At 44.4% G+C, this 72,089-nt stretch overlaps 1 protein-coding gene across 2 annotated transcripts; it reads left to right on the top strand.

Moving 5' to 3' along the window:
• The first annotated feature begins 14,618 nt into the window (after positions 1-14,618).
• Positions 14,619-67,255, top strand: PXN (paxillin). Of its 2 annotated transcripts, XM_073673416.1 has the most exons (16): positions 14,619-14,773; positions 37,249-37,463; positions 37,557-37,633; positions 37,713-37,852; positions 38,656-38,851; positions 39,257-39,392; positions 43,845-44,585; positions 44,835-45,098; positions 45,767-46,240; positions 46,395-46,472; positions 46,719-46,841; positions 46,957-47,133; positions 47,211-47,384; positions 47,465-47,546; positions 59,068-59,216; positions 60,333-67,255. In XM_073673416.1, exons 1-16 carry the CDS (start codon positions 14,761-14,763, stop codon positions 60,597-60,599), a joined length of 3,306 nt encoding a protein of 1,101 aa, XP_073529517.1. In that variant the 5' UTR covers positions 14,619-14,760; the 3' UTR covers positions 60,600-67,255. The 2 variants fall into 2 exon arrangements, with proteins under 2 accessions (XP_073529517.1, XP_073529511.1); XM_073673410.1 differs by lacking the exons at positions 43,845-44,585; positions 44,835-45,098; positions 45,767-46,240; positions 46,395-46,472; positions 46,719-46,841.
• The last annotated feature ends 4,834 nt before the right edge of the window (positions 67,256-72,089 follow it).

Genomic DNA, 72,089 nt, shown 5'->3' with positions numbered 1-72,089 from the left:
AAAAATAGTTGTAAAAGTGTTGTGTAAAGTATTTCTCTCCAATGAAGAAAACTGTCTGGCTAGTGCTACCTATTAGAGGTAGCTGCCCTGTAAATTAATGTACTATCTTTAACAAGCCTGGCAACATGATTTGGAATATTAACCAGACAGATCCAACACTTTGTTAAAGGGCCAGACATTGACTTATAGGATAGCTACCTCCAATAGGTGGCACTAGTGAGGTAGTTTTTCTCCTCTGGAAGAGAGCTCATTTTCATGTGTTTTATTTCCCATTGAGCATTTGCAAAAAGACTCCAAACATGACTGGTTTCCCTAATGAGAGCCAGTCTCACCCTAAAAAAAAGCATTGTGTACAGGGCAGTCACTGACAGTTATGGACCCCTATGTATAACATATATCTGGCACCCCAACCCTGTAATGGCCCACTCACTTATACACACACTAATACATTACAAGTGCATTTATACATTGTACACACAGGCACGGGAACATATAATAATAATAATACTAATTTTATTTATATAGCGCCAACATATTCCGCAGCACTTTACAATTAAGCGGGAACATGTACAGACAATAAATTCAATACAAGGTAAGACAGGTTAAACCGTTACATTGGGAGTGAGGTCCCTGCTCACAAGCTTACAATCTACAAGGGAATAGGGGGGACACAGTAGGTGAAAAGTGCTTGTTATTTCAGGTCAGGCAATTATAATAAATAGGGATTTTCATATAAGGCTGCATGATCTGGTCATCAGCACATATGTTTAAGTGCAATAATCAAGTATCAAGTCCAGTTATGTGTGCATGGAGGGTGTGGAGACAGATAAAAAGTAGGGAACTGATTCTGAATAATATTTAGAAGGAGGGAACAGGGGAAAGTTAGGTTACTGAGTTGAGGTGGTAGACTTGTTTAAAGAGATACGTTTTTAAAGCGCATTTGATGACATGGGGGCTAGGTATCAGTCGGATCGTCTGGGGAAGTGCATTCCAGAGAACTGGCGCAGCACAAGAGAAGTCTTGGAGACGGAGGTGCGAGGTTCGGATTATGGGGGATGTTAGTCTTAAGTCATTTGTACAACATGTAGGGCGATAGAGATGAGAGAGGAGATATAAGGTGGTGCAGAACTGTGGAAAGCTTTGTGGGTGAGAGTAATGAGTTTATATTGGCACAAGATGGAGGCATCGGTGAAGCGGCTGGACAGAAATACGACCCTGGCTGCCGCATTCAGGACGGACTGGAGAGGAGAAAGTTTGGTGAGAGGGAGACCGATCAGAAGAGAGTTGCAGTAGTCCAGACAAGAGTGAATAAGAACGACAGTAAGGACCTGCGGTTAGCGTCCTGCAGCTAAACCAACGCGTTTCAGGAACTACGGTTCCCTTCTTCAGGGAAGAAGCGTGTTGGTTTTTTGGTCTGCCTAGGCCTCCGTACCGGTACGAGTCACGTGAGTCCCACTCACGTGCGCCTACATCACGCAGGTCCTGCCGCTCTGCTGCAGGACGCTAACCGCAGGTCCTTACCTGCTTCCTCCACGCTGACGACGCAAGACTCCAAGAGAATCGCGGGAGAAACAGTGAGTCACCGGCCAGGACTCTGTCTCTAATCCCTGCCTCTCTCCCTCAAATCTACCATCTGCTCATCACATGCTCAAACTTCAGGAGCACAACATATCGTCATACAGGACTGCACTATTGAGCAGGATCTGCTCCAAGGAATCTAAGTCTCCTGCTGAGCTCCACCCGTGTTAGCAATTCAGGAATTGAGACATTCTCTGTTTAAAGATTGTGACACCGCTGTTTTAAAGTTTTACAGTCTCTACACTTTGAAAGCACAAACATTAGCACCAGATCAGGTGCATTGTTACCAGGTGTAGCATTCACCATAATAGAAGTTTGTGCTATCATAGAAGCCTCAGGAGGCTGCTACCATTTGGGCTTAACCTGCAGCCACTACCACCTCAATCCAGAGGTGTTATATGTTCAAAACTACTGCTGGCACTATAAGCTCTTCGGTGGGAACGTCAAGTTTCCATCAGTGTACAAACTCCATTTATGTGAGCCAGAGAGATAGAGAGATATAGAAATATAGAGAGAGGGAGTAACTGAGGCGTCTTCTGCTTAAAGAATGGACATTTTTAACCATCAGTAAAAGACGCTGTGTGAACATACCCTTAAAAAGGTTGGCCACTACTTTTTATGATTGCCCCAATCGATTGACCCTGTGCCCATAAGTGTTTTTCTAATTACCGTCTGCTGTCCTTATTGCCTGTGAGCGGCGCTATTGCTGGCCATTCACAGGCATTACGTGACCCCCGGCTGCAGTTGGCTCTGACATCCGCTGATGTCACCACAAGTCCAGGCTGCAGCCGAGTGTGACTCAGTGCTGCGTTCCACGGTGGACGCTGGGCTGTGAGCGGGGTTACCCCAAAAATGCTTCAAATACTTGTAGAATAAGCTTCCTATTGATTTCAAAGGGAAAACATGAATATAGTGCACAGGGTACATTTTTTTCAACTTGGAAAAAGCAACAAGTCATTGGAGAGTTTCTATTTGAAAAAAAAAAAAAAGCTCAGATCTAAGGGGTAATAGGTGGCACTAGAGTTCAAGTACTCTTCCTCTCTGAAGAGACAATTTGCATAAAAAAATGCTCCAAATTTGACTACAAAATTAATAGGAGCAGAATAAAACAGCCCATACACAAAACAGCATAAAAAAAACCTGGTTAAAGGACCGGAAACAAAGTTGTCGTGAATGGTACATTCTCTAAATGGGTGGGGTACCACGAGGATCTGTGTTACTACCAATTCTTTTTATGGGATTGAGAGTAAAGTGTAAGTCTTTGCTGATGACAGAAAACTATATAGAATAATAAAAATTAGCAAGATTGTATAATATTACAAAAAGGTCTGGATAAGATGTCTGCATGAGCAAACACATGGGAGATGTTTAACCCCTTTACGACCTTGGACGTATAGGTACGTCCAAGGTTGCCTCCCTCTGTTTGATGCGGGCTCCGGTGATGAGCATCAGCTGATCTGATCAGATGTCATGTGCCTGTAACAGCCACAGGTGGAATCGCGCACCCGCCCATCGGCGAACCCGTCACATGATCACAGTGTGCCAATGGCTTGGCATGACAACCCGGTCTCTGCAGGAGACCCCTGTGGTTGTCTTAGCAGATGAGTATATCTGCGACACTAAGCAGAGATGAAGCCCTGCTAAGGGTTGCACAGGCGAATCAGATGATCGCAGCTTCTAGTCTCCCATGGAGACTATTGAAGCATGTGAAAAAAATACTGTTTTTAAAAATATTAAAAAAATATAAAAGTTCAAATCACCCCCCTTTCGCCCCATTCAAAATAAAGCAATTAAAAAAAAAGAAAGAAATACATATTTGGCATCGCCGCGTTTAGAATCGCCCGATCTATCAATATCTAAAAAGAATTAATCCGACCGGTAAGCGGTGTAATGAGAAAAAACTCAAAACTCCAGAATTGCGTTTTTTTGATCACTGCAACATTGCAATAAAATGCAATAATGGGCGATCAAAACATCGTATCTACCCCAAAATGGTATCAATAAAAACATCAGCAAAAAATAAGCCCTTACCCGGCCCTAGAACCAAAAAAATGGATCTCGTAAAGTGGCGCCTTTTTTTTATTTATTTATTTATTTTTTACATACTTTGGATTTTTTTTCACCACTTAAATAAAAAAGAACCTATACATGTTTGGTATCGACGAACTCATAATGACCTGGAGAATAGTAATGGCCGGTCTGTTTTAGCATAGTGGTGAAGGGGTTAATGTTGATACGGTAGTTTATGTATGCTTATGAAGCAGTTAGCTTAAGTTGGGAGATCCGGTAGTTGGGCCGGGTCTTCTGATGCAACAATGATCCGTATTTCACAGATGTGTGAAACTGGCCTAAAAATGGTGTGGTTCTACCTGTGTGATTTACCAAATTTACAGTTATTCGCTCATTATCGTCCTGAAGCCACAACAGCGTCCTTGTGTTTATGTTCTTCAACATCCATCTGAGAATACAAATCTACTTCTTATATTTGTGGAACCGCTTTTGTTATTGTAAATTCTGTAATAACACTGGTTCTGTAAAAATCACTGCAAAAACGTGATAAAACGACACGTAAGAATTCAGTCCAGGTAGAGAGTTGGCTACTTACGATTAACGATTTCTAAAATGTCGGTGTCTCTAACTTGTTAGTGACTTATATCAGCTTTGTGATTACTTCGAGTGTCTAAATACCGCGTGGGAGGCTGGACACAGGCTAAAGGTTTAGAACTCAGCAACTCACACCATTATTATTATTGAAATTCAGACACCAAGCTGACATTTTCCATCAGTGTCACTGACTGGGCCCACGTGGAGCAGCTGCATTGCTCTGCTGTTTGATGTGTTTTAAGGATGATAGTGTATTGTGATGTACATGACAGTAATACACAATGTCATTATATATATAATAAATAAATATATATATATATATATATATATATATATATATATATATATATATATATATATGTTTGTATCAGTGTTTACATATGATCAGTGCAATTACACTGTTGGGACCGAGGCATTTTGAGGGGGTAATGAGTCTGGTTCAGGGGCCTAACGATCGAAGTCGCGACCACAACCGGGCCCGTGTGGGTGGGGGCCTGCCAACATCAGCAGAAACTTCAACTGGATGTGCGTCCTCGGACACACATCCAGTTGAAGCGTATTGCAGCACACAGACCTGTCACTGCTCCTTAGCTCCATAGTATAACATTGGAGCGAGTGCTATTTGATGAGACATCAGATGGCACTCATCCACTTGTCCGAGTTATACGCTGGCTACTCGCCAGTGTGAGCGAGCCCTTTTGGTGAGTGTTTGATGTTGAAGATTTTCTTCAGCATTTCCGTACCCATTAAGTAAGATAGGTTACTTGCATTTTTTTTCAAAAATAAGCAGCGTCAAAAAACTTACCAAAAACGTATCGTGGGAACGTAGCCTCAAGTGGAAAAAACTCTCAAAACACTGGACATATGAACAGCAAAGTGGTTTTACAATAGAAATTAACATGAGTGTTTCAAGCATTTTTCAAGCGATTTTCAGACATTTGTCAGGGCTGACCCGCTCCAAAAAACACCTTTAAAACTGCATATGCACATAGTCTTACACATAACACCACTTGTCATGGCACATTGTAAGTATCACATGGACTGGTGCCATTTTGCCATCTTCAATTTTGGAAAGGTATGGTGTTATTTTATGTTCCAAATAAGGCCTCATTCTGCCTTCTGTTTTTCTGTGCCTATTCCGTTCCGTATTTTTCACGGATATGAAACATACCCATTATAGTCTGAGCATACAGAGGCCATCCTTGTGTCCCTCAAGTGCTGTCCATTTTTTTCTGTTTAATGATCAGGAGATGCATGGAAATTTTTTGTTGCAATCAAGAAAAACAAATGCAGTACTGATAGTAACAGAGGACACACAGACCAAAGGTAGATGATAATTGGATTCAGCACACTGATGAAAAATGGTCTATTTTTTCTTGTATGAAACCCCCCCACCCCATAATGAGACCTGAGACAACAGAGCGCGCAGAAACAGTTTTTAATTCAGTATTGCATTCAAAATAAGAGAAGTAGAATTGTTCTTATATACTTTCTGTGACGCCTCTACTCAGAAAGCCCGTGTTTTACCCTGGGTGTTGGGGGACTCGGTGTCGGGCCCTGCGTTGAAGAGATGGGATGTAGCCGTGGCCTGGGCCCGACCTGTACTCAGGGCCGTCACATTAGAAAGAGATGGTGTGGGCTATTCCGGGTTGAGTGGCTGATTAACGACTACGCCACCTGTGGTGTCTGGTGAAGGACCACCAGCACCGCTAGCAGTCCGCTGAGGCCCGGTGTCATGGCGGCTAAAGTTCTCGCTGCTCCCCACAGGCGGAGCAAGGCCTCAGGGCAGGCAAGGCAGGATGAAGGGGGTAGTGTTAGTGCGGGGAGTACGGGCACCGTGTCGCGTGGTATGGCGCGTAATGAACAGTCCGGAGGCCATAGGGGTGAACTTCCAAGGCTTTACTCACTCAGAGATGTTTAGCGGGAAGGCGACTCCCTGCTCCTCGCGGAGTCCTGCGGCCACCAGGAACGGGGGTCCGACTACCTCCGAGGAAGTCCAGTGTTCGGTAGCGACCCTACACCAGAGTGTTCCTGCACTACAGACTTCACCCTTTCCCGTCTGTGCGTGTGTAGAAAGGCCAGGTCTCCCTCTGAGCTCCTCTCAGGTGTAGGGCTCGGGTGGCAATTCCTCTCCATCCGCAGCCCGGCGGGATCCTCAGGGCCTAACCGGGCTTTCCCGTCCTGGACGTAGAGTACGAGGTCGGGTGTCGGTACCCCTCTTGCAGCCGGAATCCCTCTGAATAGATCAGGTAGGCGAGGACAGGTGGCGTGCTCCGCTCCATCTGCATCCTCCCCGGGACCCATTTGCTAGGGAGCCACACTCTAAAGCTCCCGGGCCTTCTTGATCCTGGTCCTCGGCCGGGTTGAGACATTCCTTGTCTGCAACCTACTTCTCGTCCCATGGATCGGGGTACGAGGGCTGTGTCCCATGCCGGTGCAGGCCCACACAGGATCTGCGCTCCCGGAGGGAAGTCACATTACACACAGTAGTTTGACAGCACACAGCAACCAAGGCCGACTAGCCAGGTTGTGCCAAGATGCACCAAGGACCGCTTTACAGCAGAACCAAGAACAGAAGGACCAACCAAGAACCAAGATCAAAGATGGCATTCTATTAAATATGAAATCTAAAGTGTAACTAACTAGTTGTTCCTCCACCCACACCCACTAACTGGTTCCTACCACTTTGTGTTCCCCAGTCTCCCTGTAACCAGGGGAGCAGCACCTAGTGCATACTAGCTCCCTCTGGTGGAAATGTGGTGTTGGATGCAAAAGGCTAGATCACTACCATCACACTGGCCTTACCTCAGAGGAGGAACACCACACTCCATTGGAGAAGTGCAGCATTCCTGTGGCGGTCGAACCCTCAGGGGCGCCACATTCCCTTCTTGAATTTTTGCAGGTTTGGGTCATTTGTTCCCCCTGAATCTACCTCATTTCTCATATGCTACATACAGAGGCTGCCCAATATAAAAAGAAGTGAGACACATAGTTCAGGAGAGCGCTGCACATCTGCTCACCACATGCGAGCATTCGCAGACATCATCCGGTCTGAGAAATCCTCTAATTACTGTTATTGGAACTCTTCTAAAACCTGATGAATATACTTTTGCTTACTTCGAGGTTTACAGAAATGTCATAATCAGAAATGAGTTTGGACATCATAAAGATCTTAACATGTACAGTATGTCTTCTAAAGAGAGCTTGTATGTATGTATTTGTAGAGGAAGTTGGTGGTGGGGATCACGTGTCAGCAGTTAACCCCTTCATTACCTGAGATTTTCCGTTTTTGCATTTTTGTTTTTCGCTCCCCTCCTTCCCAGAGCCATAACTTTTTTATTTTCCCGTCAATATGGCCTTGTTTTTGGCGGGACAAGTTGTACGTTTGATTGACACCATTGATTTGACCATATAGTGTACTGGAACACAGGAAACAAATTCCAACTGTGGTGAAATTGCAAAAAAAATATATATATTTTTACCTTGTTCACTAAATGCTACAACTGATCTGCCATTATGATTCTCCAGGTCATTACGAGTTCGCAGATATCAAACATGTACAGGTTATTTTTTATTTAAGTGGTGAGAAAAAATCCAAAGTTTGTAAAAAAAATAAATTGATAAAAATTGTGCCATTTTCTGGGACCCGTAGCGTCCACATTTTTCACGATTGCATTTTATTGCAATGTTGCGGCGACCAAAAAAAACATAATTCTGGCATTTTGATTTTTTTTCTTGTAATGCCGTTTACCGATCGGATTATTTTTTTAAAATATTTTGATAGATTGGTCTTTTCTGAACCCGGTGATACCAAATATGTGTATTTTAGATTTTGTTTTTATTGTTTTATTTTGAATGGGGCAAAAGGGGGGGGGGGGTGATTTGAACTTAGAGTTTTTTTAGCTTAAGCCCTGCTATGTGTAGCTGAAATGCTCATCTGCTATGAACACCGGCCACTGGGCGACGCTCATAGCAGATCGGCTATGACAACCACAGGGGTCTCATGCCAACCTATCGGCGATCTGCGATCATGTGACAGAGGTGGCAATGGGCGGAGCTAGTGGCGCGCTTTCAGCACTGGCATGTTAAATGCCGCTGTCAGAAATTTACAGTGGCATTTAACATGTTAACAGCCATGGGTGGATTGCGATTTCACCTGCGGCTGTTAGGGGCACATGTCATGTGCCTGAAAACATACGGTCTCAGCGTCAGTGCTCGCATCAAAGAGGGGGACGCGACCTATGATGTATAGATACGTCATAGGTCGTAAAGAGGTTAAAGAGGTGTTCTCAAGTTTGAAAGTTATCCCCTATCCTCTAGATAAGGGATAACTTTTCAATTACTGGGGTGCTTTTCCAGAGAACAAAGGCTCTGGAAAACTGCTATGTCTCCTCGTCCCCCAAAAGAAATCCAGCGAATTCTTCACTTCCAAACCTAAATGCCCCCCTCCCTTCTGAGTCCCAGTGTGCCTAAACCACATTTAATGTCCCCATCTTTGGCATTTCTGTAGCGATGAGAACCCGCTTCATTTTTACCCATTTCAAAGTGTGGCAATGTAAAATCTGGGTCTAAAAATTTTTTTTTTTTGTAAAAATTATAATTTTTTCATTGCCCAATGGTATAAAATTCTATGACACACCTGTGGTGTCAATATGATCATCCTTAGATTAATTAATTGAGAGGTGTAATTTGTAAAATTGGGTCACTTATGGTGGTTGTGGTGGTGGTGGGAGGGTTCTGCTGTTCTGGCTCCTCAGGACCTCTTCCAGTGGGTCATGGCACCCACAAACCATAACAACAAAATCTGCACTACAATATAAAATAAAAATAAAAAGTATTTCCCTATTACATGTAGGGTATTGGAGCACTCAGGAGAAATTGCACAACAATCTGTGAAGTCCATTTTTTCCTATAAACCCTTATAAAGAAAAAACCTTGGGGCTAAAACAACATTTTAGTGGTAAAAAAAGTAATTATTATTTCTACACCACCCAATGGTATAAAATTCCATATGGCACGAGTGGTGTTAACATGCTCACTGCACCCCTAGATGAATTCATTGAGAGGTGTAGTTTGTAAAATAGGGTCACTTACAGAGGGTTCTGCTGTTCTGGCAACTCAAGTGCTCTGCCAATATGACATGGCACCCTCAAACCATTCCAGCAAAATCTGAACTCCAAGATAGCACTCCTTCCCTTCTGAGCTGTAGAGACGCCAAGATACTCAGCGCCCCATCTGCTCTCCTGCAGCTCCTGTGCATCAGGGTATGCATGCGCCTCACAGGTCCTCTGGCAGCATGCTTAGGGCACACTAGCGTGCACTTCCTATATTTTAAAGAGACAGTGATCGCATTCCTATTGTGTCACCAGCCTATAGCTGGGGGGGCACTTAGTACTTAAGGCACCTCCACCTGTTGGGAGGTGCCTGAGCAAAAATTGTAGTTAGTCTGCAAGCTGCTAGCTAGTCTGGGCAGTACCGGAATCTGAAACTGCTCTGGCGGTACCACAGCTTGAATCCCAAGCTGCCATTACCAGTTCTGGTATCTGTTCCGTCTGGACGAGCGGCTACATCTATATCCTCTGTATCCAGTCCTTTTTTATAAGAAATAGGGACCACTTTATATTTTTCTTGTGTTCTAACCAAATAAATTACCTTTCCATCAGTACTGATTCAAATTGGTTGGGATGTTTTATTGACATCCGGACCAACTAATAAGATTGTTGCTCTCCTTGAGGTGACCAATGGTCTTTTTGTTACATTTGCTAATCTATTCATGTATTTACTGCTCTTTACCTGTTTCTCTCCCTCTTCTTTTTTTTACGGGGACCATTTTTGGTACACTGACTATGTATGGCATTTATTTTGCCTCCTTCATGGGACTTTGTCACCCGAGTGGTTGCCCTTTTATCATCACAATGTAATTTTCACTTGTATTATCAAGTGTACCCTATTTGGGACACAAAGTATGCCATACTAAATCATATTTGTGCTGTGCATTCCAATGTGAAATGCGGGATGCTTTCTCCTCTACTTTCATTCTGTATGTGGGCCAGGATAACCGCGGTCATGTCCTCATCACTTCCGGTTATTTCCGGCAGTGCGTTCCACTGTAACACGCACACTGCGGATATGTCATTGTAGTTAGGGAAGTTTCCTGACTTGAGCCTTGAGTCCATCCTGCCTTTCTGTGTAATTATTGTTTAACTATTTGCACATGGGATATCTTTTATTTATACCACTCTGCAGAGAGCACCAGCACTTTACTGCTGAGGAAGTGACACGGCTGTGGCATAACGCGTAGGGTCTGTGGCTCTCCCACCTGCATGTCAACACTGTGGGCTACATAATGGTGGTCTGTATGGATACTTTACTATTTGAAATTTTATATATGCGGCCACAATCAGTCTTTTTTTCTGATGTGTTTAGTGTTTGATTAGGCACTCTGATATATATTCATTTAGTCCATGCTGATAGAGAAACGGATTATTTTTCATCATGCCACTTACGAGTACAGTGCTGGCATAAGCATTTTGCTATGTATGATCCTTAATAAGCCACTCTACTTGTAGTGGAAGGCCACGGTCCCACTATCAGTATTAGGTCAGTATTCGGTCAGTATTTTTTCTCAGGAGTGGGAGCCAAAACCAGGAGTGGGTGATAAATGCAGAATTGGTGACTTGTTTCTATTATACCTTTCCTCTGATTGTTCCTCACCTGGTTTTGGCTCCCACTCCTGAGAAAAAATACTGGCCCTATACCGACTGTAGCACCGGCGTCTCTGCCCTCTGCCAGGCAGAGATGCCGTCCCTCTCACCGCCGCTCTCCCTGCCCGGCGTCCTCCAGCGCTCCTCTTCCTGCTTCTGCTGCCGGCACGCGCAGCTTCCTGGGCACTGTGCTTAGGGCGCGCGCGCGCGCGCTCCCTTCCTCTTAAAGGGGCTGCACGCGCCGCCCTAAGGAGTCCCCGGCCAATTGCCGGAGGTCCTCCCATATATTAGGCACCTCCTCCAAAATGGAGGTGCCCGGGCAATAGTTGATGCACAGTGTACTCACCTCTGCTTCAGCCCTCTGGTCCCGCTGCTAGCCTGACTCCTAGTCCTGCCCGCCAGCCTGACTATCAGTCCAGTCCGCCTGCCTGACTACTCTCCAGTCCGACAGTCTGTCTTCCGCTCAGTCCGCCAGTCTGTCTATGGGCTTCGCCCACCTGCTTACCTGGGAGCACCTGCCTGTTACCTGACAGCCTACCTGGAGGCTCCCGCCTGTCACTTGCCGTGACCACCTGACAGCCTACCTAGAGGCTCCCGCCTGTCACTAGCCGTGACCACCTGTCTGCTTACCCAGAGGCTCCTGCCCGTCACTTGCCGTGACCACCTGACAGCCTACCTGGAGACTTTCGCCTGTCGCCTGCTGTCTCTGCCAGTTCATCTACCCAGACCTCCCGTCAGCCTGCCTGCTGTGCCTATCTGCAGTTTCAGTCAGTCTCAGCCATCTGACCCGTGGGAGTCAACTGCTCTCTTACAAGGTCGTCCCCAGAGTAGCACCTGGTCCCTCTGCTCGGACCCTCCCTGGTCACGGAGTCGTTAGCCGCCATACGACCAGGGTCGGTCTGAGTTGATACTTAGTTACGCCCCTCTGGGTCCCTCCTTGCACCGCAGCACAGAGGTTCCACCACCTGGATCCGTAACACCGACCAAATACTGATAGTTGGGCAGTGGCCTTAGATATATTATCTATATGTACAAACTGACTTTCAGTGTCGTGTATATATAAACTTTTGTCACTATACTACACAGTTTATACTACTATTTGATTGAGTTAGTCTGGTGTTCTAACCCTGTCTATTGTGAACAATGCCTTATTATAAGGGGACAATCTTTCACACTTTGTTTTTAAATGGTTTTATGTGTATACTAGTGTACATGTGTGGTATCAATAAAAGTTTTTTTCTTGTATATAATTTTCACCATTTATTTTGGTATTCAATTTATTTTGGATGCCTGGTGCCTATTATACACCTTTTTTCTTTCTACAGATATATAATCAGTGCTTTGCGTGTGTAGCTAGCTTACACGTATTTAAGTAATAAATTAATGAAAAAAATGGTGTGGGGTCCACCATAATTTTAATAACCAGCTGGGGGAAAGCCGACTGCTGGGGGCTGATGTTTATAGCCTGGGAAGGGGGTAATAAACATGGCGCTTCCTAGGCTATTAATATCAGCTCACAGCTGTATACTTAGCCTTTACTGGTTAACAAAATGGGGGACAAAAAAAATGACGTGGGGTCCATTCTATAATTAATAACCAGCTGGGCAGATAGCTGCGGGCTGGTATTAATAGGCTAGGGAGGGGCCATGGATAGTGGCCCCTTCCTAGACTAAGGTCAGCTCTCAGCTGCCCCAGAATGGTGCATCCATAAAATGCGCCAATTCTGGTGCTTAGTCTCCGCTCTTCCCACTTGACCTGGTGAGTTGGCAAGTGGGGTAATAGTATTGGGGTTGATGTCAGCTTTGCATTGGCAACTGACATTAAGCCCAGGGGTTAGTGAGTTCTCACACTAGTGGTGATATCAGTGAGGTGAACAGAGTTCATCGGCTATGAACTTCGCTCACCTTAACGCATCGTCAGTGCATCGCAGTGATATGAATATCACGCGCAGCTCAGTGTCTCTTCTGGATGCCAGGCTGAATGGTCGCATCATGCTACCGTTCAGCAAGGCATCTCGGTGTAGCAGAGCTAGACTCATCATGGGACAAATGGATTATCTTATCGTCGGACAGGTGAGGAATATGGTGGCTTTTATTTTTCAAAAATAAATGGAAAGAGAGGGGGGAGTGTCTTTCTTTAAATTAAAGAACTTTATTCTGGCTGTGTATTTTTTACAATTTGACTATGGGGTTAGTATTGGTGGCGACTTAAAGCTGATGTCTTTAGTTTGGTGGCCAGGATCAGTGGCCCCTTCCTAGCCTATTACTATCAGCATGCAGCTGTCTGCCTAGCCTTTACTGGTTAATAATTATCAGGGGACCCCATGTCATTTTTTTGGGGGGTGGGGGGGTGGTCCCCATTTTAATATCCAGTAAAGGCTAAGTATACAGCTGTGAGTTGATATTTTAGTAGCCTAAAAAGCTCCATGTTTATCAACCCCTTCCCAGGCTATAAATATCAGCCCCCAGCTGTTGGTTTTCCCTCAGCTGGTTATTAAAATTTCAGGGGAACCCACGCCATTTTTTTCTTTATTGATTTATTAGCTAAATACATGAACATTATACACACGTACTGTACTAATTATATATGTCACGGACATATTTCTATCTATATATCTATTCTATTCTGACGGATCACACTGTGAATTTACTGTACACGGTTGATGAAATGGGGCCGCACACGCATGGTCCGTGCGCAGTGCGATTTTCTTATTACACCCGATATACGGGGCCACTTGCAGCATGTTGTGATGTTGTTCTCAGTCCGATCTGAGCTGAGAAAAAAATCGTAGACGAACATGAAATAATTGAATAACATTAGTCAGAGTGCAATCTGAGTGCAGATGAGTATGAGCCCTTAAGGGCATAAAAATTCAATGTTTGAAAATTGCACAATTTTTGATATTTTCATAAATAAACACAAGTCATATCGAATAAATTTTACCACTATCATGAAGTACAACATGTAACGAAAAAACAATCTCAGAATCAGGGGGATCCGTTGAAGCGTTCGAGTTATTACCTCATAGGCCACGGCCCCACTATCAGTATTTTTTTCTCAGGAGTGGGAGCCAAAACTTTTTATCTGATTGTTCCTCACCTGGTTTTGGCTCCCACTCCTGAGAAAAAATACTGACCGAATACTGACCAAATACTGATAGTGGGGCCGAGGCCATAAAGTGACAGTGGGGCCAAATTTTACAGTTCTGACCATCAGGAAGGTGAAAACAGGCTGTGGGGTAAAGGGGTTAAAAAAAAGAAAATGAAACTGACCTAATTGCCATGTGCTCCCCCAATTATCAGTTCACCACACGGAAAACCCTAACACTGGCGGAAAATTAAGAAAGTTACGGGTCTAAAAAAATCGGCCACACAAATTTTTTTTAACTAATCTACAATTTATTTTTTGGACACTTAGAATTGAAGCACGTTTTTTTGACACTTTCACCCTGCTCGGATTATTTTTCCCGTTTTTCAGGCCATTGTGTGGTACCACACTACTACAACACTACGACGTCTTGGATAAAACAATGGAGAAATAAAAGGAGAAGGGGATGAAAAAAGGAAAAATCTCCCAAGACAGAAAGGATTATACATCTACAGTCATGAGGGCCAGGCAATGCCGGACCTGCGGTTTTATTGCTCCAGGCATAGTTTGCTTAGACTTGTAGTTCTACAGCTGACTCTGGGTCCCCACGGCGCAAACATGAGCGCGCAGGGCACAGACCGCCCACTGGCGCGGGAGCGCGCACAGCTAGGTGGGGTGTGGCTCGTCAGGTCTCGGGGACGCGCACGCAGGGGGCGGAGGCGCGTTCTTGCGTTGAAGTCAGAAAGTTGTGTCCGACTCCAGGGGACCGCTCCGGCTGAGCGGCAACATGGACGACCTGGGTGAGTGATGGCGGAGGGACGCGGGCACTGGTGCATTGGGGGCCGTCGTGTGCTGAGTGGCCGGCTTCTCTCCCTGGTCGCCATGCCGTGTATCTCGGGGCAGCTAAGTGGGCTTTCTAGCCCTGGCATTGGCAGGGAGCGTGTGTGGCCCTGACTGCTGTAGAGGAGCGTGCGCTGATGTATAATGGCAGTGCCCCAGTCTCCTGCACTGGCCCTGCGCCCCTGTATAGCCGGGCACTGGTGGGGTCACCATGTTGTAGTTCATTGTAACTTTTCTAAGACTCGTGTGATCACTGTGTATAGATGTCAATGGGAGACATTACTATTGAGTTCTATGGAGCATAAACGAAAGTGGCCCAAACCTCACCAATGTCCCACCAGCCTGGTCACCATGCCAGAGATGCCCATCATCAGGTCCTATGTAGTGTGACCCACAGCATTGCACCATGGACGCATTGAAGCTGACCGCAGTGACCACTGACTACTGTTGTGAGCAGAAGTTGCTTCCCTATGATCACGTGTTCCTTGGCATGATCTCTGTCCCCTAGCATACGTCTTATAGGCCAGTCTTGTGTTGACCCTTATGTCGGGCATTTGATGCCATGCCAGGCGAGCAGCTCGGTGCACAATGGAGGATTATGTATAGTGTGTAACTGGTCGGCTATTGAGTTGGAAGCTGCTGATGACTAAGTCACATTCTTGGTGTATGTTGCTGCGTGAAAGGTCTCGGCACATCCTGTATGTGACAGATTTGTTGGCATCACAAGTCCGCTAGTTGGATGCTTACATGACACTTTGCCTCTTTTAGGAGCACAATATATAGCGCTTCATCAATTTTCATTGGAATCTATTTTTAATGTGTATTTCTAGGATTCTTTGCCCCTTGTTAGTCGCCTGTTTACTGCTGATCGGGTGTAACGCCTAGACCCAAATGCCCCATGACACTGGCAGCAGTTCTAAGGCATTTCTGTGACACTCGGGAAAATTATACCTTTCAAAATCAACGGTTAATTTATATAATTCACAAATTATTAGGGTATATGGATTTTTTGGGGGTCAGGCTTGTGACCCTGGAGTCATTCTGCATAGAGTGATTCTACTTTGAAAGCATTTGTGACCAGGTATTGTATGCTAGCCATTGATTTAAATGGACAACGTTTAATGCTGCGTTTCTCTGCAGAGGTTCCAGCAGTCAATGTCTGTAACCATTGGATGAACTATTTTAATAAGAGATTAATCCTTGTGGAACAGCCACTTTAAAAGGCAATCTTTAATACTTTTAGTGAAGCATGTGACTTAACTAGGAGAACTCCCATTAACTCATCATTTTCACATAATCCGTTGGTTATCTGTAACACTGGTCAGGGGACCTCTCCACTAATACATTTGCCCTCATTGGCTATATATTTAATTTTGATGTCCCCGAGTCATTTCCCATGTATCCAGTTACAATGATGTGCAGTCTGGACAGTAGTAAAGGTTCAGGGTTTTAATTGGTGTCCTGGGCCATAGAGAATGTCAGCTGTAACAGGAGAAGGAGCTCCGTGTTATTTCAGGGATGGCTTGTATATTTCTTGGCCTGCCGCTCAGTGTTTGTTTTAAGTAAAGCGTAATGTAGGCTTTTAATCTTGGCAGGATACATCGCTGCTTTTAACCATGTCTGGTAGTAGCCTCGTGTTATACAGGGTGTAGTGTATTGTGCCGTACCGCCATGTCTCATGTCATTATGCTCGCTGATGCACATTCTGCTTGATTCATTATTTCTGCTTATACAGCGGCATTAATTCAGCTTTACAGACATCATCATCTCTTTCTCCATATTGGGGTCCACAATCTACATTCCCTATCAGTATGTCTTTGGAGTGTGGGAGGAAACTGGAGAACCCTGAGGAAACCCACACAAACATGGGGAGAACATGCAAACTCCTTGCAGATGTTGTCCTTGGAAGAACCCAGGACCCTAACAGTGCTAACCACTGAGCCACCATACCGTCCCATAGTCTTGTAATCACAAGAAGCAAATAATTGTATTGCTTAAAGTAAACCCTAACACTATTCAGATGGTGAAAATGCACAGACATGAGCGCTCTATCTCCCATAACTACTCCCCCCTCATAAAGATGAGTTCTGAGCTGTTGTCAGTAGAAGAAAGCTGCTGCCAGACACCTTTGGCATCTGCTTATCTCTCCTGAAAACAAAATGAGCGAACGTTGAAATTCCAAATGCCGATTCTTCCCTCCCCCGATTTTATCTGTTGGAGGTTAGTCATTCCCGATAAAATTGGCATTTTCAGACTTAAAGCACCCCTTCACATAGTAGACTAAATTCCTGGGGTGCCCTTACGTGGAGTGCATTATCCAGAGAGCTGTTTTGTCTTGCCTTACCTGTAACATGGCATGAGACTTTGTTTAGGTCATAGTTGAATTTACTTGAAAATGCTGCAACATGCTGTACAATTTTTTTTTTTCCAGTTAAATGCCGAATTCCATAATGGTACCCCCACAAATCCCTTAAAAATCAATAGGCTCTGCCAGCCACCTGTTTTATGATGGATCAAGATCTCCACCAATTTCAATGTTATTATGGTAAATGTAGACATGAACAGACCCTAAAATGTGTGGTCATCTGTGGTTCTGATCTCCTTGGAAAAGAACATGACTTCTTTTTTCACTCATTACAAAGGCAATTACCCAGCAGTAAGGGTGAATTCACACGTAGCAGATTTGTTGCACTAAATTCTACCATTCATCCATTTATCTGAATAAAGACAGTTTCACACATTGTTTTATGGACTGTCTATCGAGTTTAAGTCATTTCAACCTCAGCTAGAAATTGTGGTTTGTACATGGACTATGAAATTGACTTATCCCTTGCCGAGATGAGTGTGCCTAAAACAAAAACATTCCCATTTCCTAGAATATAACTAAACCTTTTAATGGTCATGATCATATGAATGGAGTTTGCGGAAATGTATGCATTTTCTGCAAAAGTAGTCCCATTCAGATGAATGGAATGACTTCTGAAATTTCTGCAAGTCTGCCGTGTGCCAACATGCCCTTCAGAAGTTCTCCAAAAATCTGCTCATACCTCAGCTACCAGGATGAAGGGAAAGCAGGATAGAAGTATTTGTCTGGCATTAATCATCCAGGTTTTGGTGCATTTCTTTTAGCCAAAGTAAGAATAGATCCAATTGAAGATCTGAGGCCACATTGGATCTTGCCCTGAATATAAGTGACAATTTACAGTACAAATCCATGTTGGAGACTTGTAAACGCCATTCACACGTAGCAGAAAAATCAATGCAGGTTTCAGGACATGCTATAGCTTTTCTGATCTGCAGTTTGCCCATTTTGTTGTAGTTTTGCAATGCCAGGATATGCCAGCTGAGTGTAGACTCACCCAAGGTATTTCCTTTTTCCCTTTCCTTTCCTGATGATCCACTTCTTTCACAGTTTAACATCTGTTGATCCTAATTTTTTACATTTTAACTGGATTGTTCAGCATTTTTATTAAATTACGAAAAAAAAAAAAATTAAGGCAGTACATAGTTTTTTCTGTTTAGTCATAAAAAATATTTAGATTTGAGAGTCCTCAGTGGTTGATACCTTTTAATGGCTAACTGAAAAGATGGTAACAAATTGCAAGCTTTCAAAACTACTCGCGTCTCTTCATCAGGCATAGAAAAATATTCTATCTACTGGCTAACACGGTACAAAGATTATAATTATTTTATTTTATATATATATATACATACATACACACTTTTTATTTAGTCATAGCAACAGCAGCAGTGCTGAACACGTTACATGGTGAGCACTTATGGTGCCCAATTGACCACACTAACCATAATGGGGTCTGCCTGGTTTCTGTCATGGGCTCTGACATTTACCAGTTACTCTCTGCATGCTGCTTTTTTTCTGCCTTTTTTGATGAGATCTGTAATGGAGGATTTTCTGATGCCAATATGAAGTAGCCGGAGATCGATGCATGAGCTTCTTTATCCAATGCAGAAGCCTAAGGGAATAATGCCATAAAAATGTATACAGTATGTTGTTTGGAAAAGAACACTACTGACACACAAACCATTGTGTATATAGACACTATAAGATTTTATAATGGATTTGAGTGTAAAATTGACCTGCAGGGTTTAACTAGCAAAACATAACAAATTTGTATCCTGCCCCAAAAAACAAATGTGAACTGGTTGCCCATGGCAGCTAACCAGATTCCATCTCTTACTATATGTTCACAAATTCGATTTTTTTATTTTTTTTTTTTAAATTCTGTTTTTCTACGCTAAAAATTCAGTGCATTTCTTGGGAAAAATCTCTGCATTCATTTTTTTATGTACCGTATTTTTCGGACTATAAGACGCACCTAGGTTTTAGAGGAGGAAAATAATAATAAAAAAAAATGTAAGCAAAAAATTTGTTCATGATGCACTTTTAAGGGGGAGGGGGTCTTCTGCTGACACTGGTATAGAGGTAATATCCCCCAATTCTGACAATATCCCCTATCCTGGTATATATCCCCCCCCCCCCCTTTCCTTTTATACGTGGTCCCCTCCTGGTGCGCCTGGCGCCCCTCCGTCCCCATCAGGCTGCACATAAAAAAAATAAACACTCATACTCCCCTTTCTTCTCTCTCCTCCAGCGCCGCATCCCGTCTGCCCGCACTGATCTCTCCATGTGAACTAACTGCGCATGACGTCACTGCCATGCGCAGCTCACATGAAGAGATCAGCTTCCGGAAGTCACTGCTCCCCACGCCGGGTCTGTGTGCGCGGGGAGCAGTGACTTCACTCTCCTTCATAGCCGGCACACAGCTTAGCCGCGCTGCGGCTCCTGCTGCTGCCGGGCTATCTCGTGTGCCCTATTATTAAAGGGCATGAATATTCACCCCTCCCCACTGGGGAGCAGTGACGATTCAATTTCATTGGCAGCGGGGACAGTGTAGCCTGCAGCGGGCGGCTGCTGCCTCCTGTGCCCCGTTCCTCCACCGCTACCGCTCCCCCCCCACACCCCATATATATATATATATATATATATATATATATATATATATATATATATATATATATATATATATATTACACCCCCCCCCCCCCAACATTAGGACTATAAGACGCACCCCCCATTTTCCTCCAAAATTTTGGAGGAAAAAAGTGCGTCTTATAGTCTGAAAAATACGGTATATCGCTGAATGGGAAAAAAAAAGCTGAAAGAATAAGACATATTGTGGTTTAAAGGGACACTGTCACTAGGTTTCTGATACGCCGTCTGAGAGCAGCATAAAGTAGGGGCAGAGGCCCTGATTCCAGTGATGCATCACTTACTGGGCTGCTTGCTGTTAGGGCGCAGTCAGGTGCCGTATAAATCGAGGAGAGATCGGACCGTAATGCTCAGACTGGCTACAGCTCTCTCGTCTTGAGTATGACAACTTCATATATTTTTATGCAGCTGTCACTCATAAAATTGGGAGAGCTGCGGCCAGTCTGAGCATTGTGGTCCGATTTACGTGGCCATCTGACTGCTCCCTTATTGTGACAAAATGAGTGTTGTATCGCCTACAGATCTAGCAGTTCTCTGAATGCTGGACTCTGTATAACCCTGCCCACGCCACTGATTGGCGGCTTTTTTGCCCATGTACAGTGTTCACAGAAAGTGATGGGGGCAGCTTTATACAAAGCTTATGAATATGGAGGACTACCTGGCAGCACATTTACTATTGCTCTGGTGATGATAACCTCCTGCTGATAAAACAGTGGTTGTCATAAAAAATAGGCTAAGCAGCCCAGTAGGTGACACATCACTGGAATCAGGGTCTCTTTCTCAATATTATGTTGCGCTCAGATTAGGTAGCAAAAACGTGGTGAAATTTTCTTAAAAAATAAGAATGCACAGCTGCTGAAGAAACGCAAGGCAAAAAAGCATTGTGCGAATGAGATTTTAGGAATCACTTATTTTACTGCTACTGCAAGACGCTGCGTTTTTTCCACACAAAAAAAGACGCATGGAAAACAAAAACACTATGTATGAACAAGCTTTTGTTTCTGCTATCCTTTTAAAACTAAAGCAGCAATCTGGTTGCCATGGGAAACCACGTCCTCTTTGCACTAGATCTTTAGTGGTTTAATTTTTAAAAAAAATTCTGTGGAAGCAGGGCTGAAAAGCAATGTCTGACTTTCATTTGTTCATTTTCATAGATTTTTAATTTATTATTACTTTTGTCAGATTCAAGTTATTTCTGTGACCATTGTGGGTTTTTATTTCATTAAACGAGGGGTACCAACAATTTTGACTACGTGTGTACATGTACCTATATTCTGACGGCACTGTCTGCATGTAATTTCTATATAACCAAGTCTCACTTGTGACAGCCCTATACTAAGCTTTGCTCTATTGACTCTATGGGGCAGGATATATTCTCTTTACACTTATGTATCACAGCTGCTTAGTAGCATTGCTAGGTAAATATTTGCCAGCCGGACCAGTGTTCTTCCTTCTGCGACTGTTCAGATCACAGCAGATGAACAATCAGTATCAGAGTTTCTAGCGACATATTTCTGATTTATTTATCTAGAAGATTGCAGACTTGCCAAAGGGCAGGCTACATAGCTTTATCATGCACACTATAGTTACCATTTTCAGACATTGCTTTAGATTTTCTGCTCCTTAGTTGTTGATACATTTGTGTGGTTATGGTTGCATGCATTTCCTTGTGTATTTCCCTTTTTTTGCAGCAGTATCTAGGGGAACTGCTGAGCAATGTGTTGTGTGCAAAAATAGGGTAATTACACCACTACCTTACACCATGTAATATAGGGGCGTGTAGGCAGCTGTAAATAGGAGGCTGTATTTGCGGGAATGTAGCTTAATCGGGCAGTGTAGTCCTTTTACATTACTAAACCCATTAATGTATGCCCTGGCAGCATCAGAACAAAGGTGCTGCACAAGACAATGAAAATTATTACATTTTTTTTTTCTTCACTGTGGTGGCAATATCTGAGCATTCATGCACAATTAAGTAGGTACTCTTCTGTATATTTCTTAATTGTGGAAAACTCGGTATATTGGGTTATTAGTCACAGAATTTTTATGAACACATCTGACCCTGTGATCATTGCTTATTCTTGCACATCTCCGGTAGCTACTTATACATGTGTATCAATGAGCATAACGGCAATTAATATTAGTTCCACTTGTATTAGTTTATAGACCATTATAATGGGGTTCGCTCATGACCCCGTCTGATTATGAGAAAGGGGATGTCTCAAGTCCCCTGTTTGATTGGAGCAGCCATTGAGCATGTGCACTGGCCCTACTATTCAGCTACTGCTGGACTGCTGGAGATAAGTGAGTGATGTGCTTGGATTTCTCTGTCCCATAGACATTGACTGGATCGGCAGTGCACAAGCTGCATTGAAGCTCCATTCCCTGGGGAACACTTCAAGTAGACGTTTAACAGTTAAGACCCTGAGCGATCAGCAACTTGCCACCTATCCTGTGCATCTTTGTCTGGTGATGTGTGACAGTTCTTTTATCAAACAAATGACTATGTAAGAGTGCTGAATCTGATAAAAGATGACTAACTGTTCCTATCTATGGGCTCTTACAATTGACCAGATGTGAGGCACAATATTTTATTGCAAAATCTAGGGTAACCTAATAAGGATTTAGCCTGGATCAGTACCTCCTTGTGCATGAGCCCTTAGCCAGACTTGGTGACTTCATCTGACCCTGAGCTCGTTCCCGTAGGCTCCAGGAATGCAGCTCTCTAGAAGTCATGTACATAGCTTTGGCTGCCCTTTTGGCCAGCTCCCACCGTTGAGTACGACGTTCACCCACCAGATCAAATGATAAATTAGCCCCTGCAGAATGTTTGTTTTCAGATTTCTGCTATACTGTATAAATGACATTATCAGCTGCTTGTCCACAGCGCCTAATGCGGCTCCATTTGGTGCTGTATTACAAGGTTGTTCTGCCCTGTAAAAAAGTTCATTGTAAAAAAAACAAACGAAAAAAAACTCATTCTGGTTTTGGTACAAAAAACACTGAAAAACTTGACGCCTGCGTTTTTGGTTTGTTTTTTTCTCCACCCATTACTTCCAATGGGTGAAAAAACGCTGAACGTGCCATGCTCTATTTTGCAAAAAAACATGATGTGTGCATGAGATTTCTGGTATCTCATAGACTTTGCTGGTACTGTAAAACGCAGCTGAAAATTTGCACAAAAAAAAAACACTGAAAAAACCAAGATGTGTGAACATAGCCTAATACCGCCATGCACACGAGGCCATATTGTCTATTTGTGCAAAATCCACACTTCAACTCCCCACCAGATATGCAACAAGTGACCTCAGCCTGAGAAGTGTTCCCCTGCTCTCCAGGCTTTGTGCTCTTGCATCTGTGAAATAAGGTGTGTGTTGGAGCCGCATGACATAGCTGGAGGTGGAATTGTAGGGGGAAGGGATTTTGGCTGTGGATAGATGGGTGTGGGAGGAAGGGCCCGCTTCCTTACATTGCTTCATGTTGTTTCCTTTCATTTTAAAATATTTGCCCAGATGTTGAACCTCAAGGAAGTTCCCTTGTCATGGCCACTACTCTTTATTTTGGTACATGCTTGAGATTGGGAGACCCTACTAATCTGGTGTGTGCATATAATATATTGCTAATCACACTCTCTCACCACATGCTCTGTGCATTCATTCTCTGATTGCCGGATGTCATGTCACTCATTTTCTGTGTAATTGCATGAGGATAAATGACTTCAATTAGAGGCAGGCTCTGACCCCCAGCAGCCACATGTCAGTGCTGTCTTTTACTCCTCCCTGCCAGACACCAGCAAACACAGGAATCTGTATACCCTGCGAGCAATGCAAACAAGAAAATGCTATGGTGGCTCTTAGATTTGAGGGAATTAGTTCACCATCTTTCTGGTCCTAAATAATGCACTGGGCCAATCAATTCATTGGTTATTTGCTAAAAGGGTGTCCTAAATTGTTTCATAGAGCAGAGCAGATTGCATATAGATCTCTACACTGGTGACACACGAATGTGACCAATTTAATTCCGATTGTTTTAGTATCTGGCATTAGAGAAGGGAGTTCTTACTGCAGTACACGCTCCCATGGTGTATGCACTATTAAATATGTACTGTGTGAGGGCTGCTTTACTACAGGTCATGCCTTTACAAGTGGCCTCCTTGCTAATATGTATCTGTTCCGCAGCTAATGGGTTAACAGCGGCAGCGTGTGTTCTTCCTGCGCACCTTTTGGTCATTTATCTGAGCCCCTCTTTATTATACACAGTGTATAGACTTGCCATTACTGGGCAGTTACTCACTGAGTGTATGAGGTTACACAGGATTGGATTACAGTAGAGCGGTGTATAATGAGTCCACTGGGCATGGAGACATCGGGGGCTCTGTCTCACTTCTCAGGGCTGCAGAGCTCTGCTTCGTGCTGTTGGATGGAGGTTTTAGGTCCTATTGAAACAGCAGCTGATTAAAGAAGTTCTTCAGAACGGATAGACATTGCTGTTCTCTAGTCTCACGGTCTGTCGGCATCACTTCTGGAGCTTATGCTTGGTGCATATTCCAGCAAAACACTTATTCATAGGGCTCCATTCACTCAGCAAAGTGTTTAGTTAGCCTCATGTCTCTCAATTTTCCTATTATTTTTTTTTTTTATTTGCATTGTGGAGTGATAAATTTACTGTAGCACAGATTCATCTCAGCTAAAAGTCTAGACCCTTAGATCAGGAATAGGACAGACATTTATAGGACATTTCATAACTTTCCAAAATTCTTATGAAAAAATATTCCCCTTAAACTACTGTACCCAATTTTAGGAGTCTGTCCATTTTATTCGGACTCCACAGCCCTGCGCATAATAAACTAATCTATTCAATATTTGGGAGATCAGTGACATCTACTGTATTCCTTTACAGTGGGATACATTAGAGGTATACCTCCTCCAGTGTAGTGATATTGTCAGGACCAAATACACATTAGTTTTGTCAAAGCAAGTGTACAATAGTGATTGGGATTGTAGTAAGGATGGATGGGGGCACATCCAGGGTGGGGGCTATGGAAGTCCATGGCATATCCTAGTTCTTTCTCGCAGCCTATGGCAGGGGTCGACAAAGTTGTTCAGAATCTAGGAGCCAGCCAAAAAATTTAGGAGCCAGAATTTTTTTTGTTGACAAACTGTACATATAGACCCCCTCACACACAGCGTCTCCCCGGGGAGCACGGCCTTTGTATGTACTTACACAGGTAGCGGGAGATGAGAACGGGCCCCCGGCCACAGCGATCCTTCCCCCCAGGGCTGGCTCCAGGTTTTTCTGGGCCCCGGGCGAAAGAGTCTCAGTGGGCCCTTTTAACACATACACGATTCATGATGCACAGATACGGCGGAGAAATAAATATATAAATATATATATATTTATTTATTACACATGGCCCAGCCTGCCCCCTCATCCTTCACATACGCAGACATATGCGCGCGCGCACACGGTACGCAGACATATGCGCGCGCGCACACGGTACGCAGACATATGCGCGCGCGCACACGGTACGCAGACATATGCGCGCGCGCACACGGTACGCAGACATATGCGCGCGCGCACACGGTACGCAGACATGCGCGCGCGCACACGGTACGCAGACATATGCGCGCGCGCACACGGTACGCAGACATATGCGCGCGCGCACACGGTACGCAGACATATGCGCGCGCGCACACGGTACGCAGACATATGCGCGCGCGCACACGGTACGCAGACATATATGCGCGCGCACACACGGTACGCAGACATATATGCGCGCGCGCGCGTGCACACACACGGTACGCAGACATATATGCGCGCGCACACACGGTACGCAGACATATATGCGTGCGCACACACGGTACGCAGACATATATGCGCGCGTGCACACACACGGTACGCAGACATATATGCGCGCGTGCACACACACGGTACGCAGACATATATGCGCGCGTGCACACACACGGTACGCAGACATATATGCGCGCGCACACACGGTACGCAGACATATATGCGCGCGCACACACGGTACGCAGACATATATGCGCGCGCACACACGGTACGCAGACATATATGCGCGCGCACACACGGTACGCAGACATATATGCGCGCGCACACACGGTACGCAGACATATATGCGCGTGCACACACACGGTACGCAGACATATATGCGCGTGCACACACACGGTACGCAGACATATATGCGCGTGCACACACACGGTACGCAGACATATATGCGCGCGCGCGTGCACACACACGGTACGCAGACATATATGCGCGCGCGCACACGGTACGCAGACATATATGCGCGCGCGCGTGCACACACACGGTACGCAGACATATATGCGCGCGCACACACGGTACGCAGACATATATGCGCGCGCGCGTGCACACACACGGTACGCAGACATATATGCGCGCGCACACACGGTACGCAGACATATATGCGCGCGCGCGTGCACACACACGGTACGCAGACATATATGCGCGCGCACACACGGTACGCAGACATATATGCGCGCGCACACACGGTACGCAGACATATATGCGCGCGCACACACGGTACGCAGACATATATGCGCGCGCACACACGGTACGCAGACATATATGCGCGCGCGCGCACACACGGTACGCAGACATATATGCGCGCGCACACACGGTACGCAGACATATATGCGCGCGCGTGCACACACACGGTACGCAGACATATATGCGCGCGCACACACGGTACGCAGACATATATGCGCGCGCGCGCACACACGGTACGCAGACATATATGCGCGCGCGCGCACACACGGTACGCAGACATATATGCGCGCGCACACACGGTACGCAGACATATATGCGCGCGCGTGCACACACACGGTACGCAGACATATATGCGCGCGCGCACGGTACGCAGACATATATGCGCGCGCACACACGGTACGCAGACATATATGCGCGCGCACACACGGTACGCAGACATATATGCGCGCGCACACACGGTACGCAGACATATATGCGCGCGCACACACGGTACGCAGACATATATGCGCGCGCACACACGGTACGCAGACATATATGCGCGCGCACACACGGTACGCAGACATATATGCGCGCGCACACACGGTACGCAGACATATATGCGCGCGCACACACGGTACGCAGACATATATGCGCGCGCACACACGGTACGCAGACATATATGCGCGCGCACACACGGTACGCAGACATATATGCGCGCGCACACACGGTACGCAGACATATATGCGCGCGCACACACGGTACGCAGACATATATGCGCGCGCACGGTACGCAGACATATATGCGCGCGCACGGTACGCAGACATATATGCGCGCGCGCGCGCACGGTACGCAGACATATATGCGCGCGCGCGCACACACGGTACGCAGACATATATGCGCGCGCGCGCACACACGGTACGCAGACATATATGCGCGCGCGCACACGGTACGCAGACATATATGCGCGCGCGCACGGTACGCAGACATATATGCGCGCGCGCACACGGTACGCAGACATATATGCGCGCGCGCACACGGTACGCAGACATATATGCGCGCGCGCACACGGTACGCAGACATATATGCGCGCGCGCACACGGTACGCAGACATATATGCGCGCGCGCACACGGTACGCAGACATATATGCGCGCGCGCACACGGTACGCAGACATATATGCGCGCGCGCACACGGTACGCAGACATATATGCGCGCGCGCACACGGTACGCAGACATATATGCGCGCGCGCACACGGTACGCAGACATATATGCGCGCGCGCACACGGTACGCAGACATATATGCGCGCGCGCACACGGTACGCAGACATATATGCGCGCGCGCACACGGTACGCAGACATATATGCGCGCGCGCACACGGTACGCAGACATATATGCGCGCGCGTGCACACACACGGTACGCAGACATATATGCGCGCGCGTGCACACACACGGTACGCAGACATATATGCGCGCGCGCACACGGTACGCAGACATATATGCGCGCGCGCACACGGTACGCAGACATATATGCGCGCGCGCACACGGTACGCAGACATATATGCGCGCGCGCACGGTACGCAGACATATATGCGCGCGCGCACGGTACGCAGACATATATGCGCGCGCGCACACGGTACGCAGACATATATGCGCGCGCGCACACGGTACGCAGACATATATGCGCGCGCGCACACGGTACGCAGACATATATGCGCGCGCGCGCACGGTACGCAGACATATATGCGCGCGCACGCACGGTACGCAGACATATATGCGCGCGCACGCACGGTACGCAGACATATATGCGCGCGCACGCACGGTACGCAGACATATATGCGCGCGCACGCACGGTACGCAGACATATATGCGCGCGCACGCACGGTACGCAGACATATATGCGCGCGCGCGCACGGTACGCAGACATATATGCGCGCGCGCGGTACGCAGACATATATGCGCGCGCGCGCGCACGGTACGCAGACATATATGCGCGCGCGCGCGCACGGTACGCAGACATATATGCGCGCGCGCGCACACACGGTACGCAGACATATATGCGCGCGCGCACACACGGTACGCAGACATATATGCGCGCGCGCACACACGGTACGCAGACATATATGCGCGCGCGCACACACGGTACGCAGACATATATGCGCGCGCGCACACGGTACGCAGACATATATGCGCGCGCGCACACGGTACGCAGACATATATGCGCGCGCGCACACGGTACGCAGACATATATGCGCGCGCGCACACGGTACGCAGACATATATGCGCGCGCGCACACGGTACGCAGACATATATGCGCGCGCGCACACGGTACGCAGACATATATGCGCGCGCGCACACGGTACGCAGACATATATGCGCGCGCGCACACGGTACGCAGACATATATGCGCGCGCGCACACGGTACGCAGACATATATGCGCGCGCGCACACGGTACGCAGACATATATGCGCGCGCGCACACGGTACGCAGACATATATGCGCGCGCGCACACGGTACGCAGACATATATGCGCGCGCGCGCGTGCACACACACGGTACGCAGACAGTGTGTGGGCCCGGTACGCAGACAGTGTGTGGGCCCGGTACGCAGACAGTGTGTGGGCGGCTGGGCCCCTCTGATTTTCCAGGGCCCCGGCACTTGCCCGGGTACGCCGGGTGCTGACGCCGGCCCTGCTTCCCCCGTAACCCAACTCTCCCTGTCCAGTCCCGGAGCATAAGGGGGGCGGAGCAAAGTGGAGAAGGCGGCCTGAGCGATACTGTCCCTGCTTCCTCCAATTGGATGACTCTGTGCAGGAGGTGGGATTGGATTGAGAGTATTTTTTTTTCTTCTCCACTCCTCAAGCACCAGGCAACATTTTCTAGGCGCCACTGGCGACCAGGCGCCTGGGTTTGTCGAGCCCTGGCCTATGGCATGCGCTCACATACTGCGCTGCTATCTCCACTGTGCTCTCTTCTTCCCCCAGCAGGATAAATGTTTTTTCTTCCTCCTTCATGGAGCTGAAATCCTGTAAGAGATTGGAGTGTGTCCTGAAGTGAGTGTCCCTCACTGCTGAGTATTTGGTACAGTGTAGCAGGAAGTGGGCCTCATCCTCCAGGTCGCAGTTTGGGCATAGTCTGTCCACCCTGAGCTTGTAGTTGTGTGTGCTCCAGCAGGATTCGTTGGACAGACTGTGGGCACTGAGTCTATACTGGCTCAGGATCTGCCAGTCTCTGGAGGTCCGGGAGTTTCTCCAGTTATGGAGTCAGTCTGTAGTCTCTTTGTAGACTCCGGTACATGGTCCGTTTCTGTGAGGTGATGATATTGATCCTCCAGTCACTCACATACCTCTTATCCTTCGTCTACCATCTTCCTGAATCTGGCTTTTGTCAGCCTGCTGTGATTGGTGGTTTGGGTGAGCGGTTCCGGGGGTCCTGGTTCATGTGGACCACTTGCATGTAGCAGGGTTTTTTGATGATGGGAGGTTGGACTGCTACTTTGTAGGTGAGCCTGGAATGACGGCGCCCTCCTCAGGACTGCTAGGTGTAGAAGGAATCTGTCCAGCTCAGCCCGACAGGTACTGTTGGAGGTGCCCCGATGGACCTGGAGAAGGTGCTTACAGAATTCCAGGTGGAATATTTCTGTTGGGCTGGAATCCCACCTTGATCAGTCTGGGTATGTGAGCACCTCAGACTTCGCTGCCATACAGGAGGATTTGAGCGATGATAGAATCGAAGATGTTGTAAAAAATAAAAAATCAACATTCTCAGCAGCACATCGCACCGTGTTACAACATCCTAGGTTATGGGGGCAAAATGATATTATTTGCTATACGGCTTTTGTCAGCTCCTGATCTACTTGTATATAGACTCAATGACTGGACTTTCTAAATGGGCCCTTAGCTGAACAAGTAGCCTGTGTGTGATAAAATAGAAAATGCCCTATCCATGTTTCCCCCATTATGTGCTCAGGGTCAGTGGAGCGGACACCACATACACACACGTTAAGATATGATTGATGATTACTGTTACGTGTACCAAAATCCTTTATTACTACTTTATGTAGCACCAACATATTCCTCAGTGGTGTACAGAGGTTGTAATTGCCCACATTGTGAGTCTGAATGGGGTGAGCGACCATTGTAAATTCCCTATTTCCTTTCAGCATGTTTTTGGAGATTCCCATTCCCATATCTGCATTTCTTTTGCTCATCCTATGTAAGTCTTAGTACAAGAGGTGTAAGGTTTTCTTCCTGCCTTGCATTGCACATGGACATAGTGGGTCATGAGCTCTTCTGTTTTCGGAGCCGTGCTTGCGGAGGTGCAGCGAGTGCCAGCATGCAGGGAATGTCAGGATTCCTTCAGACTGTACTTGGCAAGCTTTACATTTTTCTCCTGCAATAGGAACAGGCCCTAGGGGCAGAACTGCAAAAATCACTTAGGAATGTGATATTACTGTATCCTTGTTTTTGTGTAGAACTCCTTCTCCTGTTCTGTTAACATGCCATTAGTTTGCTTGGCAGATGCCTTCAGATTGGGTATTTAATGATAATAATGAAGTAATATGGATCACTATATAACTAGTAAAACAGTTACTGTGCAACATTATTACATAAATGTGTGCCAGGGGACTCTGTGATTAAGTTATACAACACTAACTGGGCTCCAGCCTTTTAAAATAAAAAAATTGGATGTCACTGGTTGTTGTGAACCAAGGGACGCTCGTTTTTATTCCAAAATTGGGCTCCATTCCCTGACCACAGAAGAATTACATTTCTTAATGGTAGATTTACTCACTGTGTTCTGCCTACCAGCCCATTGCGGAGGAGAGGCTTGCTTGGAAGAGGGGGTGGGGGGTGTCCCCCCCGCATAATAATAAGTGGGATTTTCTTTTGAGCCTTTGTGATCCATTTCTGCTCATTCAGCTGGCACTCATCTTTTTCACTAGTTTTGGTCTCCACTCAAGGGTAGATGGAGGTGCTGGTTGTGTGTTTTGTTGTCCCAATAAATGAAGCAGAAGAAATCCACCACACTCTCAATGATGACGTGTGCAAGAAACAGAGAATGTGATATAAGGTGAAGCATCAGAACCCAAAGTGACAAGACATTTCAACCCATCCCGAGTCTTGGAGTCGCTGTATAACAGGAGGGAGAAAAGGAAAACCTAACGGGTGTACTGCACATTATATAACAAAATGTTTTTATACAAACATCCATAAGGAAATGATCAAGAAATATGACAATGTAGATAGTAATATAGTTGAATATTAGTGTACAATGGAATGTAGATCTCAGGAGGGAGCAAGGTTAACCAGCAGGTGTAACTGAGGACCAACATAGGGAATGATTAAAATTGAAAACTTATTAGATTCCATCAAAAGTTACTAAGGGAAAAAGGCATGATAAATAGTATTTAGGGAAAAAATATTAAAGGAGTTGTCCACTACTTTCACATTGATGCCCTATCAATGTATGATCAGCCGGGGTCCCGCACATGGCACCCCCGCCGATCAGCTGCTGCTGGTTGCGCCAGCCGCAGGCCGGAAATGCTCACCTGCGGTTCTTGGAAGTCTAGTAGTCATGGTCGGTGCTTGTTACTGCACATCCGCCTCCTATTCAATTCAATGGGAGGTGGATGTGCAGTACCTCACTGCGGCCACTACAACTTGACTGCCAAGCACCGCAGGTAAGGACTTCTGGCCTGCGTCCGCCGGCATCGGTGGCAGCTGATCCGCAGGGGTGTCGGGTGCGGGACCCCGGACGATCATACATTGATGCTCTATCCTATGGATAGGGCATCCGTGTGAAAGTAGTGGACAACTCCTTTAATATATAGTGGATTTAAATGCACAAATAAAATGACAAGATTCATGGGCGCAATAGCTAGATAAAAAAAGGGTGTCCAGTAGGTGCCTCTTTTTCATTTCATTTGTTCTTAATTGGAGATTTGGAAGTCTTGTCCCTAGCTTGCATATCAAACGTTTGTTTGTTTTTGGAGGGGCCAAAAAAAGTGTTTCTAGATTAAAAATGAAAAGTTTGTCTAAAGGTTTCCATACACCATAGATAACTGCGGGCCGAAAAATTGGTTTGCCCATGGTTGTCTCTCCCAACTTCTCTGTAAACACTTGGCTCACCCTAGCAGGTTTGTGTTTTCAATGGGGAGAGCGGAGTAAGCCACTACTAGAAACCACGGGCAATTTATCTCCCACAAGAGAAAAAAAAAAAAGGATCGGCATATTGAAATTTAAAGTTGCCTATCCTCTCCTTCAATATCATTTGTTGGGGTGAGTTGGGAGGTTCTCATGGCATACATACTAGAAACAGTCAATGTTTCTCTGTATGAGGGCCCTAAAAAGGTTATTCTTATCTGATAAAGTAGGGCATGTAATTACTTTGCTTGTTGGGCACCTCTGGGCCCCTCAGTGATCCTGAGAATGAACTGGGAGCTTCTTTTATGTACCCCCCTCTGTTTTCCTAGCACAGCGGCACTCGCCACCACCTAACCGTACACGGTTCTTCAATCCAGCCTTTCCCGTGAATGGTACTGTGCTGCAGTTCCCAGCGCAGCTGGTGGGCAGAGTTTTGCTGCTCAGGAAAAAATCCTCTGAATGACATACAGTGCTTAATAATTGCATCATGTTCAGTGGGGGTCCCAATGATCACACTCCTCTAATCAAAAAGTGGCATATCCATATGAGATGCCATTACTTTACTGGAAGCCATAGGGAAACTGTGCTCAGAATAACGTCACAGGCTCCTTCAGTAAGAGGGGGTCTCACAGCTCCCCGACTCCACCTATATCTCCTGTATGACATGTCAAAAGACAAGATAAATATGCCGTCTCAAAGCACCACCTGGTCAGCATATCCTGTTATATATCTGACCAAGCCTTGCTTTACTCTAAATCACAGTGCATGGAGTGAATAGGAAATAATGTAGCCCTCTGTTGAATAATAGAATAAAAAAATAATTTTAGGCAAAGTCATATGTCTCCAGTCACATATTTAGGGGCCACTGTAACATTATCCATCAGGGACTTGTCTACTGGAGTTCTCTGTAATCTGCATGACTCAGAAGGGGCTATTTCCGAGGATCTCTTGCTACACAGTAACCAGGCAGAAATAGCCGGAGGACATGTACTTGTGTCAGTACGGGCTCTAGGAAGTCCTAACTTGTGTAAGGAAATGAGGAGGGAACATGCTTCAAGCACACGCTCACCTGGAACTGCTCTGCACCCAGTATATAGGCGTGTGCTTTTTGTCAGTCTATTAGTATGTTTGTTGCTGTAGTTATTCCCAATGTGCAGTAGGTCCAGTGCACACAGTCCTATTTTTATTAGGACAGATTGAAGAAGAATGGTTTACACACATCCTATAAGCATATATAGATTTGAGCCAAAATTTGCAACATATTTTGGCATTCATTTTTAATAAAAGTGCCATACACCCCTCCTGAAACATCACAAAACTTTTTCATCTTTTGCCAAGCATTGCACAAAAATAGAAATTTTCTCTTCTAAGTTTTGCCACTCAGTTTAAGACAAAAACTGGGGTCTCTGCTAAATAAATGAAGGCCGCAGAGTTAACAAGCCTGATCCTTTTTGTTTCCAGAGGTGATAAGCTGCCAGCAGAGGTGTCTGGCCGTGGCTAAAGGCCCCGTCACACTAAGCGATGCAGCAGCGATCCCGACAACGATACGACCTGTCAGGGATCGTTGCTGCGTCGCTAATACATCGCTGGTGAGCTGTCAAACAGGCAGGCTCACCAGCGATGAGGGGAGCAGCGACATTGTGGAAAGAATCGTTCCACGATGTCCTGCTCCCGGTTACCAGCCTGCTGCTGAAGCAGGAGCAGGCTCGTAACCATGATAAACATCGGGTTACTAAGTGCGCGTGTGCCCCTAGTAACCCGATGTTTACCATGGATACCAGCCTGATCGTTGGCCAACGACCAAAAAATGGTCCAGGACATTCTGCAGCGATCAGCGACCTCACAGCAGGGGCCTGATCGCTGCAAAGTGTCACACATAGCGACATCGCTGGTGAGGTCGCTGTTGCGTCACCAAAACCGTGACACAGCAGCGATCTCACTAGCGATAGCGCTATGTGAGACGGGGCCTTAATTCACCTCTACCCATTCAAAACCTATGCATGATTGTCCAAGCCAAGTGCGCATGTGGATGGTGGATGGTAAGGGGTGGGCGGCAGAAATGGTGGCCAGCTATTAGAAAGGTGTATGAACAGGATTAGACTTGACTGTGAAGCTGTCAGAGGAATTTGTGGACCAAATAAAAAAAATAAAATAAACTCATAGAGGAAGTGAGATTTTCACATTCTAGGACTTCTCCTTTTGTGTGATATTTTTCATCTTCTATGTAAAAACATTGCTCATTCATTAGCAATAATGCATAACCATCTTTTTTTTTATTTTTTTTTTTATAAATGTCTGAGATGATGGATAGTAAAACCTAATGCAACAGATAACGAAGGCTGTGCTGACATTATCATCTTTCCGTTCTTCACATTAACGTTAAAGGCTTCCGTTGGGATATACTCTGCTTTATTCTGAAGATTGGCCATCAGTGTTATGAACCTGGAGAAAGCCTTTTAATGTGAACTCTAGAAATGTTTACATCCACAGATCACATTGCTTTCCAGCTGTAGTTGTGACAGGTTTTTTAGCTTTGACTCTGACAGTAACTCGCTTGTCATGGAACTTTGTATGGCCCTGGGCTGTAAGACGTCTGAGCACAGATTTACATAAAGACATCATGTTTGCCTTTTATGTCTCTCCTTGGAGCTTCCTGGGTGTGTATCCTGTTGCTGAGGATTTCTTCCCTGTATCTTTCATATGACTTGAGTATGTGGCCCAGATATCACTGACTGTCAGGAAGTCTGAAGTGACTAACTCTGAGAACTGCGTGACTCATGTGGGGCTGCTGCCTCTGCATCTGATCACCTCTTTACCCTTCACCGATGTGATTTGCAGGACTTGAATCATTCAGTGGCAACACATCTCTTCTGTTTTTGCTTTTATTGGACATACTCGTAGGTTATTCCATAAAAACTTATACAGCGGTATTGAAGGCTTACTCTCTATCCCTTCATCCTCAGTTTGCTGGTTCTGCAGAATTTTTACAATAGTTTCACTTCACAAACCGCAGATGTGGGGGGTAGGTACTTAGTGCAGATAGCAAAAAAAATCCTAGGGGCCCAATATCTTAATACCTTAGGGCCTCCTCTTTATGTTCCTGAGATATTGTATGTGTGGTGACAGGTGTTGGCGCTATATTTTCTTACTGCACATTGCCCCGTTGTATTTGGATTGTGATTTAGTTAAATTGATACTCGATTTTACAACCACTTTACACTCCATCTGTTAGGAGACAAATTCACTTCACATGTGGTAGCTAATTTGGCAGGAGCATACAGCGACAAGTGGCTACTTAACCACCTCAGTTGGCCACTCCCCAAATATGACAGTGACGAAACGCGCGTTGAGGCTAATGCCATTGCAGGGCACTTAAAAGATGGAAATATAGATCTCATCCTGACATGATCCCATAATATAATCTTACCCACAAATCTTTTCTTTGTGGTATGATTACAATTTAAATATTCTATTCTCCTTTTTTGTCCCTGCAATATTTGTCATTATTCTGTTTTGTTTTTTTCAATAACCCCCTTTTATCATGTAAATTAATAAAACTAGGTAATTATGAAATAAAATATTGCTATTTTATATATGGTGTATGTGAACTTCCAATTTTTTAGGTTTGCATCTGTTTGGTTGGCAGAAGTAAGCAATATGCACCTCCTAGTTTGACAGGTGCGTTGCGGGATCATCCAACAAATGAGCAAAATGCAAGCTGAAAAAATCATTCTCGGCAGCACGTTGCCATATGTGAATAATGATGTGCTGCCATTAAAATATGCGAAAAAACTATCATTAATGATTGTTGTGTGAATTAAACATTCATCAGCGATGCTTAGCAAGCTAGTAAATGTCCACCCAGCTGCTTGCATGTAGCTAATCGGCGATGGTTTAACAACTTCGGTCAGCACAAATAAGCCCAGCATTAAACTTAGTGAGCTGAAGGCGGTATAAAGAAACAAAAAAACAACAAAAAAAAAAAACACCTAATTTTGACTCCGACTGGCACTGCTCGTCAGCACTTTATCCTGTGCCCCTGCCTGTCTCCCAACATTAACATCCGACAGAGGGCATCTAGTGACCTCTAAAGCAGATGGTTGACTGCAACCTTTGCGTTCTGTCAAAGTTTCTTCTTGCTTGGACATAATCTGAAATCTGCGACTAATCAGTTGCTGAATGGCTGCAACAGTCACTAGTCTTCCCCCTCCTAATGTTGAATTTGAAGAGCCCAGCGGAGGAGTGGTGCCAGTCCATAATGGGAGCTCAGGTTTATTTTGTCTTCTTTCGCTGCCTTGGCCATTAAGCTTAACTTTTATAGTACTTCACTCCGTAGAGATGCAGTTTATGGACCGGTGTTTTCTCTCACTTAAGCTGTGGCAATGCCCATCAGAACACTCCATGCAGGGCTCATTCACAATGTACTGACTATCACGAACAGCGCCCATGTTCTGCTGACAGCCCCTGTAAGCAGTAGCAGCAGGATACTGTGTTCTTACTTGGTGGCTTCTACTTGAAAGAGGACAATTCCAACAGCTAGCCGTTTTCTCATATTACAAAGTTTCTATAAGTCAGAACTGCAATTTATTTTTTTTTTGGGTTACTTTTATTTCTTTCTGAAAACGTTCCATTGATGGTCATTTGTGTAGAATTAAGCTAGCTGCACTTAGTATCCCTGTGGGGAGTTCCCAATACGTTTACTTCTACGGGATAGTGGATATATTGGCTGTAAATGTCTTTTCTCTGCTCATTATGTGCTCGTTCTTTCTGCAGATGCATTGCTCGCTGACCTGGAGTCCACCACATCTCATATATCCAAGCGACCTGTGTTTTTATCCGAGGAGACTCCATATTCCTATCCCAGTGGTTGTCATACTTATCAAGAAATTTCTATACCACCTGCACATGCTAGCGAGTCTCTAAATGGCACAGTTACTGACCCTCTAGATTCCTGGACCACCAGCTCCAATACAGGTTCCCAGCAGCAGGTAGAGAATGAGAACCACCATAATGCTGTTTGTGTTGTGCATGTAAGATCTATAACTTAAAAAGATGGGTTTATCTCTACTTTTCTTTTACAGAATCCTATTTACAATAGTTCTCTTGTGACGGAGAGTGTGGGATCCCCTTCTGCTGGAGAAGAGGAGCATGTATACAGGTAGGTGTAATCGCTTTTTCCTGCCATTACTTGCTTTTTTGACATTTCCAAGTCTCAGCAGTTATTCTCTTTTAAATAGTTTTCCCAACAAACAGCGATCTGCTGAGCCATCTCCGACTGTCTTGGGCTCATCTCTTGGCAGCAACTTGTCAGAGTTGGACCGACTTCTCTTAGAGCTAAATGCTGTGCAGCAAGCCCCATCAACTAGCCTTTCTGCAGGTGAGCTGCCAGGTCTTGGGGTTAGTGCTTTCCATATTTGTAATCCCCTAAAATTTAGTTGCATCTAGATAGAATTGGTTCAGTTTCAATGTTCTTGCTTGCAGATATTTTTGCATGTGGAAATAGATACATAATCCATGGCTCAAACATATCATGTAATGTGGCACTAAACTGGAGCTTTACTTTTACGTTGCCATCAGTCACACAAGTTTTTACCCTGTATAGTTGGCAGCAAACGTCTGTAATTTTTTTTTTCAATGAGACTGGATTACTGAAAAGATGGGCTAATGGATGCCAGAAGTTGCTGTAAACCAAAAATAAGGATGAACAATACAAAAAAAACAGGGTTATTCTGGTTTCCACAAATTATCACCATGGTATATGTAGTAATGTAAGATTCACGTGGAACACGCAGATTGGCGGTAAGACCAGGGCTTGAAGGAATTTAATGGAGTTGCTGGTCACACATGCGCCCTGCCACTTCATTCAGAGTTCTCTATTCAACTGCTACTGATCGTTCTCTTGTTGCCTGAGACTAGATCACAAAAGTCCCCCATTCTGTAACTCGGGGTTTCTAGTGGTGGGACCCACACTGGTCCAACACATATCTGTTGATAGGTGATAATTTACGTGGATGCCTTTTTACGTACTGGATTTTTTTATGGTATAAAACCTCTCCTCCTTGAAAAGAGCAAATTGGGGCTCCTTTATATTTTCTATAACTTTAAGCTTTCGCGTTTATGTATTGGCAGTAGTTGCAGGATAAGGTGTGCAGAATATTTTATGTTGGTTTTTACTTGCAGATGATTTGACTCGAAGCATCTCACAGCCTGTGGCAGTCCCAGTTTCTGTAGCCATTGTTTCTGACACCTCAGGAATAAAGATTGGTCAGTCCTCAAAGGAAAAACCTAAGCGAAATGGTGCACGGGGTATAGATGATGTCCGTCCAAGTGTGGAGAGCCTTCTAGATGAACTTGAGAGCTCTGTACCCACACCAGTGTAAGTGGTGTTGAATGTTAAGGGGATTTTCCAGGACTGATATTGTCCAGAATGACACTCAGCTCCCCACCAATTGGCTTTTAGAAAAATCCCACAGCCATCGGAAGTACACAGTGTATGAAGCAGGAAAACATTGTTTTATGCTATGTAGTGGCTATTCCTGGGTACTGCAGTCCATCTGCCATTGAAGTGAGTGGAGCTGAGCTGTAGTACCCGAGAACTGCAACTTCACTTTGTACAGAGCTGTGGTGGTCTGGTTTTTTACACTGATTCATTCTGGAAGCCGTAGAACAGCTGATTAGCTTGGGAGCCTAGTGTCACTCCCACCCTTCTGATATTGATATTTAATATTTTCAATCACCTGGACCTTATTCTTTGATATTGAGCAACATTTCTCCATTGCAGTCCTTCAGTCACTGTGTCTCAAGGAGAAATGAGCAGCTCTCAGAGAATCACTCCCAGCCAGCAGCAGACAAGAATCTCAGCCTCCTCTGCCACACGTGAACTGGATGAACTTATGGCTTCTCTCTCTGATTTCAAGGTAGCTAATCCTGACCTACACTTAACTGGGACGTGAACTGTACCTTCTGCTACTGATACATAACTGACTTCATCCACCTATGTTAGCCTTTTCTCTAAGCAAATGTTAGTGTTAAAGATGCCCTATCTCCAACTTATTCACGTTGAACTGGACACACAATATAATAAATCGAGTAAAATAAAACATTTTTTTTGTTTAGCTTTTCTTTTACGGAGAGATTAGCAATCAAAGTATTTGACACCTAAGGACTCAATTTTTAAGTTCAAGTTGGCGTTATCATTGTTTTCTCTGGGGATGTGTTTCTTCTTCCTGTATAACGTTGACCAATCATTAGCAGACAGCAACACTCAGGGGAAAGAAGGACTCGCCCCAGTCATAGGTTAGAGCAGATTTCTCACTGTGAGCCATATAATGACACAGCCTGTTCTCTCTGCAGAGTTATTACAAGTGCCAGTGAACGCAGCAGACCCGAATGTCATTGCTGACATTTGTCATCTTTCATCTCCTGGCAGTCAGTATGGTAGGAGGGGCAGTACAGCTGAGGTGGCAGCAGTATGAGAAGAGTTGACAGAAGGGTTTGTAATATGATACAACTAGACTCCGCTGTACTGCGCCTTCCCCCCACAGGGACTGCCTGGAGATGAAAGATCAAAGGTGTCCGCAATGACACTCAGGTCTGCTGTACTCACTGCAACTTTTGATCACTGCAGTAAGGTCAGAGCTGTCAGTTAGAATATGCCTCACGTTGACATACCTGTTCTAAGCTATTGTTTGGGTGTGTTGTTCTTTCTCCTGAATGGTGCGGCCTGCTTATGATTAGTCAGCCTCATACAGAGGGAAGAAGTACACACCCCCAGTAAAAACTCCCTGCTAACACCCACTTGGACTTTGCTAATATCTCAGTAACGGAGGGTCAAAATTTAGAAAAACTTTTTTTTTTTCTTTTTTTTTTTTTTTTTTTTTATTACATTGCATATCCAGTTGAACATAATTTGTTGACAGATCCTCTTTAATACTTTGGGATCAAGTTTCCTACACCCTTTTTTTAATTATATACATTATTTATTTTACTCCGTTTCTAGAAAAAAGCAGCCAAAGTCATCTCCTGTGGTTTGTGAAATTCTTGTGACGTTAATCATTAACTAGGTGGCTATTGCTCCTGGTGCTGGGCTTTACCTCCCTCCACCTACGGTATTTCTGCTTTTTTCCTTCTTTTATTGTGCTGGGTGCGGTTGTTGGCTATAGTCATCTGAGGAATGCAGCAGCGGTGTGTTCAGACCAGAGATTTTACAAAGATACTAGCAGATTTCTGCCTCAGAACATTTCTGAAGTTTTATCCTTTAGTGAAGATTACACAGGAAACTGAAGAAGCTTGTGTAACATTCGTACATTTCTGTGTAAATGACTTCCATTTCAGTGGGAAGGACTTTGGTTTTATGGTCTTGTGAAAGTCTTGTCAGTTCATTTACAAGGTCCATGTCATTGGAACCAGATGATTTTTCTAAATCAAAACAATAATAATTTTATTATGTTACTAAGCTGCCGTTATACCTAAGTGGAGTTTTTGATTTTACTATATATCAAATACAGGACTGATTTTTGGGTTTTCAAGTTGAACATATTACCCTGGCTTGCACTGGCACATTCTGGTTGGAACGGTCATGCATATCAGTCGGGTTTTCTGACCCTGCAAAAACAAACAAACAAACACGGGCAATCTGACAGATGGGCTTCTAGACCATTGCTGAGCCGAAAATAAGGTGCTTGGTACCATGTATAGTCAAGCTGAGATGCTTACATGAATGTTAATGTCATGCACATGGCTGGAGTTCTCCTCTACAAGTGTTTCCTGCTTGTTATGTTGTTTTTTTACCACATATGTCTAGGGCCTGTAGAAATGTAAATGGTGCTGTAATAGCACTTAAAGGTGGGTTGTCCAGGCTTAGGACAAAAGTCTATACCAACTTGAATGTTACCTGAACTGGCTTTGGTACAAATGGAAAATAACTGAGATACACTTTAAATAGCCGTATGTGGTTACCAACTCACAGAAAAAAAAAGGTGCTAAATATCACTTAAAATTGCATAATCTTCATTTTATGACTTCTTTAAAATATTGTGATTGTTAGAGAGATTTGTTACCTTTTTTGTGTTGGTAATCATTGGGACAAAAGTCTGCAGTCAAAGTGCTGTGTGCGCACTGTCAATATTTCCTAGTATGTCTGGGGCGAGCGTGACCGCATATATGTGATTTGTATACTTGCTTTCACATGCCAACTAGACTCTTTTGGCTTCTCTCAATAGAAGTGAATTGAGAGAAGCTGGATGAATGAAGGCGGCACGTGACCACAAGTTTGCAAATCGCATACCTAAGGTCATGTGACCGCCCGTTAGCGCCAGCAATACAGGGAAAATCGTGACAGCATGAATCAGAGCCAGGTATATTTCTCTCTGAAATGATCCAGCTGTTTAGAAAAAATATTCTTTAATGATCTAGCTGGAGACCATAGCCGGAGACCAGGCTAGTCCAGTGCTGCCCCTGGCGGGTAGGTGACTGACAGATCTCTGTCTCTTGTGTACATACTGAAAGACCTATCAATCACCTGCAGCAGCGCTGGGAGAGGCCCGTCGGGGTCCAAAGCTGGAGACTAGACTAAGCCGCTTATCTGTCAAAGTATATTATCTGGAAAATCCAAGAGTTTTACCTGACTACCATCCCATCGTAATGCTAGGCTTGGGTTCATGCTGCCTGTGGTTGTGACAGCATGGATCAGATGAGTTCTCTAGGGAACCTGTCATCAGGATTGTGCTAAGTAAACTACAGGCTGTATTAGGTTGGCGCCGTTACACTGATTAAAATGATATCTGAGTTGTGGTGGTTGTTTAATCTTTATTTGCATTTTTCAGTTAATTAAATTCTCGTGCTCCGGGGCGGCCTGTGGGCGAGGCTTTATTTGGTGCTGCTTATTATATAACTGCTTATGGGCTTAAATGAAAGGTCACTGAACCCTCAATGACCTGCCCACTGTTTTAAATACTGCGCTTGTGCAGTTCATAATTGTGGTCTTTTAAAACATTTTTTTAACTCCAGCAAAATGGTGCTCACGCATGTGCAGTAGCATCTATCGCTTGCTGATAAATACTACTGCGCACACGCCGCGGCCATTTTGCTGGAGCCAAATGTTTTTTGCTCCAACAAAATGGCACTGGTGCATGCACAGTACCATCTATCTGCATGCAGTGCTCTTATTTTGCGGAAGCCCCTCGCACTGGTGGGCAGCGCAGTAGCATCTATTGCTTGCTGATATATGCTACTGCTCCAGCGCGATTTTGTTGAAGGAGAAAAAATTTGGCTGCAGCATGTGTGCAGTAGCCAGCGCCATTTTGCTGGAGTTACTTTTTTTTTTTTTTTTTTTTACATTTTGCTGGCGTTAAAAATTTGAACTGCACAAGCGCAGTATTTAAGGTTGAAGGCAAGTCTCTGAAGGAAGGAAGGACCTGTCATTTAAGCCCAAAAGGATGAATATGAGAACATAGCACCTAATAAAGACCAGCCCACAGGCCACCCCGGAGCACGAGCATATCATTATCTCCAAACTGCAATCAAAGATTAAACCTCAACCACAAGACAGATTTCATCAACCCAGGTATCATTTTCATCAGTGTAACGGCGTCAACCTGACAGTGAATGTAGTTTACTGAGCACAATCCTGCTGACAGGTGCCCTTTTAACTGCAGTAGTTCAGAACTAGTGCAAGATGAATAAAGCTGCCCTATGGGAAGTTATCCTGACTCTGTCCAGACAGATTGCCAGGGTGAAAAAGGGATCATGTTGAGCTTGATTGTTTTGTTCTGAGGGGAGAAAAGACATTAGAAGTTTCTGCTTTTGACATGAGCACTCCACTGAAAAGAGCATGCGTGTGTATGGAGGAGTTGGGAGGAATAGCTGTCCACCAAATTAGCATATTTTTTGGAGATTATATATAATCTATGTAATGGAGTCTAAGGGTGCAACAATGGTTTACATTGTTCCCCAGTACTTATATATTTTTTTTTATTTATTTCCGATTTGGCCGAACTGCAATTATTTTGTCTAGACAAGGCTCAGTTTACATATTGTTTGGAGCCTGTGTTGCAGATAATGTTGTAATAAGCATATACTGTGGGTTCACATATACGCTCCCAGTGTGAAAAACTTACTGCTTGGTGTCCATTTTTTTTTTGTTTTTGTTTTTTAAAAGCCACAACTTTTAGCCCCCATCTATCTATTAATGTAGTCTTATCAATATGTTCAACCAAAAATTCAGAAGCTTTTTCTCAAAGTGTAGCCTAAATTTGATAAGCGTTGTCGGTGTTGTGTTGTTTGGTAAACTCCGAGTCACGTATGTTTTGGAGTCACTAATTCATTTTTTTGTAACTTGTCTTTCTTGAATTTTTTCCTGATTCTAATAGACTTGTCATACTTGCGCTGAGACTGTTTCTGAACGGTGCAAGAGTAACCCTTCAACACCCCCAAGCTCTGTATGCAGCACCCATCTATATGCAAGATCGGAGAGTGGGTTTGATACGGTCACACCCTGTAGTCCTGCCGTTTACCTACATATTGATGAGGATGAAAATCCTGCCTCATCAGCCCCTCTTAGAAAAGGCATTGTTCTCCCTAGTCTTGGCTTACGGATGGATTTGGTCCCTAAAGAGGAGCCAGTGATCACCCCATTCAATGCTTACAGTCAAAGAACAGACATTTATCTTCCAAGTTTTTACAAGAAATCTCCAACAAAGCCGAAGGAATTTGATGTCCATCCTGGAGAATTCTCTCTGTTGACCCATGTTGTCCAGCCTGACCATTTAACTAATGGCCATAGGAAGCAAGAGGAAAGCAGTTCTTTTATGTGGAAACCTTGTGATAATGAAGAACAGAATGAAGAAAAGCTCTTATCTGAAATATCCGAGCCTCAGTGTTCATCCATTGAAAAATTAGAAATTGCTATAACGTCTGCAGACAGGAAGCTTGTGACTGACAACAAATCTGCAGAGTTTCCTGCTGAACAAATAGACAGCAGTGCCCCAAATGGACACCTGGAACAAGATTCAACATTTCGATTTCATCCTGACCCAAATAGATCTGACAGTTCTTGGACGGAGGACGACCTTATATATCAAGAAGTTCCACGGATTTCTGCCTCACGTCAGGCAAGCATGTGATGTGTGGATTTTGTCCTGTGCATGTCCTAAGTTTCCTTTACTGGAGGTGCATGCAAAATCTATATGCATCGTTTATTGGGCATCTTGTAGATGGTTTTTGGAAGAAGTTAATTCTAACATGTTCTGCTGTGTCTTCTAATAAGTTTTGCCCCATGACGTTACGATCATGTGGGGTTGGTGTGTAAAACAGCCACCATATAATGCAGTTTGACAAGTAACAGTCTGTTGTTTGTTCAGATGAAGTCAGTGATTAAAAGAACTAAAGAATCACCTAACGTTCACCCAATGTCTCGGGACCTCTCTCCTCGGAGGAAATTTGGACCAGCTATATACAACAAGAGTGCATCCCAAGACCGCCTCATTGAAGAGTTGCATGGGCGATTTGGCATAGACAAGCAGGACATTAGCAAGACTCCAGAGGATAACTGGCTTACGGAGGGTGTGATCATTACATCTCAGCCGACTAAAAATTTGCGGACGTCTGAACAGAGAATAGAGAAGGTAGTGATAGTCTGCCCAATGAGTGATCTTTATGGATTCCTTCATTATTGGGAACATTTGTGAATTGCATCTATTCATTGATCATTAACTACTAGTATTTAGTTTAATAATATCTGGGTGGTCTAACACTTGTAAAATAATGCACATATTTTCTTTATTATGTTCATATACAAGACATGAAGCTGTGATGACATGGAGACGCTCTCTGAACATATCTGATTTACATCGTAATTTGCTTTATAGTTAATGGCTTTGTGGTGTGCACACAACAAAAGCTGGCTATACATATTTGATGTGTATCGTTCATTTCCACGAGTTAGGCCTACCATCTGTGTATGGAGGCTATTGACTGTTTCTGAATGGCATGTGGGAAATATGGATCAGGCCATTGGATTTTACCGGCCCAGCTCTTCTATTCTCGGGGAGATAAGCCAGTGCCCGAGGTTTCAGGCAGTGACTTGTTTCACTCTTCCTATTGAGAATACATGCATGCTCAGCCTAGCCAAGCATGTGTATGGGGAGGACGGGAGAGATGGCTATTGACTGAATGCTTTTTCAGTTGACCGCTATATAATGTGTATATGTGTAATGTACTAATATACTTCATTTCTATCTTAAACTGATTTTGTATTTTTTATTTCCTTTTCTTTCCTGTGTATCTTATTTAGATAATTATTCCTCCAGATTCCCCACAGCTCATGAGAAAAACATTATCAATTACCACTTCTCCTTCTGGTACATTGCAGCCAACAAGACTTGTGTCTAAATCTACATCACCGGCACTTCCACCTCCTGTTACTTCGACTTCTGCTGCCATCTCTTCGTTACTCCCCCCTCCAGCCCCTCCATTGCCCCCAATCTTACCTCCTTTGCACAACATGCCTACATCAAGTACACTTCCTCCCCAGCCACCTTCTTCGTGGAAACGATATAGTGATGATTACCAGGACTTGTCTAGGGCTGTTTTACCTCAAGAAGAATTCAGAAATCCTTATCAGAATGAGCCTATTCTGCCAATGATGGTGATGTCTGCTCCATTGAGAACATTGCCTTCTCCAAAATCTTATGTATCTGTAGGTTGTCAGACAGAAGATAATCCCCTATTTCCACCTATTCAGGCAGGGAACGAAAATGTTTCCACGGTTAGTTTGAATGCAAGACGTCTTTGGTTGTGTCGAAGTGTGATTTGTGTGGTAGAGACCTTGGGTCTCGCGAGTCCATGTCTTTGTTGTGTTCTGGAATTGCACATTCATTTTTGTGACTTGTACTATAAGAAAAACTATAATCTTCTTGCAGATGATCTGTCCTGCTGCTTATTCTAGTGGCAGAGTGCTTACTGCACGCCCTCCTCTGAGCCGATCCTTCTCTGACAAGGCAGGTTTATTATTTGTGTGCTCTGTGTTGTACAGAATGTTTTAGTAGTACAGTATGGACTAGGTTTGGTTTCTGACTTTCTATAGAATTGTAATATTTTAAAACAGTTTTGTTACCCTTCGGGGACAAATGGTGCATGAAAGACACAGTGGTGTTGAGTGTTTTTTTTTGCATGCCAAGTCAGCATGTTGTGCAACGAGGTAGTTGTCAGTTTTTTCAGTTTCCACTCTTTGTATTGGTCTCCAGTCACTGGTTCCTTTTCCTCCAACTTCTTTTGCGTGGCCTCCGCAAGAAGAATATTTCATGCCTGACGGTGACTACCGCAATGTCAACTATAGGTTCCCGGCTTCCACAAATGAAACCTCTTTGGTATTTTAATTGGTCTGATATGCTTAACAATGTACCCTGTTCATTGGGATGTTGTATTGGAGTCAGGGAGTTTTGAATTTAACATGTATTACCTTTTCCATTTTGTTTTTTATAGTTTATGGCCCAAGGCCAAGGAAAAGCCGTGAACAGTTCTCCTCCTTCCAGTGCTCCGAAGCCTGGCAGTCAGCTAGACAATATGCTGGGAAGTCTTCAGTCCGACCTAAATAAATTGGGTGTGGCAACAGTGGCTAAGGGTGTGTGTGGTGCTTGCAAGAAACCGATTGCCGGCCAGGTAAATCTCATTCTGTTGATTGGAGTAAAACATTTGGTTTAATTACAGTATGTAATTATGGCATTTGCTCTTGTCAGGTTGTTACGGCCATGGGAAAGACTTGGCACCCAGAACACTTTGTGTGCACACATTGCCAAGATGAAATTGGATCACGCAACTTCTTTGAACGAGATGGGCAGCCATACTGTGAAAAAGATTATCACAATCTTTTCTCCCCTCGATGTTTTTACTGTAATGGACCCATACTGGATGTGAGTGTTCTGAACTGTCTGTGGCATAGTATGTTAGTTTTTTACATCAGCTAATCTGTCTTTTATTTTTTTATTTTCAGAAAGTTGTGACTGCTTTGGACAGAACATGGCATCCAGAGCATTTCTTCTGTGCGCAATGTGGGGCATTCTTTGGACCTGAAGGTAATGCTGTCAGCGTGCTCTGCATTGAGAAAAAAAAAGTGATTTTTAGCCAAGCAAGACTGTTGCCTAGAAAGTACACATACAGTACAAACCAAAAGTTTGGACACACCTTCTCATTTAAAGACTTTTCTGTATTTTCATGACTATGAAAATTGTACATTCACACTGAAGGCATCAGAACTATGAATTAACACATATGGAATTATATACTTAACAAAAAAGTGTGAAACAACTGAAAATGTCTTATATTCTAGGTTCTTCAAAGTAGCCACCTTTATTCGGTCTCCCATGACAGCACCACGTGAGGGAGAGGATCCGCCCATCAAGGACAGGAAACCTACAGGTTAAAAAGGGCGGCCCTCTCTTCCCGCCTCAGTTTAGGTTTCCTGTCCATGATGGGAGACCTCGCAGGCTTACCTGCAGAAGATGGACTCCTGTCCCAGAGAGGGCCACAGCAGGTGGTTGGAGCCGGTCCGTCCCGGTCCTCTGGAGATGCCACGGTAGGGCTCAGTGGGGCGCCTCCGTGATCGTTGCGGCGGGCGCGACATCGCCTCACGGGGAGGTAGATGTCCGCCAAGTGTGGGGCCGTTAGCGGGCTTCCTCCTCCCGCTACAATTTGCAGGAGATCAAGGTCGCGCCGGCGGGGCACGTGACAGGCGCGACCTACTGACGTGACTTCCGGTGCGCCGGGCAGGAAGTCCCTGTGACGTCACTGGAATGGGCGGAGCTCGTTTGAATTTTGCGCGCGAGCAGCTGAACGCCGGGGGATTAAGGACCTGGCGGCGTGGAGCCCACCTGGAACCCACCTGGCCACCTGGGGACGAAGACCAATGAGCAGGTAACGCCCTCCTGGGTAAAAAAACAAAAAAAAAAAAAAAAAAAAAAAAAAACCCACCCACACATGGTACCGGTCTGGTAACATACAGAGGTGCTTCCCAGCCCATTCTTACACTGTAAGTAATGGAAGTTTCACGAGAGCTGTCACCTAGGCAACAACATCTGCTGCAGGAGCAGCCCTCTGGGGAGCCCTCACAACTAGTGGCGCAAGGGCCATTCCCGGCTAGGGTCTGGTCGTTCAGCTAGAAGAACTGCCACTAAGAGCAGGAAGGATGGTCCGGTGCGGCGTGATTCCTCGCCATGCATGTTGGATTCCTCTGCTTCTACGGTACCGAAGGCTCTGTGGGGTGAGTGGAATCTTCGTGAAAGTTCTACTAATGTTTCCTCCTTCTTTCTATCTATAACTTTCTTTTAGAGCAAGAAATGTTCCTCTAAATCCAAGCACAGAGAATGTGCCTTATGCAGCTGTCCACTCCCTGATTCATATAGCAAGAGGTTATGCCAGCTTTGTATTAGCAAAATGATGTCGGAGGAAACCTCAGATTTTTCCCAAGGCCTAAGAACTTTAATAAGGGAAGAAATAGGCAAAGCATTGCAGGGTTCAGAGTCTGGGCATATTCCTCAAGAAACCCAGCCGGGTTCAGACTCTGAACTGTCGGTCGCCTCCTCCTCCGCCTTCTCTTCCTCTGACAGTGAGCCAGATAGACAGTGCTTTCCCCTGAAGGAGGTCGATGCCCTAGTAAAGCCGTCCGATCTACAATGGGGATAGTGGACATGAGGGCAGAGAAATCAGCTGAGGATGTTATGTTTGGTGGTCTGGGGCTAAAGAAAAGAAGGGTCTTTCCGGTAAATTCAAAGGTGAAAGACCTCATTGATAAGGAGTGGAGGAAACCTGACAAGAAGGGTAGTGGTCCTCCAGCCTTTAAAAGGAAATATCCATTTGAGGATGCTATGTGTTCCTCCTGGTTAAAAGCACCCAAGCTGGATGTTGCTGTTACCAAAGCAGCGAAAAGAACTTCCCTCCCGTTCGATGATATGGGTGCATTGAGAGACCCCCTAGACAGACGGGCTGATACTTTCTTGAAAGGGGCATGGAAGACAGCTGCAGGAGCACTGAGACCAACAGTAGCAGCTACCTGCACGTCCAGAGCCCTGATGGTGTGGCTTGAACAGCCACACAGTCAGTTGAAGGATGGGACTTCTAGGAAAGACATTATTTCTTCCCTTCCACTGGTTCAGGGGGCGGCAGCTTTTCTTGCGGATGCATCTGTGGACTCAGTAAGGTTGGCAGCAAAATCAGCAGCACTGTCAAATGCGGCTCGGCGAGCCTTGTGGATTAAATGCTGGCCAGGGGATTTACAGACTAAATCCAGACTGTGCACAATCCCATGCGAAGGAGAATACCTCTTTGGTCAGACCATGGATGACTTATTGGAGAAAGCTGGGGACCCTAAGAGGGGGTTTCCATCAGTACCTCTACCCTCCTTTAAGAGATCGTTCCGGAAGAGGAAATTTTTCCGAAAGAGATATTTCAGGGAGCAAGACAAGTCTGACGAAAGGGGTCGAAAAGGTAGAGGTCTACTCTTTGGTCCGTCTCCAAAAATTGAGCAGAAGCCAGGGGATACACAATCAGCCCAGGTGGGAGGGAGATTGTCATTTTTTGTCCCAGCTTGGGAACAGATTTCTCATAGTAATTGGATTTTAAGCCTGATTATGTATGGTCTTAAATTTCAATTTAAAGCATTGCCTCACAAAAGATTCATGGTTGTTCCCTCCAGTTCTTCCCCAGAACGCCAGGCTGCCCTCATTTCGGAAGTACAAACCCTAATAAGAAAGCACGTCCTGATTGAGGTTCCGGAGGCTGAAAAGGGTCTTGGTTTCTACTCCCCGCTCTTCTTGGTTCCAAAACCGGATGGAAGTTTCAGGACAATCATAAATCTGAAATCCCTGAATAATTTCCTTAAAATACACACCTTTAAAATGGAGTCTTTAAAATCCGTAATAAAGTTACTTTTTCCCCACTGCTATATGGTAGTGCTTTATCTCAAAGATGCGCATTACCATATCCCAATTCATAGTGACTATCAGAAATACTTGAGGCTGGCCATTGAAATTGACGGGGTGGTTAAACACTTTCAATACACTGCACTCCCCTTAGGTTTAGCTATAGCCCCGCGAGTTTTTACTAAAGTAATGGCGGTTGTTATGGCACATGTAAGAGAAAGGGACATTCTAATTATTCCTTACCTGGATGATCTCCTGATAGTGGGGAACTCGTTGGTTCAGTGCGAGACCCACCTGCGGGAGACCATGTCGGTCTTAAAGAGCTTGGGGTGGTTTCTAAATTTAGAAAAGTCTAGACTATCTCCACTCAAGGTACAACAATATCTGGGAGTCATATTAGATTCCAGGAAACAGCTATGTTGTCTTCCAGAAGAAAAAATTTATAGAATACGGGGGTTGGTAGCACAATGTATACGTAAACCTTCTATGTCACTCCGTAAGGCCATGTCACTATTGGGAACCTTCACCTCCACTTTTCCTACGGTTCGTTGGTCACAATTACATTCAAGAGCTTTTCAGTGGGATGTGTTGTACAATAACGCAGCTTTAGAGGGGCATCTAGACCGTGAGTTTACGCTAGGTCCTCGTGCCATAAGGTCCCTTCATTGGTGGTTGCGACAAGACAATCTTGCTAAAGGGGTTCCCTGGGAATGTAGTCCAACTGCAGTCTTGTCCACTGATGCAAGTGCTACAGGTTGGGGAGCTCACTTTGAAGGGAGATTAGTGCAGGGAACCTGGTCAAGCAGTGAGCGACAGTTGTCATCAAATGTTAAGGAGCTTCTGGCGGTGCAGCATGCGGTCAACGAGTTCCTTATATATTTACAGGGCCAGCATGTCCGTATACTCTCGGACAATCAAGTCACGGTAGCTTACATAAACCACCAAGGGGGAACCCGCTCAAGAAACTTGATGAGGGTAGCGAACGCACTTCTGCTGAAAGCCGAAGATCATTGTCCCTCTCTTTCGGCTACTCATCTAAAAGGGAAGGAAAACATCACAGCGGATTTCCTCAGCCATACTTCCGTAAAAGAGGGAGAGTGGTCCCTAAATACGTGAATATTCTCCAGAATCGTAGAAATGTGGGGCCTTCCGACTTTGGACTTATTCGCAACAAGAGCCAATCGGAAAGTGGAAAATTTTTGTTCCTTAGACCCCAGAGAAGAACCCCTGGCAGTGGACGCCTTCATGGTTCCCTGGAGATTTCCTCTGGCATATGCCTTCCCTCCCATGATCCTGCTCCCAGCGGTGATAAGAAAGATCAGGGCAGACCGGGCCAGAGTGATACTCATATGCCCCTTTTGGCCCAAAAGACGTGGTTCCCTTGTCTCCGGAAGATGTCCATATCAGATCCCTGCGTTCTTCCGGAGATTCCGGACCTCCTCACTCAGGGGCCACTTTCCCATCCTCCAACCCCGAGTCTACATTTGACGGCGTGGAATTTGAGAGGGTGTTGTTGACCAACAAAGGATTCCCCGCAAATGTAGTGAATACTCTCCTGGCTAGCAGAAAACCTGTTACCACCCGTATTTATGCCAGGACCTGGAGGAAGTTTCTGTCCTTTGCAGAAGTTAAGGTGGAGGAGGGGCCCCCTATTGGGAAAATTCTGGAATTTCTGCAGCGGGGCTTAGAATTGGGTCTCTCTACCAGTACCTTGAAAGTACAGGTGTCGGCGTTGGGGGCTTTATTTTCTTCCAATATTGCAGATAACTATTGGATAGCCCGTTTTATAAAAGCTTCCTTTAGGTGTAGACCCATTACCAAAGTAAAGATGTCTCCCTGGGATTTGAATTTTGTATTAGATGCCTTGACCAGTCCTCCTTTTGAGCCACTAGATTTAGTCTCCCCCAAAATTATTTTCCTAAAGACGGTCCTGTTAGTAGCCCTAACTTCAGCCAGGAGAGTCAGTGACCTACAGGCCCTTTCAATATGCCCTCCATTTACGCAAATTCTGGACGATAGGATTATATTAAAACCTGATCCGGCCTTTCTTCCTAAAGTGGCCACTCGATTCCATAGAACCCAGGAGATAGTTCTCCCGACTTTTTGCTTCCCGCCCAAAAATCAAAAAGAGGAGAGGCTTCACACTTTAGACGTTAGGAGGTGCGTACTAAAGTACTTAGAAGTATCACGTGGATTTAGAAAGGATAAGTCCCTATTTATTTGCTATCAGGGGGCTAGAAAGGGTTGTAAGGCCTCAAAGGCTACAATCGCTAGATGGATCAAGGAGGCCATTTCCCTCGCATACTCCTCAGGGGATAAAGAGATACAGGAGGGATTGAGGGCGCATTCTACCAGAGCGGTATCAACCTCCTGGGCGGAGAAGACTGCTTTCCATTGAGGAAATTTGTAAGGCTGCCACTTGGTCTTCTCCCTCTACTTTCTATAGGCACTATAGATTGGATCTGGGTGGCTCTGCAGATCTCACTTTCGGGAGAAGGGTGCTTCAAGCTGTGGTCCCTCCCTAATTTCCTTAGTCTCTGTAATTCTCTCACGTGGTGCTGTCATGGGAGACCGAATAAAGCCTTAGTTACTTACCGTTAACGGGATTTTTCGGAGCCCATGACAGCACCCGTATATTCCCTCCCTTCACTGGTGTTGTGCACTCCTGTAGAGTTGATTTCTTTTTGTGCACCCTTGCGGGAAATTGATGAAAAGTAATGTACTTAATGTGATTATGTTTTGTTATAACTAATCTTGGAGGTACTCTCATGCTCTGTTAACTAAACTGAGGCGGGAAGAGAGGGCCGCCCTTTTTAACCTGTAGGTTTCCTGTCCTTGATGGGCGGATCCTCTCTCTCACGTGGTGCTGTCATTGGCTCCGAAAAATCCCGTTACCGGTAAGTAACTAAGGCTTTTGCTTTGATGACTGCTTTGCACACTCTTGGCATTCTCTTGATGAGCTTCAAGAGGTAGTCACCTTAAATGGTCTTCCAACAATTTTGAAGGAGTTCCCAGAGATGCTTAGCACTTGTTGGCCCTTTTGCCTTCACTCTGCGGTCCAGCTCACCCCAAACCATCTCGATTGGGTTCAGGTCTGGTGACTGTGGAGGCCAGGTCATCTGGCGTAGCACCCCATCACTCTCCTTCTTGGTCAAATAGCCCTTTCACAGCCTGGAGGTGTGTTTGGGGTCATTGTCCTGTTTGAAAAATAAATGATGGTCCAACTAAGCGCAAACCGGATGGAATAGCATGCCGCTGCAAGATGCTGTGGTAGCCATGCTGGTTCAGTATGCCTTCAATTTTGAATAAATCCCCAACAGTGTCACCAGCAAAGCACCCCCACACCATCACACCTCCTCCTCCATGCTTCATTGTGGGAACCAGGCATGTAGAGTCCATCAGTTCACCTTTTCTGCATCGCACAAAGACACGGTGGTTGGAACCAAAGATCTCAAATTTGGACTCATCAGACCAAAGCACAGATTTCCACTGGTCTAATGTCCATTCCTTGTGTTCTTTAGCCCAAACAAGTCTCTTCTGCTTGTTGCCAGTCCTTAGCAGTGGTTTCCTAGTAGCTATTTTACCATGAAGGCCTGCTGCACAAAGTCTCCTCTTAACAGTTGTTGAAGAGATGTGTCTGCTGCTAGAACTCTGTGTGGCATTGACCTGGTCTCTAATCTGAGCTGCTGTTAACCTGCGATTTCTGAGGCTGGTGACTCGGATAAACTTATCCTCAGAAGCAGAGGTGACTCTTGGTCTTCCTTTTCTGGGGCGGTCCTCATGTGAGCCAGTTTCTTTGTAGCGCTTGATGGTTTTTGCAACTGCACTTGGGGACACTTTCAAAGTTTGCCCAATTTTTCGCACTGACTGACCTTCATTTCTTAAAGTAATGATGACCACTCATTTTTCATTACTTAGAATTTGTATTATGGCAAAAAAAAAGCAGCTAACAGTCTATTCAGTAGGACTATCAGCTGTGTATCCACCTGACTTCTGCACAACACAACTGATGGTTCCAACCCCATTTATAAGGCAAGAAATCCCACTTATTAAACCTGACGGGGCACACCTGTGAAGTGAAAACCATTTCTGGTGACTACCTCTTGAAGCTCATCAAGAGAATGCCAAGAGTGTGCAAAGCAGTCATCAAAGCAAAAGGTGGCTACTTTGAAGAACCTAGAATATAAGACATATTTTCAGTTGTTTCACACTTTTTTGTTAAGTATATAATTCCACATGTGTTAATTCATAGTTTTGATGCCTTCAGTGTGAATGTACAATTTTCAAAGTCATGAAAATACAGAAAAATCTTTAAATACTTTTGGTCTGTACTGTATGTATCTCGTGATATACGTGCACTTTTTAATTGTCAAATTTTAAGTGGCTGTCCACTACTGAACAACCACTTATCAGTTGCTAGAGGCTGCTGCATGAATGATGAGAACAAAAACCTCTACATGTGCCTCCCGGTCTGGTGCCGCTCTTGTGCTCGGACCCCTGTGTCACCCGGTAGTCTCCTGACATAAACAATGTCACGTGACATTGTTAGGAGACTGACGTGAGGCTCAAAGTAAGGAGGAGCAGCACCGGTCCAGGAGGTCTGTATAGCTAACAATTTTTTTGTATTTATACACTACACTATTGCAATTAATTAGGGGTTGTCCAGTAGTGGAATCCTCTATTAAAGGGAACCTGTCGCATTGTACATGACGTCTGATATGTGGACAGCATGGTGTAAAAAATGAGAAGTTGAGCAAAATGCTATATAGGTTTGTTGGAAAATATTCAATATGACTTGTATTTTATGCATTGCAATTTCAGGTGTTTGTATACATACGAGTACAATGGGTGGTCCTACTAGTGATTGACAGCTTTCTGCATGCGCAGTATACTATCTAGGGAAGAGTATCTCACTGAGCAGCACCGTCCACTGGACTTAATATGTATACAAACACCAGAGATTTTAATAAATAAAATTCAAGTTTTGCTGAACCTTTTCCAACAAAAATGTATGCCAATCTGATCAACTCCTCCTGCTCTAGAACAGCCGGCCTACAGATTAGATACTATTTTGAGCATGACCGATTCCATTTACGGTGACAACAGCCATGCACCGTTACCCTATTAGTTGTCACTTTCCCTACCTATGAACTTATTATCCAAAAGACCATCACCAAACAATCAGGTATAAGCTATTATATTGCACTGCAGCACTTTATTGTTTGGTGATGTGGTGGTGTCTGAGGCAGCAGGACATGGGGGGGGGGGGGGGGGGGCTGCGCAGACTGGGGCAGCGGTACATGGTGGGCTGCGGTGACTGTGTGCGACCGCTTTTAGAGTGTGAATATTAACTCCTTTCCACTACCATGGTCCCTGCATGGAGAGGAGTGAATATCCCGGCAGCTCACATCAGCGTCTGAGGGCGCACAGCAGTGATGTCATGTGCTGCTCAGATGCTGAGATCAGCTGCTGGCAGACAGGACGCAGCGCTGGAGCACAGGGAAGGAAGGTGAGTAGGAGTGTTTATTTTATTCATGTGTGCAGTGATGGGGGGGGGCCATGCATACCAGTATTGGGGATGAGGGGGCCATGCATACCAGTATTGGGGATGAGGGGGCAATGCATACCAGTATTGGGGATGAGGGGGCCATGCATACCAGTATATTGGGGATGAGGGGACCATGCTTACCAGGATATTGGGGAGGAGGGGGCCATGCTTACCAGGATATTGGGGAGGAGGGGGCCATGCTTACCAGGATATTGGGGAGGAGGGGGCCATGCATACCAGGATGGGAAAATTTACCAGTAGCTGCTTTATTTCCCGCTCTAGGCTTATACTCGAGTCAAAAAACCTACAAGAAGCCAAATGGAAATAAACCCTTCTGTAATTAAATAAAAGCAAGTGCATTTAACTTAAATAGGGTTCTTAGTAACACTGTTTTTGATCAAAAATAGTATGAAAGCTTTCCAACCAGCGATAAGGTGAACCCATTCGGGATAGAACCTACTCTGTCTAATATTAAAAACCTTACCATGTGTCGAAGTTGACCTCTGTGTGAATAAGGGCAGACTGAGGCTCCGGTCCCAAAGTGGGAACACCAGCCAAGGAAAGCTTTTAAATGTGTTTTCCAGCTCTAGGAAGGGAGGCCACACCCAGTCAATTTTGACACATAGTAAGGTTTTTAATATACAGAGTAGGTTCTATCCCGAATGGGTTCACCTTGTCGCTGGTGGGATAGCTTTCATACTATTTTTGATCAAAAACTGTGTTACTAAGAACTCTATTTTAGTTAAATGCACTTGCTTTTTACTTATTTACAGCAGGGTTTATGTTCATTTTGCTTCTTGTAGGTTTTTCTGATTCATGGCCATTGTGAAACATGCACTTTTGTGCTGCATGTATAAAAACAAGCTAAAATTTTGTTTTTTTTTCTTTATACTCGAGTCAATAAGGTTTCCCATTTTTTTGTGGTAAAATTAAGGGCCTTGGCTTATACTCTAGTATATACGGTATTTAAAATTATATAGCAGCATAAGGACAGATGAAACATGTACAGTTACATAGAAGGTTCAGCATGATTATAGATGACTGGCTCAATTTTATTATTAATTTTATTGATTTTTGATCAACATGTAATTTATTTTAAAAGTAAAAATGAGATGAAAGCCTTAGACCAGTGCCGGTGAACCTATAGCCATGTGCCATAGGGGGCACTCAGAGCCCTCCCTAATGGCACTCGCGCCATCACCTCAGCACTAGCACTCCAGGACTGGGCCCGGCGGGTGAGGACTCTGAGCCAGCCAACGCCGCCCCTACTTTAGCTAGATGTGCAATCTCGAACGCACATCTACCTGACGTGTATTTCAGCACACAAACTTGCCAGGCCCGTGCGCCGCAATACACTCTGCTGGCCAATCAGAGGCGAGCAGCTGACGTCCGCGTACACGCGACTGGGCGCATGGCAGTGACGTCATACGCCCCCGTCGCTAGGACGCTGGAGTCAGCTGCTGGCTTCAGAAGATGATGCGGGAGAGGAAGGAAGGGGAGTAGGAGTGTATTGTGGTGTGTTGTTTTTTTTTAATTTATTTATTTTTTTTATATGCGACTAACAGTGGCGCTGGCATGATGGGGGGGGTTGGGTATACCAGGATGGGTGCGCATATAGAATAATGGGGGATATACCAGGATGGGTGCGCATATAGAATGATGGGGGATATACCCGGATGGCTGCGCATATAGAATGATGGGGGATATACCCGGATGGCAGCGCATATACAGTGATGAGGGAGGATATACCAGGATGGCGGCGCATATACACTAATGGGGCATATACACTGATGGGGAATATACTCGGATGGCGGCGCATATACCCGGATGGTGGCGCATATATACTGATGGGGGACATACCAGGATGGCGGCGCATATCCACTGATGGGGGACATACCAGGATGGCGGCGCATATCCACTGATGGGGGACATACCAGGATGGCGGCGCATATCCACTGATGGGGGAATATACCAGGATGGCGGCGCATATCCACTGATGGGGGAATATACCAGAATGGCGGCGCATATCCACTGATGGGGGATATACCAGGATAGCGTCGCATATCCGCTGATGGGGGATATACCAGGATGGCGGCGCATATACACTGATGGGGGATATAGCAGGATGGGGGTGCATGATGGGACATATACCAGGATGGGGATGCATATACACTGATGGGGGATATACCAGGATGGGGGCGCATATAAAATGATGGGGGCTATACCTGGATTGGGGTGCATATACACTGACGGGGGATATACCAGGGTGGGGGCGTATATACACTGATGGGGGATATAGCAGGATGGCGGTGCATATACACTGATGGGGGGGGGGGGGGATATACCAGGATAGCGGCGCATATACACTGTTGGGGGGAGGATATATAATGATGGCGGCGCATATACGCTGATGGGGATGCATATATATAATGATGGTGACGCATATACGCTGATGGGGGCTCATGTATAATGATGGTGGCGCATATACCCTGATGGGAGTGCATATATAATGGTGGGGGGGATATTCATGGATGGGGGGGGAGCATATACCAGAATGGGGGTGAGCATATTTTTTATATCTGCAGTCTCCTACCCCTGCTCCTGTCTGTGGCTGCTCTATGCTGTCCCCCCTCCTCCCCCCGCTTGTTAAAACCTCAGTATTCAGGTTAAATTGCCGTGTTGGCACTTTGCGATAAATAAGTGGGTTTTGATTGCCGTTTGGGCACTCTGTCTCTAAAAGGTTCGCCATCACTGCCTTAGGCTGTGGCTACATGGTGACATGTCATGTAACAGCAATTTTCTGAAAAGTCACGCAGCAAAATATTTGTGCACTGTATCTGCGACTGGTTTAGACCTGCGACTGGTTTAGACCTGCGACTTTACTGTAAATCAAACAGCCAAGTTGCAAATAAGTTTCAGGTTGCGTGTGATCTGCTTGGAAGTATACGGCAAGTGTGTCGTGTGCGAATTGCTGCCAATGACAGAAAATCCAACACATTTGTAAACCTTTGCAGTATGTTGCAGGTCACAACGCGAGACCATAGGAAATCATTAAATCCAATGTGTTCCTGTGATTTGGGGTTTTTCAACTGTACATGTGTTTAACCAGTCATATTTGGTTTGGATTTACAGGTTTCCATGAGAGGGATGGGAAGGCTTATTGCCGAAAGGATTATTTTGACATGTTTGCTCCCAAGTGTGGTGGCTGCACCCATGCGATCCTGGAGAATTATATCTCTGCTCTCAACACACTGTGGCATCCAGAGTGCTTTGTCTGTAGGGTAAGAATATATTTGTCAAAAATAAGTAAAAGGACACTGCTTATGTCCATATTTTTAATTTTAAACCCAGCATGGAAAATCCTAGAAACTCCTAAAAATATTGCACCTGGTCAAATTTGATGCCAGTGCGGTACAACAACATTTCTAACCCCTAACGAATATATTAAAAGTAATCTTTTTTTTTTTCTTTCAATCAGTACTGAACATGAAATTAAGAAACTTTGTAATATATCTTATTAGAGAAATTCACTTTTATCCGCCCGCTAGGACTAATCTTTCATTCTCAAAGTTCTCATGTAAAATCTGACTTCAATGACTACAGATTTTCCCATTACTGAGATAGGAGATGGCAGTTGCAGCTCATAAAGTTCTGTGGAGAACTGTAACTATTCTTGCAGCAGAATGTCTGTCTGCCTCTAGCTCTCCCCACCCCACACCCTCTACCAGTCATAGAATTTTAAAAGCACCAACTTCCATCTCCTATCTCGTTAATGGAGAAAATCTGCATTCACTGAAGACAGATCTCACCCATGAAATGAGAGTGGAAGATTAATGTAGGACGGGAGAGGAGCAGATTTTTTTTAGATGACATATATTACAAAGTTGTTTATTTCCGTGTATGAAATTGATTTATGAAATAAAAATTAAAACGGCAGTTACTTTTTAAAGGGGTTGTCCAGGTTTGGGTTGAAAGCGGAATAACTGCAGACTTTTGAATCCTCATGGTGTGCACACTGTCTGGATTGTCTGGTGTTGAGAGCAAGCAGTCGTGTGACTGCAAGTGGTCAATTTGCATACACAAGGTCACGTGTATTAAGTGAGACCGCATGTCTAGTTGGAATGCGACTGGAATTATGCAAGTTGCGTACTTGCTGTCATGTGACCACCCGCTTTCGATGCTGGCACCGAAGAATCCTGACAGTTTGCTGTGAAAATTCAAAAGTCTGCAGTCACATTGTGACTGCAGACTTTCATCTCAGATCTGGACAACTCCTTTTAATTCACTTCGTTATGACTGTTGAGAGAAAATACTTGCGTATAAAGGCACCAAAAATGGTAAGACCGTTTCTTGAATATAGATTTTGTTAATCGTTCCAAAATACTTTTTGTTCTCAGGAATGTTTTACCCCATTTGTGAATGGAAGCTTCTTTGAGCATGATGGTCAACCGTACTGTGAGGTGCATTACCACGAGCGTCGTGGTTCACTCTGTTCCGGCTGCCAGAAGCCAATCACCGGCCGCTGTATCACCGCTATGGGGAAGAAATTCCATCCAGAGCATTTTGTTTGTGCCTTCTGCCTTAAGCAGCTCAACAAAGGAACCTTCAAGGAGCAGAACGACAAGCCATATTGCCAGAACTGCTTTGTCAAGCTCTTCTGTTAGAGCACTGCACTGTACCTAAACCTTTCAGCTATGAGGGTGCGAGCGGCTCTTGTGCGCAGCCAGGGTGGTTGATAAACATATGGACTTTGGGAGAGAAAAAAGTAGGGAGGCTGGGGATCCTTACTCATTTCATCTGCTTTTCTCATTTCTTTGTAAGGTGCTGATCTGAATGTTGACCTCCTAAACTGTTCCCTTCAGGAAGGCCCTTATTCATTTCAGAGTTGGCAGTCCAAGGCTGCCCATGACTCGATCCTGTGAACTCCCATGTCTTTAAATACCTTGTTGACTTCATGGCGTGTTCATATTGTGCTGTGCGGCACTTTAAAAGGAGAGACAATCTTTTTTATGCAGCAGTTGTATGCGTGTGTATTCGTAATGGCTTCCACGGTTTAGGAAGGAGACGTCTGCTAATTAGAAAGTGAGCCGGGCACGACTCTTATCCTTATGAGGATGAGACTGGCAGCTTTCATTGTATGGGTTAAGCTGTGTTCTAATAGGCCTGATTTGGGAATTACAGCAATAACATTTTCTAATGACGGTTACTGGTAACTTGTCACCTGAACACAGAGTAGCTGATCTTCAGGTTTTTTTTTTTTTTTTAACAGAAATCTTCTCTTTCCTCATTTCTAAGAGTGTGATTTCTAAGACTGGTTCAATTTTAATGACAAAAATAAAATCAGCTTTTTTTAAAAAAAATAATTAAATGAAAATATACACATATATAAATATATTTACTCTGAAAGTAAATCCAGTGGTACTGGATTTTTTTTTTGTGCTTTAACTAAACCTGGCTATTAACATTTTCAGTATTTTTGGTGTGGAATTACTTTATTAACAATTTTGAACGTATGTTAATTGAAAAGCAGTATTTGCAAATGAAGCTATTTCAATCAGATAGGAAATGCCAAATGTTGTTTTTTTATGTGAATCATGTACTTTAACCTGAAAAATAGAAACTTTAGAAGGAGGCCTGCCACACTATCCTCATTTTGATGTAAGGGGTATTGCACAAGAGCTTGGTGGCAGATTTTTATATTTTCAGAAGAACTTAAAGCGGATCTGTTGGCTTAAAGGGCTTGTCCTTTGGAAGAAAAATGTTTCATAGTGTTTGAAATGTGATTTAATGGCCTTAAAGTGAACCTGAAATCCCCCAAAAAACACAAATCCGCTTAACCTCACTTAGTCACTTTTCTCGGTACTTTAAGCGCGCACAGTCACTCAAAGTGCTGGAGCATGATTATAGCTTCAAGCTTCATTTTCAGTGTGTAGTGGCACTTCAGGTCAGCTGGCTACATAGTATTTCAGGTAAAAGGCATTTCTGGTGATTTTAGATTCCCTTTAACAAAAAAAAACCTGTGGCTAATTTTTGCTCTTATTTTTTTTCCTTATGCTACCCTGAGTATTTTATATGGTTTAATTTTAATTCCAGACATTTGGGCCTTTTTTCATTCAGCATACCCTTTATGCTAATTTTTATTGTTTACAAAGGAGACTACGTTCACAGGATCTTTTCCATGGGCACTTGTCTTTAAGCAGCTCTGCATAATTACCCAGTGAGGACCACTCCTTGGTAAAGACAATAAAAAATATCATATTGGGTGCACTAAGTAAATGGGCATATATATTTTGAAATTGTATGACAAATTTAAAAACAAATCTGATTTAGTATAAGAGCAAAAATTGCCACCTTTTGGCCTTGTAGCTGGTCCTCTTTTTATATATTTTTTTTTTATTTAACTTGCATGCAAGGATTTAAAGGTAAAATAATTTTTGCAAGTGGGTTTCATTACAAATTTTACACCATTTGCCTTTTATAGCTTCTGTTGCCATGAGTCCGTATTACTGGCTGCAGAACGAGTAATCTAAGAATCTGTCACTGACCTTGTTCTAATGCTCTGAGAGTAGAGGTTTTAAGGCTGTGTGCCCACTATGCGTTTTTTAAGCGTTTCCGCAGCGGCAATTCCGCTGCAGAAACTCTTGGTAGAAGGCCTGCCATGTTCCCTAATGATGATCCGCATGTGCTGTGCACATGCTGCGGAAATTTCCGCTGCGGATTATCATTGCGGAAAAATCCGCAGCACTACCATTAATTTTGCGTAAACGCGGCGTTTTCGGCGCCATTGACTTGCATTGGAACGCATGGATTACGCATCACTGCTTTTGTACATGCGGAATCCATGCTTTTCAATGTGCGGATGGTACCCGGGTCTGGTGAAGAAGAGACTCTCCTCCGGACCCGGGTACCATAGTACCTGTAAAAAAAAAATAAATAAATAAAATAAAATAAAAAAATAAATATTATACTTGCCTTCTGATTGCCTCCGGTATCCTTGCCTCTGCTTGCTGGCAACTCGTGGTAGACTAAAGGACCTGCGCTGACGTCATTTAGTCATGTGACGGGTCACGCGACGCTGACGTCGGTAGGTCCTTAAATCTACCGCGAGCTGCCAGCAAGCAGAGGCAAAGACTCCGAGGGACATCAGAAGGTAAGTATAATATTTATTTTTTGTTTTTTACTATTCTTGGGTCACACTATATAAATCCATGCCGATTGTATGGGTTAAGCTGTTTTCTAATAGGCTTGATTTGGGAATTACAGCAATAACATTTTCTAATGACTGTTACTGGTAACTTGTCACCTGAACGCAGGTAGCTGATCTTCAGGTTTTTTTTTTTTTTAACAGAAATCTTCTTTTTCCTCATTTCTAAGAGTGTGATTGCATGGATTTCCAATTGCATGGAGTTATATAGTGTGACCAATTTGTCAAGCACTTTCCAAGTGATGCTAAAATCGCTTGGAAAGCGCTTGTCAACCCGCAGGGAGATGCAGAAACGCTCAGGAAAAATCCGGAGCATTTCTGCATCGTGGGCACATAGGTCGGTCCATGTAAAAGGACCTTTAGGCTATGGCACCTTATGACTGCTGATCAGTAAACTTTTGCAGATTGGCGGTCATTTAAATGCCTGTTTACACAGGCAGACCATAGTGACTAATGCACACTGATCAATTTATGCCTTATCTCTCAGTGCGCATAGACTACCATAGTTCTCCACATCGTGAGCCCTGTTTACACAAGATAATGCATCGGCATGAATGATGATCTTTTGCGTTCTGCAAAAGATAAATTCACCCAATGAACAAGTGTTTTGCTCGTCCATTAGGTTCTCGGCAGCCTGTATACACTGCGAGATCTTGTAGCTCGTGTTTTTAGCAACGCTTGTTAACGATAATCTTACAGTGCAAATGCAGCTTTCTTCCTTTTATCTGTTTTTTCTTCCTGCACAAATCTCGGCTGATTTATGATCCCTGGCCCTTTCAAAGTTGACTGTGCAGGAAAACAATTAGCTTATAAAAATCAAACTGTCCAACATTTTTAATGCAACCCAATTGAAATTGTTTTAGCTCAAAATAGAAGCACATGACAAGTGATGTATATAAAGGGGGTGGCAAATTTGATTAATAAAGCACATTAATATATTGGGTTTGCAATTCCAGTGTGTATATGACCTGTTATTTCATTATCCTATTGCCCTTGTGGCCATGACAGTTTGATTGTCCTGGCGTTCCGAACAACCATGCGATACATGCTGTACTGATGGATCATACAAGAGTTAAGAGACTGTCAGTTCTGTTTCTTTTATACTCTTGTACAGGGTGTTAGGACTAGGAAGGATGAGGGTATATTTAATTTCATTTAAAATGTTCAGTAACACAATATCTGACAAAATATATTAGTAAGTGCAATTAAATCACATGACAAACGAAATGAAACATACGATGATATCCTATGTAAAGGCAGCATATTAAAGCTATAGATCCATACTCCTAGTAGCCAATATGGCACAGAAAATTGTTGGGCAGATTGGCTAGTAGGAACACTGAAGAATACAGTGGACACAGTTTGAGTAGGGTGTATAGATGAGATCACTTCAGCCTCCGGTGCTCTGGGTGGTGATCCGGAGAGGCTGCAGTGTTTGTACGTAGATACTCCATATTGAACTGACCCTACTTCTAAATTGTGCCAAGAGTATACTTTTAGATGTTCTAGTAGCCAGTAGGCACAATTTTTTTAGACCGGACCTGTAGTCGTAATAATTCTGCCTCTTTACATGGTGCAACACAAAAAGATGATAGATCCGCTTTAAAGATACTCTCCGAGAGCCTCCAACTTTATATTCTACTCAGATTCCACCAATCTACTCCTTTCCCACAGCCGTGGTTCACACTATTTGCTCCCGGAGACTGATTTGCAATAAGTTCCTTAGAGTTAGGGTTATTAATGGGAAAATAATTGCAAATTCAATCATCAGCATGCAGTGTTCATATGAAAACTATATGATTGTGTGAAATGCCAAAGATAATACTGATTTGATTACTGTGGCCGAGATGCCTTTTATGTAACAATATCTTAAAACGTCTATTTTTTTATGTTAATCATATACAAATATATTGACTGAATGTGTGATGCGTCTAATAAATGTCCTGTGCATATAAATGTTGCTTATTGAAACCCACTTAGGGAACCTGTCATCAGGATTTTATACCTCAAATGTATGGCATATATGTAAAAGTGCTTTAATGCTGATTATATCTTTACATTGTTTGTAGAAATCTGTTTTGCGGTTTTAGAGAATTCCTTAGATTAAATTGTACGGTAATGAGTTGAGTTGGGTGGGTGGGCATTGCACTTATAGCCCTCCTGCCTCTAATTATTCCTCTCCCCTCTGCCTGTCTCATGTCTGACAGGTCACTGAAGCATGAGTGACATCTCATTCAGAAATAGGAGGCAGGGGGAGGAGAATAGGTAGAGGCCAGGAGAGCTGCAAGTGCAATGTCCACCCACTGCACTTACAACTCATCAGCATACAATTTCACCTATAGACTTCTGAAAAACTGATTTACTACAAGCAAGGTAAGGATTTACTCACTATTAAAGTATCTATATATTCATGCCATAAGTTTAAGATCTAAAATCCTGGTGATTAAAAAAAATTAACATATTTACTTCCAATTTAAATGCCAATTTGGTGAAAAAAAAGTTACTGCCTGGATGTTATACCGAATGATTCAGTTGTACCAAGTGGCAGAGAAATTTTCTGCTATTTTAATATAGTTTTGCACATGGGAGCTGGCCAAATTATGTTGGAGATTGCCTGAGTTAGAAAAAGGTCTTATTCCTCCCATACAAAAATGCAGCTCTCTTCCTTTGAAGAGCTTAAAATGCAGATATTGATCGGTGCGGTTTCCAACTTTGTAAGACCACTTTAACATTTATTGGAAGATTTCCAAAGTAATTGGTGCACACTACTATAACCTGACCCCAATAATTGCTTTAATAAATGGCATTATAAAACGCAAGCTCACATTTTAAAGGGGTATTCCCATCTCCAAGATCCTATCCCAATATGTAGTAGGTGTAATAATAATAATATTAGCAAATATCTTCAATTAGAAATGTAGTATAGTATTTTTGATTCGCTATGTCACTTCATGTGCAGGTATTGCGGGACCTTAGGTATCCACAGTTACGACCACTGGCAGCTAGATAACTGTCACTATATCAGTGGACGTAACCATGGATACCTAAGGCCCTGGAATGCCTGCACATGAGGAAAGAAACCTAGCGAATCAGAAAAACGATACTACATTTCTAATTGGAGGGATTTGCTAATATTATTCTCATTACACCTACTACATATTGGGATGGGATCTTGGAGATGGGAATACCCCTTTAAGTCAAGTTCATTTAATCATGTCTTATAAACCAATCGAAGACTGGGTTTACGCAGAAATGCAGAAAATCTGCCACAACATAAACAGGTAATACTTGAATTTTTAGGCAGGTTCATCTGGATAATTTGAGATGTGTGAACCAAGCCTTAATGGGATGCCCACTACTTGGTCATCCCTTTCTTAAATGCTTCAGCCTCCCATGTGAAATATATATATATATATATATATATATATATATATATATATATATATATATATTCTAGTATCTATCTTATATTTGTGTGACATTGTTACATCACGTGAGCGCCTAATCAGCCCAGTGGCCACTGATGGGCTGCAGCCCTCACACTTCCCTATGATAATACTCAGATGTCCGATAAGTGTGACCACTGCAGTCCATCGGTCGCTGCTATGCTAATAGGCTGCAGCGCTCATGTAGCATAACACTGTTGTGAGTGAGGGGAGTATAAGATTTTATTCATTTTACGTGAATGATTTTAGCATTTAATTGGTTGTCCAAATAGTTTACAACCCCCTTCAATCTTCTTAAGGAAGCGATTTTAATTTTTCATTCTTCCTCCTCTCTGCAATCTGCATTTAAAAAGAACCCAATATGTTTTGTTTTATCACCTGTAATTCTGTTGCCTTTCGGTGTTGAGTAATTGCAGTCACACTTTGCCTTAAAATGATCAGTCTAAAGTACTACTCTAGATGCTGGGCTGCCATCTATGCAGAAACACGCACTGTACTACCCATTACCATTCTTGTTTATGTGCCCGGCCACTCTGGAGTACAACCACCCTTCTGCAATGGCTTGTAATGACACATCAGCTCAGCTGTTTTGTTCCTGCACGTTTCTTTTTGTAACTTTTTTTTTTTCTTGCTTCTGTGAAAAATGCCAATAAACATTTCATTAATTTTGTTTTGTGGTTTCCTGTTTTGAGTTGACATGCTAAAGGCTTTTTCCGGCCACTAGAAAATATACAGCAATAAACCCAACTTGAAAAAAAGAAATAATTTAACGAATTGCTGCTGTGTACCGCCAGTGTTTAACCCCTTAATGACCACTGATGCACCTTTTAAACAGTGGTCATTAAGGGGCCTTAATCCTTTCCTCAGCACTGTAAGAGGATCAAGTGAATAACGCCACCTGCGGGGTAAAAATGCCAATGGTGTAAGACACTCTGGAGAAAAGGTCAGATTAACGCCTTAGATGCATATAGATGAGGACTCATACTATGGTAACCCAAGGTCATGTAATGACCTCAGCATAAAGTGGCCTGTTAGACCCTACAATAAACTCCAGTTATTGTCCACATATTTGGCATTTCAGTAGTGGGGAGAGCCCACTTAACAATTCATGGGGTGTGTTCCCAGAAGCACAAGCTGGGCACAATGCATGGGCACTAAGCTGTCATATTTGCAATTTTTCAGAAAAAACCTGTTGCAAGCTTACCTGCTTTATGAAGATTAGAAGATTTTTTTTCTTCCCCAGGCCTGGCCGGCCAGTTCAGGTAGCGATGCCTTCTCTGCCTCAGTCAGCGCAGCGCCCCTGGAAGTGCCATGGTGGGCTCAAGGAGGCCTGCTCTGTGTGCGGTCGCAGTGTGAGCGGCGTTCCCTGCCTGTGGATGGGCGGCAGGCGTTGGAAGTGCCTGCCGGGTCCTGGATTCTCCCTGTACCGTGAAGGAAGGTGAAAGTGCCGTGCGCCTGGTGGAGAGTGACGCAGCACGGGGTGCGGCTAAACAACCTCAAAAGGCGCATGTGACGCGCCCAGGGGGCAGATGCACTAGGATCGCGTCAGACCCAACCGTATAGCGGCAGGGAGGTGTCTCTCGTCAGAAGGGGGGCGTGTGGGCGGCAGATGGCGTACCGGATGCCGTGCAAGGGTCACATGACCCGGAAATTAATGGTACCGGGAACAGTGGCCAGTATATTAGAGGCTGGTTCCACTGAGTAGGTGCTTCCCAGCCCATCTGTTCCCTGGTGTATGATGAGTGTTTTTCTCATTCCTCCCTGAGAGGACAGTTAGCCCTACAGTCGGAGGTCCGCGACCTGGTTCAGAAAGCTGTCCTACTATAAGTCCCAGAAACCCCCCCTCTTTCTGGTGACCAAACCAGACTGCTCCTTCAGGACTATTATTAATCTGAAAACCTTGACTAGATTTCTGAGTGTGCAAACATTTAAAATGGAATCTATTGGATCAGCAGTAAAGTTGCTTTTTCCTGTTACATTGCGGTCTTAGATTTAAAAGACATGTACTATCACGTGCCCATTACATATGGAATATTAGAAATACCTCAGCGTGACTGTAGTCATGGACGGGGTTGTTAGGAACTTCCAATTCATGGCCCTTCCATTCGGGCTAGCTATAGCCCCTAGAGTGTTTACAAAGGTAGTAGCAGAAGTTATGGCTCATCTGTGGGAAAGGGATGTTTTAATCATCCCCTACCTGGATGATTTCAATTGTAGTAGGAAATTCCTTCCACCAATGTGAAAGCACCTTGAGGAAGTAATGACCACCCCGGGTGACCTGGGTTGGTTGAATCTGCAAGGCTCAGCAATTTCTTGGCATACTGGATTTGGAGATACAGGAATCCAGCCTCCCGGTTTCCAAAATAAAGAAGATCTAAAGTCAGGTGAAGGAAGCCATAAGAGTCACCTCCATGTCTCTTAGGAGAGCGATGTCCTTAGTTGGTACTTTAACGTCATGCTTCCCGCCTGTTTTGTGGGCAAAATTCCATTCCAGGGTTCTGCAGTGGGATGTATTGCACAGCGAATTGTCCCTTAAAAGGCATTTAGAGGATAAAATGACATTGTCCCCATGGTCAGTACAGTCACTTCTATGGTGGTTGGAGGAATCAAGCCTGATCAGGGGCGTTCCTTGGATGGTTAATGTTACTCAAGCAATCACCACGGATGCAAGTCCCACGGGGTGGGGGCCTCATCTAGGTAGAGAAGTAGTCCAAGGACTCTGGACGCAAAGTGAGAAAGTAATGCTAAGGAGTTGTTAGCAGTTGAATGAGCGGTAAGCTAGTTCCTTGTATCCTTACTGGGTCAGAATGTCAAGATTCTCTCGGACAATCTTGTTTCTGTGGCATACATAAACCACTAAGGGTGATCTGTCAAAACCGTTGATGAGAATATCAGATCATTTCTTTCGGAAGGCAGAGAGTCACCTTCTTTCCTTGACTGCCCTACATATAAGAGGGAAAGAAAATTCCAAGGTGGACTTCCTAAGCCGCAATCTTCTAAGGGAAGGGATATGGGTGCTAAACCAAGAAGTCTTCGCTCAGGCAGTACAGAAGTGGGGTCTCCCAGTGGTAGATCTGTTTGCCAGAAAGGTGAGGAATTTCTGTTCCCTGAACCCCAGGGGAGACCCCTTAGCTGTGGACGCTCTCCTGCTTCCCTGGGATTTCAGTTTGGCTTGTGTCTTTCCTCCAGTGTCGTTAATTCCTATAGTCATAAGAAAGATCAGGGAAGACAAAGTGAGGATTGTGTTGATCGCCCCCTTGTGGCCCAAGAGGCCTTGGTTTTTCTGCCTGAGGAAGATTTCAGTGTCCGATCCGTGGGTTCTACCGGAGATCCCGGATCTTCTCTCCCAGGGACCAATATTCCACCCACAAGAAGCTGGCCTCCATCTGACGGCATGGAACTTGAGAGGACACTGTTGAAAAGGAGAGGGTTTTCCCCAAATCTCATTACCACTCTGCTGAAAAGTAGAAAACCAATCACAACCCGAATATATGCTAGAACCTGGAAAAAGTTTCTATCTTTCTACGGGGATAGGGTTGAGAAAGGAGCTCCAATAAGTCAAATTCTAGAATTTCTGCGGAAAGGCCTTGAGTTAGGGTTATCCACCAGCACCCTAAAGGTTCAGGTGTCGGGGCTTTATATAGCTGCGATTTGGCGGGGAATTACTGGGTTTCGCGATTCATTAATGCATCTCTAAGATCTAGACCTAATGCTAAGGTAAAACTGATGCCTTTGTGACTTAAATTTTGTTCTAACAGCTTTTATGAACATGCCATTTGAACCCCTAGAATCAGCAACCCTTAAAGTCTCTTCCCTTAAAACAGCTCTGCTAGTTGCTTTAACCTAAGCCAGAAGAGTTAGTGACATGGAAGTTCGGCGGCGTCTAAAAATCACTAAGTTGACAAATCCCCAGGCCTGGATGAGATACACCCGCGAGTACTGCAGGAATTAAGAAATGTCATAGATAGACCATTATTTTTAATCTTTAAAGATTCCATAATAACAGGGTCTGTACCACAGGACTGGCGTATAGCAAATGTGGTGCCAATATTCAAAAAGGGGACAAAAACTGAACTTGGAAATTATAGGCCGGTAAGCTTAACCTCTACTGTGGGTAAAATCCTGGAGAGTTTCCTAAGAGATGCTGTAATAGAGTATCTGAAGAAGAATAACCTCATGACCCGATATCAACATGGGTTTACGAGGGACCGTTCCTGTCAAACTAATCTGATCAGTTTTTATGAGGAGGCAAGTTCTGGACTGGACAAAGGAAATGCAGTGGATGTTGTGTATATGGACTTTTCAGATGCTTTTGATACGGTTCCACACAAAAGGTTGATACATAAAATGAGAACAATGGGGATAGGGGAAAATATATGTATGTGGGTTAAGAATTGGCTCAGTGATAGGAAACAAAGGGTGGTTATTAATGGAAAACACTCAGACTGGGTCTCAGTTAACAGTGGGGTACCACAGGGGTCAGTATTGGGCCCCCTTCTTTTTAACATTTATTAATGACCTTGTAGGGGGCATACAGAGTAATATTTCAATATTTGCAGATGACACTAAACTCTGCAGGGTAATCAATACAGAGGAGGACAATTTTATATTACAGGAGGATCTATGTAAACTAGAAGCTTGGGCTGATAAATGGCAAATGAGCTTTAATGGGGATAAATGTAAGGTAATGCACTTGGGCAGAGGAAATAAAATGTATAATTATATGCTTAATTGTAAAACACTGGGCAAAACTGTAACTGAAAAAGACCTGGGTGTATTGGTGGACGACAAGCTCACGTTTAGTGGCCAGTGTCAGGCAGCTGCTGCAAAGGCAAATAAAATAATGGGATGCATTAAAAGAGGCATAGATGCTCATGAGGAGAACATAATTTTTACCTCTATACAAGTCACTAGTGCGACCACACTTAGAATACTGTGTACAGTTCTGGTCTCCGGTGTATAAGAAAGACATAGCTGAACTAGAGCGGGTGCAGAGAAGAGCGACCAAGGTTATTAGAGGACTGGGGGGTCTGCAATACCAAGACAGGTTATTACACTTGGGGTTATTTACTGTGGAAAAAAGAAGGCTTAGGGGTGATATTATTACTATGTACAAGTATATGAGGGGACAGTACAAAGACCTGTCTACTGATCTTTTTACTCTGAGGCCAGAGACGGGGACAAGGGGGCATCTTCTACATCTGGAGGAAAGAAGGTTTAATCTTAATCACAGACACGGATTCTTTACTGTAAGAGCTGTGAGATTATGGAACTCTCTGCCGCATGATGTTGTAATGAGTGATTCACTACTAAAATTTAAGAAGGGCATGGATGCCTTTCTTGAAAAGTATAATATTACAGGTTATAAATACTAGATTCCTTGATAGGGCGTTGATCCAGGGAACTAGTCTGATTGTCGTATGGAGTCGGGAAGGAATTTTTTTCCCCAATGTGGAGCTTAGTGTTTGCCACATGTTTTTTTTTTGCCTTCCTCTGGATCAACA

This window comes from Phyllobates terribilis, unplaced genomic scaffold (genome assembly GCF_046119375.1).
Source record: "Phyllobates terribilis strain yellow unplaced genomic scaffold, ASM4611937v1 Scaffold_1__5_contigs__length_1240528914, whole genome shotgun sequence".
Taxonomy (NCBI): Eukaryota; Metazoa; Chordata; class Amphibia; order Anura; family Dendrobatidae; genus Phyllobates; species Phyllobates terribilis.
The sequence above is the reverse complement of the archived record's forward strand: the minus strand, read 5'-3'. Positions and strand labels throughout refer to the sequence as shown.

What these genes read in the sequence shown, in the direction of transcription:
- PXN (XM_073673416.1), top strand. An exon ending in GTAATGGACCCATACTGGAT is followed by an intron (nt 47,385 to 47,464) that starts GTGAGTGTTCTG and finishes TTTTATTTTCAG; the next exon opens with AAAGTTGTGACTGCTTTGGA. An exon ending in GGCATTCTTTGGACCTGAAG is followed by an intron (nt 47,547 to 59,067) that starts GTAATGCTGTCA and finishes TTGGATTTACAG; the next exon opens with GTTTCCATGAGAGGGATGGG.